Genomic DNA, 72,089 nt, shown 5'->3' with positions numbered 1-72,089 from the left:
AGTTGCCAATTGTTCAACCATTCAGTCCCATAATCAGGGTCGCTTTGTAGGGCAGCAGTATTGTCCGTGGTGTTGAATAGTTTTACATCATCAATGAAGAGCATGCAGCTGCTTATAATATGATTACAAAGGTCATTTATGTAAAGCAGAAAGAGTGTGAGTCCTAAAATGCTGCTTGGGGGCCACTGCTTTTAAGTGGTGCAGGGTTTGATAGGGCGCTCCCTATTTTGACTACTTGTTGCCTGTTTGACAGGAACGCGTCTATCCACTGGTACAAGGGTCTGAAATGTGGTAAGAGCTTAGTTTGTGGTGTACCACTGAATCGAAGGCATTGCAGAAATCTATGTAAATTGCATCTATTGCTTTACCCTGCTCAAGTTGTGTGGTCCAACTGTTTCTGCAGTGTAGGAGTTGCAGATTACAGGACAAATTTTTCCTGAAAGCAAGCTTGTTAGAGACTAGGTTCATTGCCTCTCAGAGGAGGGTAATGGATTGGTTTATGATTGATTCCATGACTTTGCAGGTGACGCAACACATTGAGATTGGTCTGTAATTTTCAACTTGGCTGGGGTCTCCCTGTTTGAAGATAGGAATGATTGTGGCCAATGACCATAGGTCTTGGCAAGGAAAATGGTTCTGAAAGATACCTGATAGATTGTGCTTAGAGGTTCGGCTATGGAAGTGGAAAGTTTTTTCAAGAAGTAGGGACATAATCCATCATAATTTCATGATCCTTTGTTTATTGTTTATTTGACCATTGATTTACAATCCTATACCCATTAATTTCTCAACATGGGGCTGGAATATTTGAATCATTGCCTCTTCAGGTTTAACATCTGCCCATCCTACAGTATCAAATCTGGTAGAAGAGATATGTGGGTCTGTTTTGCTAAGGAATTACAAGTCTTTTCTGCCATAGCATCTATCATGTAGGACCTCCCCACCCCCAGTTGAGATTGTTCCCATTTTTCTTATCTTACCCCATCTTTCCTTCTATTACCTTCTCCTATTAGTATCTTTTGATTTATCACTTTGTTCTTTGCATCTTATGATTTATGATTGTATCTTATGATTTATGATTATGATTTATCACATTGTTGTTTGTATATACACTAAATGCTTATGTACTCTACACTGAGAGTTTATGTTTGTATGTACATTGTATATTTACTGTATGTTTGTAGTTTGTATGTACATTGAGAGCTTATGCACCAGAGACAAATTCCAATCACACTTGGCCAATAAAAAATTCTGTTCTGTTCTGTTCTTTGCCAATTTTGTGGAATCTTTTATCAACAGACCTGGGAGGTCACAAAAGAGAGGCAATTGGATCAGGTGGCTCCATTATTCATTTGATGCCCCCTCATAGCCTTTCATAATATTATTTTTTTTACTTCTTGATATTTTTTAAAGTTGTTTTTATGACACCCACATGATGTGGTATAAGGTAAAGGTTCCCCTCACACATGTGTTAGTTGTTCCCAACTCTAGGGGGCGGTGCTCATCTCCGTTTCAAAACTGAAGATGTCTCTGTGGTCATGTGGCTGGCATGACTAAATGCCAAAGGTGCATGGAACATTGTTACCTTCCCACCAAATGTGGTCACTATTTTTCTACTTGCATTTTTTACGTGCTTTCGAACTGCCTGGTTTTCAAAAGCTGGGACAAGTAACAGGAACTAATCCCGTATGTGGGGTATATGATGTGTGGCCATATAAATGTGATAAATCAAAATCTGACTTCATGAAAGCGATGGGGCACTCCCATGTGACACCCCTCCTACGTGAGCTGCACTGGCTCCCAGTGGTCTTCCGGGTGCGCTTCAAGGTGTTGGTTACCACATTTAAAGCGCTCCATGGATTAGGGCCTGGGTACTTACGGATCCGCCTTCTGCCACCAATAGCCTCCCACTGGCCAGTACGCTCCCACAGAGAGGGACTCCTCAGGGTGCCTTCAGCCAGACAATGTTGGCTGGTGACCCCCAGGGGAGGGCCTTCTCTGTGGCAGCACCTGTCCTCTGGAACAACCTTCCCCCAGAGATACGTAGGATCCCAGATCTCCGTGCTTTTCACTGTGCCCTTAAAACTTTTTTATTTCATCAAGCTGGGCTGGCTTAAACCCCCCCCTTTATTGAAGCCAATAAAATCAGACTTGAAGTCACCAACATCCTCTGCTCCAGCAATCCACCCAGAAACAACTTATACTGAAAGGACCAAAAAGCACTCACCAACTTGAGGAAAGACAATAACATAATCATTCTCCCAGCAGACAAAGGCAATGCCACAGTGGTGATGAACACATCTGACTACCAAGCCAAACTATCCAACCTACTCCAAGACCCCGCTTACAAACCTCTAAACACAGACCCCACCACCTACCTGGAAAAAACCACCAAATCCAAAAGAAAAGCCTCTCCCATCAGTGAAGAGATCCAGCAAAGACTCATCCCCAGAGAGAAATCATCCAGATGCCCCAAGCTCTATGGTCTCCCCAAGATATACAAAGAAGGAACACCACTCAGACTCATAGTCAGCTCCATAGGCTCACCTCTACAGAATCTTGCCAAATTTCTTGCCAACAACTTCAGCCCGATGCAGAATCCATCAACTCATACATACAAAACTCATTCCACTTCATAGAAACAATAAAGAAACAAAACCTACAACCCAGTGACCTACTTGTGAGCTTCGATGTCATATCCCTCTTCACCCAAGTACCTATTAAAGAAGCCTTGACAGCAATCCAAAACAAATACAACCCCCCTAAACACATCCTAGATCTGACCAACCGCTGCCTAACCAACACATACTTCATCCACAATGGACAAAGATACAAACAGATAGAAGGAGCACTTATGGGATGACCCCTCTCACCCGTCATCGCAAACCTGTACATGGAACACTTTGAAACCAATGCCTTAGATAAATCTGAACACAAACCCAAACTCTGGCTGAGATATGTAGATGACAGTTTCGTAATTTGGCCACACGGGAAAGAAAAACTGGACAACTTCCTCACACATCTCAACAGCTTACACCCCAAAATACAATTTACTATGGAAACAGAAGCTAACAACAAACTTCCCTTTCTGGACATCCTAATCTACAAAAAACCTAATGGCTCCCTAGGACAGACCATCTACACAAAAAAAAACACACACCAACCGCTACTTAAATGCACAATCACATCACCACCCTGCACAGATCAACTCCGCAGCCAAGACTCTCATCTCCAGAACCAAACGCCTAGCCGACAAAGACCACCTGAAAACTGAATTACACACTCTCACAAACGTATTAATATCTAATGGATTCCAAAGAAACACTATCACCAACCTAATCCAAAGGGAGACCCCTCCCAAGAACCAAGACACAGAACAGGACAACGACATCGTCCTCCTCCCTTACATCAAAGGCACCACAGATAAAATCAACAAAATTCTCCAAAAACACAATATCAAGACAGCCTTCTGCACTGACCAAAAAATAGCCAACATCTTAAGAAACCCCAAAGACAAGATCCAGCTAGAAAACAAAGGAGTCTATGAAATACCATGCAAAATCTGTCCAGCCACATACATTGAACAAACTAATAGGAGAATAAATGCACGCATTGCAGAACACAAGAATGCAGTCAGAAAAGAAGAAAAAACTTCCTCTCTTTTCCAGCACCTTAAAGCTACAAGACATGAAATTGATTTTGAAGGAACCAAATTAATCTCCAAAACTGAACACCTCAACAAGAGAATAATTATGGAAGCCATTGAAATAGAAAAACGCCGCCATAACATGAATAAACATGACGATATCTCCCGCCTACCAGACATCTGCAAACTAGCCCTTGTCAACAAACGAGTCCCAGCACCCATAGACAGAAAAATCTACACCCCAGAAGCCAGACACACACACCCCGAGACCTCCAACCAAATGACATTCCAGCCAGCCACAAAGATGAAGCCCTGCCACCTGGTGGAGAAAAACCGACCATACACCCAAAGCCAAGCCAATAGACACAGACTGCGACTCCCAACCAATCAGAATGAAGAGGTGGGACCATCCCAGCAAAGCAGACTACCAGCACCAGATTTGAAATAGTAACAAAAGTTGCTGCAGAAGACCCCTTGCATAAGCCTGATGATGGCAGATGAGATTCTGCCGAAATGTTGCCAAAGTGCTCTCAATCTTACACGGGAGAAGACCCGAATACACCAAGACTTGCATACCTGTACCAGTGAAAATCAACAAATATACATACATACATACATACATACATACATACATACATACATACATACATATATATATATATATATATATATATATATATATGCATATTGTTTCTAGCCAGGTTTTACCTACGTAAAATAAATTGTTCTACAGCCCTGGTTCTGTGAAATCTCAATCACAAGTTTCTAGGCTTTTTCAGACATAGATAAATCCTCAATCCTATTTCTATTTTGACCTTTACGGGGAGGAGACATGAGATGAGGGTGTGGCTAACCGATGAGGATTAATTAGTCTGAAATAGATCAATCTTAGTCTCCCTTTAATCTCCCAATAGAAAGCAAAATGCTGGTTTGATGTCTGAAAAAGCCTAGAAACTGGTGAATGGGATTTCACTGAGCTATGGCTGTATGCAGATCTTGATTTACGTAGGAAAAAACCCGGCTGAGAGAAAAATACCTGCATGCATGCATGCATACATACATACATACATACATACATACATACATACATACATATATATTCTTACTTTTTCATAGGTTATATGTGTGTTTTTCTTTTAGCCAGGTTTTTCCTACGTAGCCAAGATTTTTCTACAGCCCTAGCTCAGTGGAGTCACATCCACTCAATTCTGGGCTTTTTTTCTTCTGGCATATATATATACTAGCTGTACCCAGCCACACATTGCTGTGGCCCAGTCTGGTGCTTCCGTTGGGCTAAAAGAGCGAGGCTGAAGTTCCAAACTCTCCATGAACATTTGGTGGGCGTGGCCAACTCGACGTCACTCACTTTCATCAGTCATATGACAGCCCCCAAGCCATGCCTATGCAGCTGGTGATTAAGGCAGAGAACCGGTTACTAAAAAACAATGGGAACCACAAAATCCTCCCTCTCTGTCTCCCCCTCTCTCTTTGTATTTCTCTATGTCTCTCTCTCTCCCCGTCTGTATCTATGTCTCTCTCTCCCCCCCTCTGTATCTCTCTATGTGTCTCTCTCACACCATCTCTCTGTATCTCTGTCTCTCTCTCTTCTCTCTATATATCTCTCTGTATCTCTCTCTATTTCTCTCTTCCCCCCTTTATCTCTCTATGTCTCTCTCTCTCCCCCCTCTGTATCTCTCTATGTGTCTCTCTCTCCCCATCTCTCTGTATCTCTGTCTCTCTCTCTTCCCCCCTCTCTCTGTATCTCCCTCTGTCTCTCTCTTCCCCCCCTGTATCTCTCTATGTCTCTCTCTCTCCCCCTCTGTATCTCTCTATGTGTGTCTCTCTCCCCCTCTCTCTGTATCTCTCTATGTCTCTCTCTCTCCCACCCTCTCTCTCTGTATCTCTGTATGTGTTTCTCCCCCCCCCCATCCTCTATATTTGTCTATGTATCTCTCTCCCTCTCTCTCTGTTTATCTCTGTCTCTGGCCCGGCCTCTTCTGCATCCCCCGCCATCGCCCTTACCTTTTCAGGCCAGGCCTTCGCAGCTCTCCACACCATAGCATGTTATGTTAACAATATATTTGTTTCTATCTGCTACCTATCTTAAGAAAGAGCCCATTACTTTAATTTACAACTATTTATATTTTATAGAATTATGAATTTCTATATCTAAGTTTCTATTGCTATGTTTGTAGCACTATATTTTTCTTATCTGGTTTTGAGCTCTTTAAACCTTTCCAATCGAATCCAATCAATCTTTAATACAGGTAGTCTTTAATTTACAACCACAACTGAAACCAAGTGAGTTTTGCCCCATTTTCCCACTTTTTTTTTGTTGCCACATTTGTTAAGTGAATCACAGCAGTTGTTAAATTAGTAACCCTGTTGTTAAGTGAATCTGGTTTCTCCATTGACTATGCTTGTCAGAAGGTTGCAAAAAGTGATCACATGACCCAGGAACAGTGCAACCATCATAAATGTAAGTCAGTTGTCAAGCAGCTGAATGTAAATCACATAATCATGGGGATGCTGCAATGGTCATAAGCATGAAAAATGGTAATAAGTCACTTTTTTCAGTACTGTTGTAACTTTGAATGGTCAGTAAGTGAATTGTTGCAAGTCGAGGACTACCTGAGTCTTCTGTATCTGGACTGCTGATATTTTTTGTTGATATATTTTGGAATTATATCTAGTGAAAAATTTGTGATTTAATTTTCAAAATTCATGTGGTAAAATGTTGGTGTGTTGGTTTTATGTCCAGCAAGTGGCGCTGTTTTTCAATGTTTGTCAATGTCTTTCAATGTTTTCCAATGTTTTTCATGTTTTTCCTGTCACAGGTGTGACATGTATATAATATAGGTATATAGAAACATGCCTGTAGTTGAATGCAATGTTGTGTCAAAATTTGAAAGCAATCGGTGAAGAACTTTAGGAGATGTGCGGTTATGTACAAACGGACATTTAAATTTCTATTTATATAGATAGTGTGTGTGTGTGTGTGTGTACAGCATCATTTTTAAAATAATTATTTTACTATTATGTGGCATATGGCTGACATTTTTTTATTTTTTATTCTTGTTATGTAGATTGTAATTTATTTTACTTTTAATTTAACATATTGTTTCTTTCTTTTTAATATTTTGTGCATCCTCAACAGCTGTGAGACTATGATGGGATATCAAACAAACAAATAAGCAATCTGTAAGGCCATATTGTTTTAAAATGGAAGAACTTTTTTTCCTGTTTTCATACAAATGGGGAAAAGTTCTGTATTTCTTTTTAGTTTTCATTGCTGTCAGCAATTAAAGGCTGGTGTACAATTGTTTACATGCCATGGTTTCCTAGGTCTTGAATTCTGAATTTTTGATCTTTCAATTGTTATTATCAATTCCCACATCATTGTTTCAACTTCATCTCCTAGTGGGCAAGAACTTGTTGTGGAGACAAGTGCAAGTATAAATACTCTTAATGAGGCAGAGCTTGGGGAAACTTCAACTGGCTTACGATAAGACACTTTTACACATTATGATGATACTTGCAGCTTTGGTCTTTCTGCTTTTGCCTGAAATAATGTCCATGATTCCCAGTGCTAAATGTAGGACTAACGACCCTCTGCCTTTTCTTCACAAGCAATATCAGTCAGGAGATTTCATAATTGTGGGCATTTTCTCTCAGATCTACATCTACCGTAGAATGATAGACTTCAGGAGACATCCATCTAAGGAGCTTTTTAGCACCACTTTGTAAGATGTTTTACAGAGAGACATGAAAAGAGAAAGAAGAAAAGGATATAGAGCAGAGAGAGGAGAGAGGGAGGGAGAGAGGGAGAGTATGTAAGGTAGGAAAATATATAGATAGACAATAGCTTATAAATATTAGATGATGAATGGATGGATGGATAGATAGATGAATAGATAGATAGACAGACAGACAGACAGACAGACAGACAGACAGACAGACAGACAGAAATGGGTTAGATAAACATTACAAACTTTAAACTGAGTTGACCTATACCATCTATGATATTTTGGGAAGTATGTATTTTGACAATATATAATGCTTATTTTAGGGTCATAACTCCAATGTATCAGCACATCCTCGCTTTAGAGTTTGCCATCATGGAAATCAATAGAGATAGCTCTATTTTACCAAACCATACCTTGGGGTTCCATATCTATAATGCCTACTTTGATCCAAGTTGGACATACCGTGCCTCATTGGAGCTCTTCTTTACAAAGGGCCAATTCATACCTAACTATAGCTGTGATGCACAAAACAGACCAATAGCAGTCATTGGAGGTCATCTGGATGTCAGAAGTCATCTGACATCTATCTATACGTGGCTAATATCCTTTCCCTGTACAAGATGCCACAGGTATGTTGTTTCCTTGGAATTTAGAGGCAGGAGATAAAAATCTATATAATATTTTTTTCTGTAAAAATCTTCAAGGGAAAAAAATATTGTGATTGTAATAAAAACTTTACATTTTAGGAAATTTATCCTTCTAGAGACTACAAGTGAATTTTGGTGTGTTTTGGTTACACCACAGCACCTTAATTCGTCAGCTTTTTGATGTTTGAAGGGCTAGGTTTGGGGATATTTTTCAGCAAAATGAATATTCACCGAAGTGAGCAGAATCAAGATTCACCCAACCTAGTATTTGGGATTTTTTTAAAGGAGTTAGTATTGATTTTGTTTCAATTTCTCTCTGGCCTGCTAACATTCTCCTTGGAAATAAGCTAAAATTATCTTGAAATATTGCATCAATAGTATTGAAAAAAACTGGATAATATTTTTAACCAATTAAGTAATATATTGTAAATTAATATTTATCTTAATGATATTAAGTTGGAGTGTACAAATTGCATTACTTAAATATTTAAGTGATACAGTTTGTGCTCTCTGAACTAAACCTTGTGTCTTGAGATATGATATTGGAAATCCCAGACATGGAGTTTATTCTGTAAGTTTTTCTATGGTAACCTAACATGATATGATTCATCTCTGAATTGTGAACTGGTGTTCTAATGCAATTCTGAACCACTGACCTATTTTGCTGTTGCAGCTCAGCCTTGGAAGTAATGGCATAGCAATCTCCATGCACAGATGGAGATCTGCTGATTGAACTTACTTAATTAAGTCATGAGAAATGCTGAACATTCCTGCTCCATTAACTCATCTTGAATATGAACATGAAACTTACACAGAATCCGGCTTCAGTTTCTAATTTAGCAGACAAAATAGGGAGAGAATCTGATTGCACATCAACATTTTACTTTACACTCATTTTTCCCCCTTTTATTGTTTATCTCTTTGTTTCTATATATTGTATGGTTCTGCTCCTGAAATTAGCACAAAAGAACAAACTGCTTTTTACCAACAGATGTTGCCGAATATGGACAGTCAGTACAAGGGAATTTTTCAATTATTGCTATATTTCACGTGGACATGGGTTGGGATGTTGCTAGTAGACAACGAGAGTGGTGAAATGTTTCTGCGCAGGGTGCTTCCCATGGCCACCCAGAGTGGCATCTGCTTTGACTTCGTTGCAAGATTTCCCAAAACTATTCATTCAATTAACCTGAAAAAGATGATTGAAATAGGACTTAACATGTACAGATTTGTTATAAAAAGTAATGTCACTGTGGTGGTAGTTCACGGTGAAAGTGGGAACATGATAACTCTAAGGTTTCTTTCCAGTAAATTGAAAGACAATGATTTACCACTATGGACAAAAGGGAAAGTCTGGATTATGACAATCCAGATGGATTTCACGTCAAATCCCTTTCACCGAAATAAGGATCTGGTTTTCCTTCATGGTGCTTTATCTTTTTCAATTCACTCAGAGAAGGTACTGGGATTCCACCAATTTGTTCAGATGAGACACCCTAACTTGGAAAAAGAAGACACTTTTATCAAGCTCTTCTGGGAAAATGCCTTTGAATGTTCCTTCCACCCCTCTGTAATGAGAAAGGCAAATGGGGCCACTTGTACTGGAAAGGAGAAACTGGAGGTTCTTCCTACATCTGTCTTTGAAATGGAAATGACTGGCCATGGCTACAGTGTCTACAATGCTATCTACGTGGTGGCACATGCTTTGCATGACTCCTATTCATCTATAATGAAATCTAGAGAAGGGAGGCAAATCAAGGGGAAACTTTTGAATCAACATTTATGTAAGGTAAAATACCCCAAAAGACAAATCATGGATGTCTCATTCTATCTTCCTACTAGATTTCAAAAACAAAAAACAAAAAACAAAAAAAACAAACACATTCTTCCAATAATTCATTTCTCCAATTTAGGTGAAACTGAGAAGTTTTGGTAAATATGAAGTTAACTATTTACTTTTAACAGTCTAAGACCAAGTAAATATAAAATACAGTATACCAATGATATATCCATATGTAACAAAAACGTTTCTATAAGCTACATAGTGGTAACACTTAGACTCATATACTGTTTCACAGTGCTCAAAACATACTCAAAATTCAATTTCTTTTAGAAGAAAACCATCAGTTTTCTTCTAAAATGAGGGTTTTCATTTCAAAACTTTATTAACATATATTGAGGTCCTCATCATTACAAATTTAACATTTTTAAGCCTTCTGCAACATTCACCCCCTTATATTCTTCTATGTTGTCCTCAATATAAACTTGTTTCTCAATTATTTTTTACAAAAATCTGCTAGAAATAATTAGTCTGATTTAAATTTCTGAATAGTCAGATCTAGTATTTTATTTTATTTCTTCTGATGCTATGAAGATTTTCTATTCATAGTTACAATCAGTAATGTAATTTATTATTACAGTTATTATTATCTTTCATGTTTTACAAACCTTGAAAGGATTTCTTGTCTATATACTTTTAAGGGGAAAAAGAGTGCTGTTGTATATCTATCTATCTATCTATCTATCTATCTATCTATCTATCTATCTATCTATCTAAAATCTCGGGTGTTTTCCCGCATCATTATAAATAAGTTGGTTAAAATATTTTAAATCCTGGTTAAAATCCCACCAGGATTTTAAATATTTTAACCAACTTATTTATAATGACGCGGGAAAACACCCGAGATTTTAATTTTTTGCATATGCACATCCGCGAAAACTTAAAACTTAAAACTGTTTGGCTTATTTTTTGATTTAGCTCAACTACATGATCAGAAGAATTTCATTTAATAATAGTGCCAGGCAAAAAATTGGGTTCAATGAAAATGGAGAATTGGAGACTGGATTTGATATTATCAATTGGATCACATTTGAAAATTTGTCTTTTAAGAAAGTCCAAGTTGGAGGCATAGACCTCAAGGACTCCAATGAAAAAATGATTACCATTCATGAAGACGATATTGTATGGCCAAGAAGGTTTAACCAGGTATGGACCAGTCACATTGTGTTCAGTCCAGATTTCACTACTTCTAAAGCTCACTAAGAGCCAAACTATTCCATAGCAATGAAACTTGGAAACAGAATTATATTCTCTCCCTGAAGCCTCTCCAGCTTAGCTGTTTGTTTATCCATGTCAGTAGCATCACAGTTAAAATAAGGCAAAACATTCAAAAATATAAAATGTAGGATTAAAATATGTACAAATTAAACAGACCCAAGAAACTAGCAACACTGATTGTGTTCCATCATGCTGCCATGAGGTCCTGAAATGTACACTGATCGGGGCACAAAGGGCAGACATACATATGTTTTGTTGTCTCAATGTCACCACAACCTGAAAGAGTAGAAGCAACTGAATATCTCCAAGATTCAGAGTGTTTCTGGATCTTTTTGTACCCATGCACAGTCTATTCAATGGTTTCCATACTTCTCAATTTTTGTCAGACCCAGGTGCCAGTTCCTCCATTGGTCCCATCCACTATTACTTCTTTGTAGCATTCCATAAGTCCACTCTTTGAAATTCTTCAAAGTCTTCCATCCACCTAACTAACATTTTCCTGGATTTTACTCTCTGCTGAGCTGGTTATCGGCCACAGAGTGGGTCTTGTCTAGATATTATTTGACTTTTTCTCTATATATGCTGCTGTTTAGACATTAGGGGGTCCCTTCGACAACAGCTGGCTAATCCTTTCAATCCAGAAGCATCCAAAACATAGAGAAGTGCTGATTTCCACCTGTAACATTCTGTGTATCTAATAATAATAATAATAATAATAATAATAATAATAATAATAATAACAACAACAACAACAACAACAACAACAACAAAAACAACAACAACTTTATTATCATTGTACGTGTATACACAGTATACACATACAACAAAATTCACTTAACACCCAAAAACCAGAAGAATCCCCAAACACACTCACACATAACAATCCCCAAACACACTCACACCTACCACAATTTCCCACCCCTAAACCACCCAAACATCCACACAACAGGCCAAGTAATGCTGTCCAACAGCTCACTGATGGTGGCCCTTTAGTTCATTGTTGAGAGCAATTATAGCTCTGAGATAAAAACTATTCAGAAAACGTTTGGTCCGAGGTTTAATTGTTCTGTATCTTCTGTCAGGAGGCAACAGTTCAAAAAAATTGTAAGCAGGATGACATTAGTCTCTCAGAATGTTATGCAACTTTCTCAAACAGCGAGATTCGAAGATGTCATCCAGGGCTGGTAGCTGCAATCGAATGATATTCTGGGCAGTTTCAGCCTAGCTGATAGACTTAGAGAGTCATTCATTGGTGTTTCCTAGGATACCTTCTAGGGTAGAAGGTGGGTAAATGGAGAGAAATGGAGTAGGCCACAAAGAAAGTTCACACCTTGCATGTAAATTCTATGTGAAAACTTTGCCGTTTACTAAAAACCTCACAGATGTTCAAAAGCAAAGAAAGGCAAGCAACATTTGTAAATTTATATCTCTGTAAAGTGATCTTTTTATTGGCAACAAATTAAGTATTGTGACCTACATGTTTGCACTGAGGCAAAAAGTTGTTCAAATCTTTTCCACCCAAAACCAGACTTTGCTGTCTCACATTATTATATCAAAAGAAAAAATATGTTGGAAAGACATTTCTGAAAATACTGAAAGAAACTGAGATGCCATGTTTCCAAAGATAAACTTTTTTAAAATTATTTATTTATGGACAGACCCAGCCACTTTCTCTCTGTAATGGGAAGTGCGATTCAGGCTACAGTAAGATGAAGATAGAAGGAAAACTATTTTGCTGCTATGACTGTCTTCGATGTCCAGAAGGGAAGATTTCTAACAGGGAGGGTAAGAGATATTGTATATCTACCTCATCAAATGAATGGGATTGTCAAATGTACCATGGGGAATTTTCTGTTTTCTGCCAACTCTTTCACTTGGCAGATTAGACTAGAAAATAGGGATAAGTAGTTGAATTGCAAACATGTTCATTATTGGTAGCAAGAAGTGAATTTATGCAAATACTAGCTGAATATCTGTGCTTTGCTACAAAACTATGTGATCGGGCTTGATAAATCCACACAGCTTGAAAATTAATGAGTAGTTATGATCGCCATCTTCTCTCCCTTTCTCTCTCTCAACCTTGCCCCACAGAAGCCTCCCATATCCTATCCTCTTCTCCCCTTCATGCTTGCTGGACAGAAGCCTCTCCTCTCCTCTTCCCTTCTCTCCCTCAGCCTTGCCCCACAGAAGCCTCCCTATCTTATCCCCTTCTCTTCCTTAGCCTTGCCCCACAGAGGCCTCCACTATTCTATCCCCTTCTCTCCCTCAGCCTTGCCCCACAGAAGCCTCTCCTATCCTATCTGCTGGTTGCTGCTGTGAAAGTAAAACAGAAATTGAAACTCCTCTTCTCTGCTTCTGTTTTGCATTTGGAACAGATTTCTTTTCAGGTGGGGAGGGGGAGTAGAACTCCTTAGCATCAGAGAGTGTTAATCCTAATATAGGAAATACTAACTCTCTGATGGTCATTTCAAAAAATCCTTTCTTATTGAACACCTAGAAGCCAAGGGAAACATACGTGGCAAATTTCAATTTTGTAGGATTTTCGGTTCTGGAGATTTTGTGATTATGCCATGAGTGGTTTTCACTTTTATATATATAGATACCTTGATGGCAACTAACTTCATGTACTACATATATTTTTTCAAAAATTAATTGGCAGTCCTCGCTTTGAACAATTGTACAGTCAGTTTTTATTCTTTCAATGCAACTTCAACATCAATATTTTCTTTCATAGATATGGATGAATGTTTTCAATGTCCAGAAGATCGGTATCCCAATGAGAAGCAGGTTTTGTGTATCCCCAAAGTTAAAACATTCTTGAACTACAAAGAAACCCTGGGAACAGTTATGGCTAGTTCTTCTCTTTTCTTCTCTTTAATCACAGCTGGAGTCCTTTGGATCTTTATTAAGCATCAGGACACTCCCATTGTCAGAGCTAACAATCGAAACCTCACATATGTACTCCTTGTTACTCTCCTGTTATCATTTCTTTGTACTTTGCTATTCATTGGGAAACCTCACAAGGTGACATGTCTCCTTCGTCAAACTTCCTTTTGCATCATCTTCTCAGTGGCCATTTCTTGTGTTTTGGCCAAAACCGTCATCGTAGTTCTAGCTTTCATGGCTACCAAGCCAGGGTCCAAGATGACCAAATGGTTGGGGAAAAGACTTGGCACATTTCTAGTATCCTGCTGCTCCTTTATTCAAATTAAAATTTGTATTATATGGCTGTTCATCTCTCCCCCATTCCCAGATGCTGACATGAAGTCAATAGCAGAAGAAATCATTTTGGAGTGTAACGAAGGATCTGCCTTCATGTTCTACTGTGTCTTGGGTTATTTGGGCTTCCTTGCCACTGTCAGCTTCACACTGGCTTTCCTAGCAAGGAAATTGCCTGATGCTTTCAATGAAGCCAAGTTTATCACCTTCAGCATGTTGGTCTTCTGCAGTGTTTGGTTGTCCTTTGTTCCAGCATACCTGAGTTCAAAGGGAAAATATACGGTTGCTGTGGAAATCTTCTCCATTATAGCTTCCAGTGCTGGATTACTGCTTTGTATCTTTTCTCCCAAATTGTACATCATTGTGCTGAGGCCCGATTTGAACAAAAAAGATCAGCTCAAAAGAGAAAAGAACAGAGTACCATAAATTTAATTGCTGCTTCCTATTTTGCATCATGTATCAGGAAATATAAAACTAGTTTGGTTTAGCACCAGGGTAGAAACTAGGAGATTGTGAGTTCTACTCCTGTCTCAAACATGTGTTAATGTGGGGAAAAATAGAAGGAGGGAGACGTATTAGATATTTTTGATGCCTTGAATTATTTATAAAAAATAATAATGGCAGGAGAAAGAAACATATTTTTAAAAAATATTCCCTCTACTGAACCCTTTAAATGATATATGGATCCAAAATCCAGAACAACTAAATTTCTAAGATACTAGGCTAGAAACCAGGAGACTGAGGCCTTAGGGATATATATATATATGGAGATATATATGGATAGGAGGGAGGGAGGGATGGAGGGAGAGAGAGAGGGAGAGGGAGAGGGAGAGGGAGAGGGAGAGGGAGAGGGAGAGAGACAGAGACAGAGACAGAGACAGAGAGATAAAGGGATATATGGATTTTTATCGATATTATATATCGAAGAAGCACGAAGCTGAAAATGCCAGCCTGAAGATGATGAATGAGACTTCGTCGAAACGTCTCCAAGACACTTCCAATTTTATGTGGGAGAAAACCCGAATAACCAAAGACCTACATGTATACATACATACATACATACATACATACATACATACATACATACATAGATATAGATATTTAGAGTAGCATTAACCACCAGGGTAAATCTTTAAAAAAAAACCACATTTCATTTAAAAATAAAATGCTCTGTTCTAAACTCCAGTTTTCACACAGTAGAGGGGAAATGGTCCTCATACTTGGGGGGCAAGTTGTTCCACAGGAGTGCCTCATGATAGAGAAGGCTGTCTTCCACAGCCCCAATAGATGGAATTCCTTTGGAAACAGGAACTTCAACAGAACGTCTCCCTCAAACCCTACAAAATGAGGACATGCAAGCTTGGAAATAACCAGGCTTTCAGTCATGGGTGGTTTATGTTATATACAATATAAGGAAGTAAGGAAGTGTGCTGCAGGCTTCACTCAGGTCCGCCAAATAGGTGGGAAAATATTTGTATCTCATTAGCTAAGCCGTCTGGCAGCTCTCTATAAAAGAGGACACTGCCAGACAAGCAGGTTGTTGGGTTGTACTGGTCTACTATTAAAGAGCTGTTGTTACTGAAGAACTGTGTCCGTCTCTTCTATCACCAAATCCAACAGTTCAATTTTAGTTTTAACTATGGTTACTCTGAAACGATTTTACAAAGCACTCTATTTTTGGTTGCAACAAATGATTTTTGTTTTTGTTCTGTTTAATTTGGGTTGTTTTTAAATTATGTCCAAAAATATTTAATCATTTTAAACTGTTTTTAAATTTTGTATGTTCTGTTTTTTTTACTCTGGCTGTTCACCGCCCTGAGTTCTATTGGAGAAGGGCGGTATAGAAATGGAAACAAATAAAATAAATAAATAAATAAATAATGCACAAACCCAGAAGCCATGCATATTCATACAACCTCAAGTTGTTCAAACTTGTGACAGACTGATATTGATTGTCTAGAACAGGGGTCAGCAATCTGCAGCTCTGGAGCCACATGTGGCTCTTTCACCCTTCTGCTGCGGCTCCCTGTCACTCAAAATATGCGTCACAACCACCAGTGTGCGATACCCACCAGCACACGATTTATTGAGCTTTTCAATAACCATGGATATAATCCAAGAAAAGAAAATTTCAGAAGAAAACAGAACATTTAATTCAACTACATATGCTAGTTTTGTGGCCACTCAAGGAATAGTCAGGCACGGGGAAGGGTTTTGTGGCTCCCGGTGTTTTCTTTTCTGTGGGAAACGGGCCAAATGGCTCTTTGAGTGTTTAAGGTTTCAGATCCCTAGTCTAGAAGAACGCCATTTCTCAGAATTGTATGTGAAGCACCAAGAACAATATGGTAAAAATATTCTTTATTGCCTATTAGTAATTCAGGAAAATTAAAAACCTTTCTCAAATTGCAACAAAAAACTTTTTTTCTTGCGTAAATAATTAAAGGCTTCTATCTTACTTTCCTACTTCACTAAAAAACACCATTGTTGATATGTGCTTAGAACTAAAAAAACAATATTATTTTGTCTTCAGCATTTCCTTGAACCTCTGATTCAAAGTGGATAATGTCTTCCCTATAATTAACTGCTTAATTACGTTTATTTCAATTTCATCTCCTAACTCAACAACTTTAACCACCAGCACACCTGCAAATAATCTTTCGCATTTCTGACTATTTCGCAAAGAGAATGAAGTAATCTTTCTATCCAGAAATAACAAGCATTTTTTTTAAAAAAAGAATTTAATTTCACCTGTAATCATCTATTTAGCAAAGGCAGCTTTTGAGTCATCAATTCTCAAAGGATTTGCAATAAGTACATGCACACAACCCTCTGCTCACCAAAAGCAAAATAACAAGAACTGGAAAAAAAATACAGAGTTGTTATAATCACTCCAGAATGGTAATATCCAACCACTGATTCTATTCAGTAAAAAAAAAGCACTCTGGTTCCTTATTCCAAATGGTCCAATTTAAGGAAAGGCAATGCTAAAACAGGCAAAATGACTTAAATAAGGAACAACTTCATTCAGTATGTTGGTCTTTGAAGCACTGGTCTTGGTCCTTTTTCCCAAAGTTGTGGGTAAGATTTCCAGTGCTAAATGCAGTGTCAGTAAACCCCTACCTCTACTTCACAAACAATACCAACCAGGGGACTTCATTGTTGTAGGCATTCTGTCTAAGATCTACATATTGTATGACATGATGGACTTCAGGAAAGCACCATCTAGTGATCTCTTTGATGAAATTCTGTAAGTTTTTAAAATGCACTTTACAATGTTTTAGCAGGTAAGGCTCATAGGTCTATTTGACTGATCTTGGAAATCCTGGTTAATATTGGGTGTGGTTTACTTGGAAACTCCAAGACAGATAACCAAGCAGAAAAGGGTGCTTTTGTGGTTATAAAAAGGGCTCCGGAAAAAGCAGTGGTGATTTTTTTAAGAATATATAATGTTGGAGAAAAGAATTAACCAACCAACAACTGCATAGATGCAGTCAGCTGAAATTAAGCTCAACTCATGTTCATGTACAATATTTACACACAATATTTTGTTGTATAATAAGACCTAGAGAATTTTGGCTGGCGTTAATTTTAGTCCACTGAAAATGTGGTTACAATGATAATGTAACTTCTTTTGATATAATGAAGAGCTGAAGAATCTTTTAACAATTCATAAAGGAGAATGATTACATTTCCTACGATTGGTAATAAACCATTCCTGTTTTCCAGTTATAATATATTTTCCTAGTCATGTCTCCTGAACGAATCCTTTGTAATATATTATACTGAAATATAATTCATCTCACGTTTGCAGTGAATGCGCTGTGAAAGATTATCTGATTCCCTTTTCAGTGTCATGACTCCCATCTATCAGCATTTCCTGGCTTTGGAATTTACAATCAAGGAGATCAATGAAGATCCTCAGATTTTACCCAACCTCACCTTGGGATTTCACATCTATAATAGTTATTTTAGTGCAAGTTGGACCTATCATGCATCACTGGAACTGTTTTCTGCACAAGATGAATTCATTCCTAATTATAATTGTGACATCCAGAACAGAATAATAGCAGTTATTGGAGGTCCAACCATTGAAGTCTGCCTACACACAGCTACTATCCTGTCCCTTTATAAAGTACCACAGGTACAGTGCTTATATTTGCAAATCAATCATTCACTATGTTTTTAATTTACATGGATTTGAAATTTGTTGCTTGTTGCAAAGTTGTGTCTGACCCATCGCGACCCCATGAACAATGTTCCTCCAGGCCCTCCTGTCCTCTACCATCTCCCGGAGTCCATTTAAGTCCACCAACTGCTTCAGTGACTCCATCCAGCCACCTCATTCTCTGTTGTCCTTTTTTTCTTTTGCCCTCAATCTTTCACAGCATTAGGCTCTTCTCCAGTGAGTTCTTCCTTCTCATTAGGTGGCCAAAGTATCTGATTTTCATCTTCAGATCTGGCCTTCTAAAGAGCAGTCAAGGTTGATCTTCTCTAGGACTGACCGGTTTGATTGCCTTGCAGTCCATGGGACTCGCAGGAGTCTTCTCCAGCACCATAGTTCAAAGGCGTCAATTCTTTTCCTATCTTATGGTCCAACTTTCACAGCTATACATTGCAACTGGGAAAAACCATAGCCTTAACTATATGCACTTTTGTTGGCAGGGTGATGTCTCTGCTTTTTAGTATGCTGTCTAGATTTGCCATAGCTTTCCTCCCCAGGAGCAGGTGTCTTTTAATTTCTAGGCTGTAGTCCCCATCTGTGGTGACCTTGGAGCCCAGGAAAATAAAATCTGTCACTACCTTCATTTTTTCTCCATCTATTTGCCAGGAATTGAGAGGGCTGGATGCCATGATCTTAGTTTTCTTGGATTTGAAATAAATACCACAATAAGTAAGCAATTGTGTATGTGAATTGTGTGTGTGTGTGCATATATATCAGACCAGTGGTGGGTTCCAACTGGTGTTACCACCGGTTCTCTTTGCACACACACTTTCGTGTGATCATCGTGTGCATGCTGGCTTCGCTTGCACGCACGCTGAACTTGCACTCCGCGCAACTGCATTAGATTTCTGCCCAGCTGAGGCGCAGCAATCCACTCTGCCGCACCTATCAGCTGGGTTAAAAAATGACAAATAAAGGTAGGTATAATGCGCAGGCAGGCGGGAGAGCCCAGCTCACAGTCATAGAGAACCGGTTCACATCATCACCACTACCGGTTCGCCCAAACTGGGCCAAACCACGAGCAATCCACCACTGTATCAGACATATAAAAAGTCAGCAGATGGCAAATCTTTTTATCAATGAATATACCCATGTCAACAGATGTTGACCCATAGATTTGGGTCATAACACTGTTGTCTGTCTGTTTGTCTATGTGTCTAACTAGTATATTCAATACTGAATTTTTTAATCAAGGCTGAGCCTTGACTTCAGTCCTAGCACTACTACTTCTACTGCTTCTTAGGGAACAACACAATTACCTCCATGCAGGGGTGGGTTCTATTTTTACTACCAGTTTGCAATGGGGCCATGTGTGTGCACTCGCTTCACTCTCACTCTCTCTCTATTGTGCGCTTCTGCACATGCACAGAAACTCCCTGATGTCGGGATCAGTGGTCGGAGCCTCCCACTGGTTTTACTACTGGTTCGATAGAACCGGTCCAAACTGGGGGCAACCCATCACTGCCTCCATGGCTCAGTGCTCTTCAAGATCTCTTATGTACCATTTATCTTCAAGTTATATTCTCTTTCTGTTGATAGACTCCTGCAGCCTATCTGAAGCTGATATGGGTTGTATGAGAATGCTAAATAATGTTGGAGAATGCTCTTCCAAAGCCTCTGCAGCCTTGGAAAATAGTGTGAAAGCATGCCATATTGGAGAGTACAGAGTTTACATGAGGGCATCTCCCATTCACACATGACCTCATCAGCTTCTGAAAATTTCATCAAAATAGAATATGCTTTCAAGAATAGTTGCATTAGTGAATATTGGTGTGTGAAGCCAAAATTTGTGGTGTTTCACTTTCGACATGCATGCATCAATGAATAGACATGTATAGAAAAGCAGATGCATTTTTTTCTATGCCAGACTCTGTACAGTACCTGACTGTCTCCATGTGTAACACTGTTTTAGAAAGATGCCATGAAGGATATCCCAGATATCAGGGTATTTTCATGAAAGATTAAAAGAAACAAGAGCTTCAGCTATTGAAGGAAATATTGTACCAATGAATCATACTTGTTCACACAGATTTTCTTGTGGTAGGGTGGATAATTTCAGTAGTATACATTTTATTTACATTATACCCTAGCTCTTATTTTTGTTGAATTTCACAACATTCAAACTAGAATGGAAGAATTCTGCATTAATGCTTCCAGAACATAAAGGTAAAGCTCCTCGCACATATGTGCTAGTCGTTCCCGACTCTAGGGGGCGGTGCCCATTTCCATTTCAAAGCCGAAGAGCCAGAGCTGTCCGAAGACGTCTCCATGGTCATGTGGCTGGCATGACTAAACACCAAAGGCACACGGAACGCTGTTACCTTCCCACCAAAGGTGCACCCTTTTTATTCTACTTGCATTTTTTACATGCTTTTGAACTGCTAGGTTGGCAGAAGCTCGGACAAGTAACAGGAGCTCACCTCATTACGTGGTACTAGGGATCCAAACCGCTGAACTGCAGACTTTTTGATCAACAAGGTCAGTGTCTTAGGTACTGAGCCACCGCATCCCTTTTCCAGAACATAGCTACATATAAATTGGAAATGGGATTAGGAGATTATTCTGGAAAATCAGGCACTATAAGCAAATATTTGTAAATTACATTTTTTTCCCTTTCCCTTATTTCTGTCTTTCTTTGATAAGCTTATTTACGGTTCAGCTCCAGAGATAATTTCAGAAACTCATCAGGGTCTCATCCAACGGATGTTTCCAAATGTGGACTACCAATACAATGGAATTCTCCAATTACTACAGCATTTCAGGTGGACATGGATAGGGGCACTATATACACATAATGAGAATGGTGAAAAGTTTATACATGATATTGTGCCTATGTTTTCTCAGAGAGAGATATGCTTTGCATTTACTGCAAAGTTCCCCGCAATGACTTATTTCAACAGCTTTGACGAATTGATAAGAGAGGCGGTTGAAATATATAAAGTGGCGATGACCAGCACAGCGAATGTAGTGATAGTTCATGGTGAAATGGATGATATGATTCTTCTGAGATTTTTTCCATTGATATCCCAATTCGAAAAAATGCCAGTATGGAGAAAAAGTAGAGTGTGGGTTTTAACAGCCCAGATGGAATTCACATCACTTCCTTTGTTAAAGGCTGTAAAAATTGACTTCCTGCACGGTGCTTTATCTTTTGCAATTCACACAGAGGAAGTCTTGGGATTTCATGAATTTCTTCAAATGAAAAACCCCACCTTGGCAAAAAAAGATAGCTTTATTAAGGTCTTCTGGGAAAATGCATTTGAATGCTCGTTTCCTAACTCCATGACATCTGAGGAAGACAGGGTCACCTGTACTGGACAAGAGAAACTGGAGACTCTTCCTACATCTATATTTGAAATGCGTATGACCAGTCAGAGTTACAACGTCTACAATGCAGTCTATGTGGTGGCACATGCTTTGGGTGATCTCTTTGCGTCTGTACTGAATTACAGAGCAGGGAAGCATGTAACTGAATTGAACCTCAGGAAGCAAAAACTATGGGAGGTAATGGCCTAATTAACTAAGATGTATGGAATTTGGCACTTCGGCAGAGAAAATTTACTGTAGACACAACTCATTCCCACTCACGCTAGTAATACCATTTCTAAATTTGCAGATTTTGGAAGGACTTAATGTGACTTGATTTGCTTTAAAAGATATGTAGAATTATGTTGTATAGTTGTCATATTTTAGTTCTTCACACTAAATAGTGCTATTCCCCCCCCAAAAAAAAAACCTTGCCCAAAAGACCTTCTTTAGCTTTTCAACACAAGGTAAAAAAAAGAAAAATCAACTACTGTATTTTTCGGAGTATAAGACGCACCAGAGTATAAGATGCACCTTAGTTTTGGGGAGGAAAATAAGGAAAAAGATTGGTGGGTGGATCGGCCTCCCGGAATACCACCAATCAGCTGTTCCCAGAGGTGAACTTTAGCAACAGGTTGGTTGGTTGTGAACTCTGTGCCTTGCTTTTTTTTCTGCCTCTGAAACTTCTGAAACTCTGGTTCAGAAAAAAACATTTTTTTCTGCCTCTGAAAGCCTCCGAAACAGAGTTTCAGAAAAAAAGGCTTCTTTTCTGAAGCTTCTTTGAGAGGCTTTTTTTATGAAGCTTCTTTCAGAGGCTTTTATTCTGAAGGACTACCTCTGTACTCTGTTCAATCTCCTTTCTTTGGTATTGGTATGTAGATTTAATCTCTTCCAGTCTGTTGGTTATTGTGTCATTCTCCAGATTTGTTAACATAGTTTGGTTAGAACCTTTACTGATTCTTCTTTAGTTGCTTGCCATATTATTTTAAATAAAAGTCTTTCAGAGCCTTTTCTCTGAAGCGTCTTTCAGAGGCTCCTTTCAGCCTCTGAAATCTTCGTTTGCGAAGCTGGGTGGGGCTACATTTGGAGTATAAGATGCACCCAGATTTTCACCCTCTTTTTTTGGGGAAAAAGGTGCATCTTATACTCCGAAAAATACAGTATGTATTCATGGTTCCCCTCAAAATGTCCTAAGCATAATAGCATTTTATAAGATCTACAATATGGGAGTAATTCATGGGATTTTTTCCTCAAATTCTTTTATAAGAAATCAACTCAATTCTCCATGTAGGATAGCTATTCCTTTGCAGCTTACCACTTAAGAAAGGAAGAACTTGAGATTTCTCTTCTTACTCAACTCCATCATTCTTACCACATCATGTAGCCATCCATCACCTTTAGGTATAAATCTTCTTAATAAAAAGACAATTCATCCTCAACAGTTTCCTAAACTTCCTAATTAAAATAGAGTTGGAATGGACCTTAGAGCTCTTCTAGTCCAACCCCCTGCTTAGGCAGGAAACCCTACACTACTTCAGACAAATGGTTATCCAACATCTTCTTAAAAACTTCCAGTGTTGGAGCATTCACAACTTCTGGAGGCAAGTTGTTCCACTAATTAATTGTTCTAACTATCAGGAAATTTCTCCTTAGTTCTAAGTTGCTTCTCTCCTTGATTTCCACCCATTGCTTCTTGTCCTACCCTCAGGTGCTTTGGAGAATAGCTTGACTCCCTCTTCTTTGTGGCAGCCCCCACAGATATCGGAACACTGCTATCATGTCACCCCTAGTCCTTCTTTTCATTAAACTAGACATACCCAATTTCAGCAACCATTCTTTATACATTTTAGCCTATAAAGCTAATTCTGACTCCGAGAACTCATACAAGATGCAAAATTTAGAAAAGGGGGGGGGGGGATTCTGTACAATTCTTTTTCCCATTTAATTGTTTTAATGTTTTTCAAGTGCAGTGTAAAACAGGGTTTTTTAATTGATCTAATAAATTAGATTCATAAAGTATGCTAATTAGTATCCTTTAATTTCTATGTTTAGTTTTAAATGTTTCCCTTTGTACATGAAAGAACCATAATCACATAATTCAGTATTAAGTAATAATACTAGTATTTTCTCAACTTTTGGTCATATCAAAGAATTTAAAAGGTTCATTCTCTATATATTTCAAACAGAATTTTGTACAACTGTATAAATTCCTTGTCGTGAATTTCTCTTTTCACTTATTTTTCCATTCAGCTGAACCACCTTATGAGAAGGATCTCATTCAACAATAGTGCAGGGGGGAAAGTTTCCTTCAACCAAAATGGAGAGTTAGAGACTGGATTTAATATTATAAACTGGATCACTTTTCCAAACCAATCTTTCCAGAGGGTCAAAGTTGGAAGACTAGACCCCAGGAATCCCCAGAAAGAAATGTTCTCCTCTTCTGAGAAATCTATTGTGTGGCCAAGCATATTTAACCAGGTAAGGTCTAAACAAATTCCAAATGATAGTAGATAATCATTCCACTGGGGAAACCTCTCATCTTAACCTTTACAGAAAATAAAATTCCCTTTTTACAAATATGAATTCTTCCTCCTTTTTTGAAAACCACTAAACATTAGGCAGACCATCTATAACACTAGAAAACATAATGTTAAAAATTTAAAAGTCCAATTTTCTGAAGTAGTTAAAGTGCTGACTTAGAAACTGGGTGACAGTGAATTCTAGTCCTCCCTTATGCATGAAAGTTATCTTAATGACTTTGAACCAGTCAATCTATCTAAGCACAACCCACCTCATAGTGTGAGACAGTGAGAACTAGATACGGAACCACTGACTGGTTCAAAATTGGGAAAGGAGTCCGGCAAGGCTGTATACCGTCGTTCTGCCTATTTAACTTATATGCAGAGCACATCATGAGAAAGGCGGGGCTAGATGAATCAAAAGCTGGAATTAAGATTGCCGGGAGAAATATCAACAACCTCAGATATGCAGATGATACCACTTTAATGGCAGAAAGTGAAGAAGAACTAAAGAGCCTCTTGATGCAGGTGAAGAAGGAGAGTGCAAAAGTTGGCTTGAAACTCAGTGTTAAGAAAACTAAGATCATGGCATCCAGCCCTCTCAATTCCTGGCAAATAGATGGGGAAGAAATGGAGGTAATGACAGATTTTATTTTCCGGAGCTCCAAGATCACCGCAGATGGGGATTGTAGCCAAGGAATTAAAAGATGCTTGCTCCTGTGGAGGAAAGCTATGGCAAATCTAGACAGCATAGTAAAAAGCAGAGACATTACCCTGCCAACAAAAGTGCGTATGGTCAAGGCTATGGTTTTCCCAGTTGCAATGTATAGCTGTGAAAGTTGGACCATAAGATAGGAAAAGAATTGACGCCTTTGAACTATGGTGCTGGAGAAGACTCATGCGAGTCCCATGGACTGCAAGGTGATCAAACCGGTCAGTCATAGAGGAGATCAACCCTGACTGCTTTTTAGAAGGCCAGATCTGAAGATGAAAATCAGATACTTTGGCCACCTAATGAGAAGGAAGGACTCACTGGAGAAGAGCCTAATGCTGTGAAAGATTGAGGGCAAAAGAAAAAAGGGATGACAGAGAATGAGGTGGCTGAATGAGAAGTCACTGAAGCAGTTGGTGTGAACTTAAATGGACTCTGTGGGATGGTAGAGGATAGGAAGCCTGGAGGAACATTGTCCATGAGGTCGCAATGGGTCGGACACAACTTCACAAGTAATAACAACAACAATACCTCATAGTGTTGCTATTGAAAAAAATAGGAAGTAGGAGCACTATATATGCCACCTTGAGTTATAAAATAATCAACATATAATCTAATAATAAATGTTTGGTAAATATTGAGGTACAATATTGTCAAAAACATTTTCTTATTTCATTTATGAACAGACCCAGCCACTTTCACAGTGCAATAACAAATGCCCTTTGGGCTACAGTAAGAGCAAGTTAGAAGGGAAGCCATTTTGCTGCTATGATTGCCTTCAATGTCCAGAAGGGAAGTTTTCAAACCAACAAGGTAAGAATTGTACTTATGACTGATCTAATTTTGATTTAATGATCCGTGTCCCTAATCATAATGGACATCAATGTCTACTTTCACTCTCTTTTTAACTTTCACATTTGCATATCCATTTCCTCAATTTCTGTTTGTTTGAATTATTTCTTTTAAACTCCAAGGACATATTTTGTAGACATATTTAATTAAAGAACATCTGACTTTGAGAGAGGATGTGCACTGAAATGTTCATGAAACTTCAAAGGATAACTTTTTTTTTCAAATGATATATAGGTAGGTCCAGGAAAAATGTTTAGGATTAGTAATCATTGACCAATGTTTTAGACAAATCTAAAATTATGAAAACCCAAGGAAATTAAGAACCGAAGGAAAAGGTAAAATTGATACATAATGTAGAAAAAAAGGAGTGCTGTGATGAAAAAGAAATTTAATTCCTTATAAATACAATCTCCTGTCAGACCTGGAAGCCATCTTTTATGTTTGGGCCTTCAGGCCTGCCACACCTTCTTCAGTGGAAAAATGGGAGGGGGGATTGCATAGAGTATAGATGATACATAATCAAAATAACATTCCTTTCTCAGAGAGTCAAGGACGCATTGTCCTGGCATCTGGAGTTGGATGACTGGGGAGTGTTTTCAGTTTGGACGGTGGATGATTGGACCATGTGTTGGACATGTGGGTGTTGGATAGGGACTTGTACTTTCACTTGAGTGGGGAAAACCTGGAACCTTTCAGATTCGGGTTTTCCCAGATGTGCCAATATGACATCTCCAATAAATTGTAGCTTTGAGGAAATCCAGGCCTCGGAGTTCTATTCGTTGGGGGTGTTACTTGGAACCCTGACATTAACCCGTATCTGACATCCTCTCTATCTTCTTTTGTACAACAGTGAGCCATTTTTGATCACAGAGAGTTAGAAATATAGTTAAGAAGTACTGAATAAATTTGGTTACTTTTCAGTTTTGAACTAGCAAGCTGTATTCTAGGCATTACACTGTATGTTTCATCTTACTTATTTTCAAAACAATGTTTGGACTAACTGATTTCTAATCTTCTACTTTGTTTTCTAGACATGGATGAATGTTTTCAATGTCCAGATGATGAGTACCCTAATAAGAAGCAGGATTTGTGCCTTCCCAAAGTTATAACATTCTTGAAGTATGAAGAATCTTTAGGGATGGTTTTAGCCAGTTCTGCTCTTTTCTTTTCTTTGGTCACAGTTGCAGTCTTTTGGATCTTTATTAAGCATCAGGACACTGCCATTGTCAAAGCCAACAACCAAAATATCACATATGTTCTCCTTGTTTCTCTTCTGTTGTCTTTTCTTTGTACTGCATTATTTCTTGGGAAACCTAACAACGTGACATGTCTCCTTCGTCAAACTGCCTTTGGCATTATCTATTCAGTTGCCATTTCTTGTGTTTTGGCCAAAACCACCATTGTGGTTCTGGCCTTTATGGCCACCAAACCAGGGTCCAAGATGACCAAATGGGTGGGGAGAAAACTAGCTATGTCTATAGTATTTTGCTGCTCCTTTATTCAAAGTAATATTTGTATTCTATGGCTGATAATCACTCCTCCATTCCCAGACGTTGACAAAAATTCCATATCAGAAGAAATAATCTTAGAATGTAATGAAGGATCAGTCTTCATGTTTTATGGTGTCTTGGGCTTTATGGGTTTCCTTGCCATTATCAGCTTCATGGTAGCTTTCCTAGCTAGGAAGTTGCCTGATACTTTCAATGAAGCCAAGTTTATCACCTTCAGCATGTTGGTCTTCTGCAGTGTCTGGTTGTCCTTTATTCCAACGTACCTGAGCACAAAAGGGAAATATATGGTTGCTGTTGAGATCTTCTCCATTATAGCCTCTAGTGGGGGGTTATTAATTTGTATTTTTTCTCCCAAATGTTATATTATCATTCTAAGGCCTGATCTGAACAACAAAGGACTTTTAAAAAATAAGACAAAATTAATATAAATTGGATGTAATAATATAATTAATATAAATTGCGAGATCATCCGTGGTTTCGGGGTGAAGTACCACCAGTACGCTGATGACACTCAGCTGTACATCTCCACCCCGGACCACCCCAACAATGCCCTTGAAGTGATGTCCCGGTGCCTGGAGGCCGTGCGGATCTGGATGGGGAGAAACAGGCTCAGGCTCAACCCATCCAAGACTGAGTGGCTGTGGTTTCCGACGTCCCGATATAGTCAGTTGGCGCCATCACTGACTTTTGGGGTGAATCACTGGCCCCCATGGAGAGGGCTTGTGACTTGGGTGTCCTCCTGGATTCACGGCTGTCTTTAGAAGAGCATTTGACGGCCGTGACTGGGAGGATTTTTCATCAGGTCCGCCTGATTTGCCAGTTGCGTCCCTTTCTAGATCGGGACTCTTTACGCACAGTCACTCATGCCCTCGTCACCTCCCGCCTGGACTATTGCAACGCTCTCTACATGGGGCTCCCGTTGAGGAGCACTCGGAGGCTCCAACTGCCGCAGAGTGCGGCCGCGCAGGTGGTTATGGAAGTGACGTGGCGTTCCCATGTAACACCTCTCCTGCATGAGCTGCACTGGCTCCCGGTGGTCTTCTGGATGCGCTTCAAGGTTTTGGTTATCATCTTTAGAGCGCTCCATGGCTTAGGACCTGGTTATTTACCGGACCGCCTGCTACCACCAATAGCCTCCCACCGACCGGTACGCTCTCATAGAGAGGGGCTCCTCCGGGTGCCGTCGGCCAAACAATGTTGACTGGCAGCCCCCAGGGGGAAAGCCTTCTCTGTGGGGGCACCTACTATCTGGAATGAGCTCCCCCCGGAGGTATGGAGGATCCCGGATCTGTACACCTTCCATCGCGCTCTCAAGACTTTTTTATTCCATCAAGCCGGCCTGGCCTAAATCTTTCCCCTTTAAAATGTAAATTTTAATTTGTTTTTAAAATTATTGGGTGTTTTAAATTTGTCTCAGCCAAATTATTTAATTCCGTTTTATTCTGTTTTTAAATTTTGTATTTATGTGTTTTATTCTGTGGCTGTTCACCCCCCTGAGTCCTTTGGGAGTAGGGCGGTATACAAATCCAATAAATGAAATGAAATGAAATGGACTGAGAAAACAGAATCTTTCTAGGCCAAAATTCTATGTCCATGTATTTAATATAAGTCCTTAAGGATATACTGTACTTACTATTCAATATATAGTTTTTTTTAAAACAACAACAACATTGCAGTTCATTTACAATTAATATATTTAATTGGAATCAGTTGGGCATAGTCTTGATTACTTTTACTATCCATGGATAAAACTTAAAATATAAATTGTATTTAATACTTTCTGTTCACTGAGATAAAAAGTATTGTCACTGAATTAGGTGATGGAGAAATAATTATCTCAACATTCAAAAGCTATATTGATACTTGAATGTTGATCCTTTTAGTTTTTTAAAGGATATTAAGAATAGCTCCTAGAGAAACCAAGAAGATCTTGAAATAATTGCTTGGATGTGTTTTAACCAAGTCTAATAATGTAACAAATGAAAAGGTGAAAGAGATTGCAGTAGAAACTATTGCCTTCCAGTATGTTAAACTTGTTTACTCATGTGTTAAAAGCTAGCAGTTTCAAATGTTGCACCTCCAGCAATAAAAAGGCCATCAAATAAATGAAGGGAGAAATGCACTTCAGAAAAAAAGTAGAAAAGCAGAAATCACTTTTCTGAGGAAAATGATATCTTTCAATTGGAAAAAAATCCATTATATTAGAGTACCTCATTTATGAAAATTTGGGCCACTGAACAATTTCTATGCTAATGAAAAATTAGGAACAGTGTAATTAATTTGCACTTCTCTGACAGCAGATCTGTGTTCCTTCAACAATAATTTGATTTCCAAATCAGTCTGTAATTATAAAACGTACCAACCCTCTAACCCACCATTGCTCATATTATGAAAAATTGTCAGATATGAACAGAACTTCACAGCAAAATTCAGTGAAATTGATTTCAAATGAAAAAAAACTTGGCAGAGCAGAAGTGAAGTGTTTTGGGAGTGGATAACAGCTACAACACCCATGTCTTGGAGTTCCAACAGGAAAATATTTATTTATTTATCAAGAAAATTAACATGACCACCCAACTCACTCTCAGTGACTCCAGGCAGATTACAAAAATAAAACTCCAATACAAAACCAACTACCTTCAGCCCCTACTGGAGACAATCATCAGACCATCCACTTGATGGGATCCATATCACCCTGAGATCCCTAGGCCCAATGGCAGATCCATGTCTTCAGGGCCTTGAAAAAGAGTGTCAAAGTGGGTGGGGGGCCAATCTTATCTTTGTAGAGACAACATTCCACAGGGAGGGAGCCACTACAGATAAGGCCCTTCTTCATGATCCCACAAATTGGATTTCCTTAGGAGAGAGTACCATATCATTCCCTGTCTCCCCACCCTGGTGGATCATGTAGATATGACTTTGAAAAGATATTGCTTCAAAAAACATGGTTCCAAGCCATATGGTTGAGGGCTTTGAGGGTGATAACCAGTACCTTGAATTGGACCCCAAACCAGATCAGCAGCCAATGCAGCTCCTTCAGGAGAGGTGACACATGTGAAATCTAAGCTTCAACAAAACCATGCAGGCCATTTTATTTTGAACCAATTGAAACTTCTGGATACATTCTAAAGGCAACCCCATGTATAGATCATTGCGATAGTTAAGACAGCATGTGTCTAAGGCATGGGTAACTATGAGCAGGGATTGTTGGTCCAGAAAATGACATGACTGTTATGTATTGATACTTTTAAGCGGGAGTTTCAAACTTGCCTACGTTTCTGATTGGCTGACAGTCCCTCCAGGATTGTATATAAGGAGGGCTGCAGCCTCTGAGTTTTTGCTGAAGTCTCACTGTAAATTAAAGAGCTGTTGTCACTTGCTTGGTTGTGCCTCTCGTTATTCCCAAACCACTTCATTGGCGACGAAGGTGGGATAGAGGTCACAAGAAGCGAACCAGTGAGACCACGAGCTTCAGCTAGGCGACGAGGCGAACTACAGGAGGCATACCGAACATGTCTGCCTACGTTCTGCCCAAGCCTTTTGATCCGACCCGCGAAAAATGGGTCTCGTACCTGACGAGGTTTGAATGCTCGCTCGAAGCCAGCGACATGCAAGGGCTCTCCGCTAATCGGAAGAGGGCCCTCTTCCTAAGCCACTGTGGACCGGACGTGTTCGAGATGGCAGAGTCACTGTGCGAGCCAACGCCGGTCCAGACTGTTTCCTGGGACACCCTGATGGCCACGCTCCGGGCTCACTATGCTCCCGTGCCCTCCAAGTTCGTGCAACGATACCAACTCAGACAGCGCGTTCAGTGAGAGGGAGAACCGGTCAGCGCATACATGGCCAGCCTGAGAAAAGCTGCAACCCATTGCGACTATAGAGACTTGGACGATGCGTTGCTTGAGCAACTCATCTGTGGTGTCCGGGACATTAGGCTGCAACGGCGCCTGCTTGCCAAGCCTGATTTGATGCTTGCTGGAGCCCTAGACGAGGTTAGGGCTCATGAAGCCTCCACAAAAGCCGCAGAAACACTGCAGCGTCCGCTGACCAGCAAAGACAACCCCAAGTCTGCCCAGGTGCACAGAGAAGAGGCCGGATCCAGCTCGGAGTCCGAGTCGGATGAAGACGTCTTCCGAACGGAGCACCAGAGAAAGGACACAGGCAGCCCACGGTGAAGCTGTCCCAGCTGTGGAGGGCACCATGATAGACTGTCCTGCAAATACAGGGAGGCTATCTGCAGGCGTTGCGAGAAAAAAGGGCACTTGGCGCGAGTCTGTAGAGCCATTCTGCCCAGAAAACACCAATCACGTGAGCGCCGCAGCCAACCAGAATCAACGCGCCAGAAACAACCAACGAGAGAAGGCGGCACGAAAAAACGGAGCGAATTTGAACCTCGAGATGGCCGCAGCATTCACATAGACCAGGCCAGCGCGGAAATCGAGGACAAAGTCAGCACGGTGGTCGAAATCAACGGCAAGCCATGCTCGATGGAGATCGACACCGGATCGGCTCTCTCCATAATGTCTTGGGCGACCCTAAAGACCCTCCTGCCGTCGTTCCGGAAGGACCAGCTCTCCAAACAGAGACTGCGCACCCTAGACTACCAGGGAAACCGAGTCCCCCTCGAAGGCGTGGGCACGTTCCGAGTCACCTACGGAGACTACGAAAGAGACCTGCCACTGACCATCATCACGAAGCAGCTCCCCAGCCTTCTCGGCATGGGGTGGTTCCGAGCCCTCGGCATGGGTTTCACCGGCGTCCACCAGATGCTCAAGTCATCATTAAAAGACAGCCTCCTGACCGAGTTCCAGGACGTTTTCGGGGACACGTTGGGCAAGTATGTGGGAACCCCTATCTCCCTTAATTTAGACCCCAACGTAGCCCAAATAAGACTCAAGGCCAGACGGGTGCCTTTCGCATTGAAACCAAAGATCGATGCGGAACTGGACAAACTAATTAAACAAGGGGTGTTGGTTCCCGTTGACCATGCAAAGTGGGAAACCCCTATAGTAACCCCAGTAAAGTCCGACGGCTCAATTAGGATCTGCGCCGACTACAAGTGCACGATCAACAAGGCTTTGCAGCCGAGCGCCTATCTGGTGCCGATCGTGCATCATCTACTACACTCCCTGGGGCCCGGAAATTTTTTTGCCAAATTAGACCTGGCTCAGGCCTATCAACAATTACCAGTTGATGATGCCATGGCAGAGGCGCAAACGATTGTAACTCATAGGGGTGCATTCAAATGCACCAGGCTCCAGTTTGGGGTGAGCGTCGCACCCGGCCTGTTTCAAAGCATCATGGAGCGCCTTCTGCAAGGGCTCCCCAGAGTGGTGCCCTATTTTGATGACGTTCTAGTCAGCGCTCAGGACGAACGTCAGTTAGGGGACAGAGTAAGGAACGTCCTTTCTAGATTTAGGGAAGCGGGACTAAGGTTAAAGAAAAATAAATGTATGATCGCTGTCCCCTCCATTGAATTTTTGGGGTACAGGGTGGACGGCACAGGCATCCACCCTACCGAAAGCAAGGTGAGAGCGATTAAGAGCGCACCTGCTCCCAAGACCAAAGCAGAGCTCCAAGCCTTCCTTGGACTGCTCAATTTTTACTCAATGTTCCTGAAAGACAAAGCTGCCGTCGCAGATCCCTTACACAAACTATTGGGGAAGAATGTACCATGGGTCTGGGGGAAACCACAAGCAGCCGCTTTTGAGGTAGTAAAGAGACTTCTATTGGAAGACAGTTTCTTAATCCAATACAACGCAGCGCTACCGCTTGTATTGGTTTGTGACGCCTCCCCCGTAGGAGTTGGTGCCGTCCTAGGCCATAGACTGCCGAACGGCCTAGAGGCGCCCATTGCGTTTTACTCTCGCACTCTGTCAAGCGCAGAGCGAAACTATAGCCAATTGGACAGAGAGGCTCTGGCTGCAATTGCGGGGGTTAAAAAGTTCCACAAATACCTCTTTGGCCGGCAATTCGAACTTGTGACTGATCACCGGCCCTTGCTAGGACTTTTGGCAGGCGACAGGCCCACCCCCGCTGCTCTTTCCCCACGTTTAACTAGATGGGCTATTTTTCTTTCGGCCTATTCATATCAGCTTGTACATCGACCCGGATGGACCCTGGGTCACGTGGATGCCCTCAGCCGCTGTCCCCTACCTGACTTACTGACCAATCCAACACCAGAGGCCTCCGTCCTTCTACTGGACACATTAACTTTGGGACCCATGTCCTCTGCCGACGTGGCAAAAGCTTCAGCCAGGGACCCGATCATTCGCACTGTGATGGGGTGGGTGCTTAAAGGGTGGACGGTCAAGGTGGACGGGGGAGACTACCAAGGTTTTGTAAACAAACGAAACGAACTGTTTACGCAAGGTGGTTGTTTGTTGTGGGGTGACAGGGTGGTAGTGCCAACAAAACTACGAACAAGGGTCTTAGAATTGCTGTACGAAGGGCATCCGGGCATTGTCAGAATGAAAAGTTTAGCCCGCAGTTATGTATGGTGGCCCAACATGGACCAAGTTATCTCTGAGTGGGTGGGAAGGTGCAGACCCTGCCAGGAGTCTCGGCCTGATCCCCCGGTAGCGCCCATCCGAGAGTGGGAGAAACCAAAAGGGCCATGGGGGAGGATCCATATTGATTTTGCCGGCCCCTTCCATGGGCAAACATTTTTAATTGTCGTTGATGCCTTTTCGAAATGGCTTGAAATAATTCTAATGCCCTCTACCACAGCCAAGGCAGTTATTAAAGCCCTTCGCAAGCTGTTTGCCACACATGGCCTACCGGATACCCTAGTATCTGACAACGGCCCTCAATTCACAGCAACCCTGTTCGAGGGATACTTGGCCGGACTGGGCATCCGCCATGCCCTATCGGCCCCGTTCCACCCGGCTTCTAACGGATTGGCCGAACGTTTTGTAAGAACGGCCAAGGAGGCCCTATCCAGACTAGATAACGGGGACTGGCAGGCCAGGATAGATCAATTCTTAGCTGTCCAGCATGCCACACCATGCACAGCCACAGGGAGAAGCCCAGCAGAGCTCCTCATGGGCAGGAAGCTCCAGTGCGTGTTAGATAGGCTTCACCCCAACTACTCGCACGAAAATTTCAAGGGAGAGACCTCTGGACTAAGACAGTTTCAGGTTGGGTCCCCGGTGTTCGCTCGCAACTATGCCAGCGGACCTCTATGGGTTGCAGGAACCATAGTGGGCATAACAGGCCCGAAATCTTATACGGTAGACGTAGGGGTAGACAGACTCTGGAAGCGCCACATAGACCAACTGAGAAAAAGGGTAGTCGGCGAAGCAAACATAAATTTAGACATCTTCGAGCCTAACTATAACAACTTTCCCAAAACAGCTAACTCAAGCCCGGGTTCGCGAGAATACTTAGCTGACAAGCCCTGGTTACAGCGCTGCCCCAGCGAGTCGCCACTCCCAACCGGGGATAACCACGCCCCGGACAAAATCCAGGAGGTTCCATTGGCGGAGCCGGGAGAGACAGAAAGTCCCTCCGACCAGCTCGACGCCCCACCAAACACTGAACTGCGCAGGTCAACTAGGACGAGAACTCGGCCTGGGCACCTGCGAGATTTTGTGTGTACTTATGTAAATTTTTGAATGTTAGTGCCTTCTGGGAAGGGAGGGGTGTTATGTATTGATACTTTTAAGCGGGAGTTTCAAACTTGCCTACGTTTCTGATTGGCTGACAGTCCCTCCAGGATTGTATATAAGGAGGGCTGCAGCCTCTGAGTTTTTGCTGAAGTCTCACTGTAAATTAAAGAGCTGTAGTCACTTGCTTGGTTGTGCCTCTCGTTATTCCCAAACCACTTCAATGACCAGTGCACAACCCACAATTGTGAAAAGGCACAACTGCTTCCTGTTCCTTGAGCAGCAATTATGAGTGCAGGAGGACCTCCAGATTATGCATTGGATCTATCTGGGGGTAGTGCCACCCCACCAAGACCAGAGATGACAATTCTCCATGGACCAAAGAACTCCTAATTCAGAGCCATGCTGTCTTGCCAGGGTTCATTATCAGTCTATTGTTCCCAATCTAACCCCTAACAGCCTCTAGACTCTATGAGAGGAAGATCACAGCATCTTCAGCATTAACTGAATATGGATTGAGATATACAGCTGTGTGTCATCAGTATACTGATAATATCTCAACTCTGATCTTCATCCTGCTTTGCATTATAGTCATTACAGTCCTTACACTGTATCATGTCTTCCTCCTCCTCCTCCCCTCCTCCTCCTCCTCCTCCTCTTCTTCTTCTTCTTCTTCTTCTTCTTCTTCTTCTTCTTCTTCTTCTTCTTCTTCTTCTTCTTCTTCTTCTTCTTCTCCTTCTCCTTCTCCTTCTCCTTCTCCTTCTCCTTCTCCTTCTCCTTCTTCCTAAGTCTTCTGGTTTACTTAAAATATTTCAGAAGGCTTTAGCTGGTTTATGTGCTATGATAATATCATGTAGTTATAATTAATCTGTTGGTTGTTTCTGAGATATTTTTTTTATGTATGACAGTGTTATACTTTTCACAGGTTGTGTTGGTTATGTTATAGCACATAGCAATAGCACTTAGACTTATATACCACTTCACAGTGCTTTACAGCCCTCTTTATGTGGTTTACAGAGTCAGCATATTGCTCCCAAGAATCTGGATCCTCATTTTACTGACCTCGGAAGGATGGAAGGCTGAGTCAACCTTGAGTCTGGTGAGATTCAATCTGCCAAACTGCTGATCTGAATAATTTTCTTCCAGAATTCTTCTTTATACAAACACATATAAGTTTTTTTTTATTTTTTAAAACAAACAAACACATAATACATCAATCCTTCCATGTGTCTTCTTGGTGTTTCTTCCATGACTTCTTCATCTTTTTATTACTCTTCCAATCTTCATTTCTCCTTGATAGTTTCCATTTCTCTGTTGCAATATTTTCCCCAAATTACAATACATTTAATATAACATTCTCCTTATTTAATTATCACAATCTTTATCTATATCTGTTTTTTAACCAATCATAAAATTTCCCCCATATCTTATAATAGTCCATATCCTCTCTCTCTTTAATCATCAAAGTTAATCTGTTCATTTCTGCACAATCTAAGATTTTTTTTAATTACTTCTCCTTCCAAAGGGATTTTCTCTGCTTTCCATTTTTGTGCTTCCAGAACTCTTCTTGCGGAGGTTGGATTGTTACTTCAGTAGTGGACCTCTTGGTTATTGTGGATAGTTTTTCAATATTTCTGCTCCTAATTTCCTGCTTCTTCCTCTGCTAGTGCTTTCCTATCCAGGAAAGGTAGTGTGTTGTTTTCTTCTTCCCTTATGAATTATATTCCTTTAAAGATGTTGATTGTTTCATATGCTTTTTCTACTTGTTCCTCTAAAAAAAAATCTTTTGACATGTACAGTCCTTTTATCATAATTTGGTCAACTCGGATATATAGTATTATCTAATATCCTGCATATCAGTGCATTTTTTTTCTTTCTTTCTGGAACAAAAATAGCAAAAATCTCTTTTCCTATTCAAATACTGGTAAATTCTTCCTTCCTTCCTTCCTTCCTTCCTTCCTTCCTTCCTTCCTTCCTTCCTTCCTTCCTTCCCTCCCTCCCTCCCTCTCTCTTTCCTTCCTTCCTCCTTCCTTCCTTCCTTTCTTTCTTTTGTTCCTTCCTTCCTTTCTTTCTTTTTTTCTTCCCTCTCTCCCTCCCTCCCTCCTTCCTTCCTTTCCTCCCTCCCTCCCTCTTTCTTCTTCCTTCCTTCCTTCCTTCCTTCCTTCCTTCCTTCCTTCCTTCCTTCCTTCCTTTCTTTCTTTCTTTCTTTCTTTCTTTCTTTCTTTCTCTAATTTAGTTAGTTATTAAATTTCTACACTCACGTGAGTAACTTTGGGCAGTATACAAGTTCTAGTTCTTCCTTAAGTTCTCATTAAGAAATCTTTCTTTTGCTCTCCGTATGTATAAGCATGCAATTTAAAAAGTTACGTAGCCTAGAATTTTTTTAAAAAAAAAATGAATACCATTTAAACAATTTGATATGTTTCTGTACTCTTGATTGTCACACAGTGTTGTGAAAAATATGTTTTTCTACTCAAAGACCTCTTTACTAAGACCTTTGATGTTGGTAATTTCTCCACTGCAATTATCACCTCCTTCTCCCAGGAGAGCTCCTTTAGCTGGCAGTACAAGGGACAAGTACAAACCCTTTAGCTGGCAGTACAGTACAAGTACAAATTCACTTTTTTATATATTTCTGTGCTATACTGACTGGTCTTCAGGAATGGGTTCATAAGTTATTTTTCCTGCCCTCTGAAAACTACACTACTGGCCAAGAAGCTGTTGCAATCAAGCCATGCTATCTAAAGAAGGACGATGTCACGACAGGTGAATTGGGTTTCAGAAAAAAAAATGTTTTCACTCAAGATGGTGGTATTTGTAGCCTTTCTTTTAATGTTTTTGCCCCGAGCAGTTTGCATGATTTCCAGTGCTAAATGCAGCATCAGTGATCCTCTACCTTTTCTTCACAAGGAATATCAGTCAGGAGATCTTATCGTTGTGGACATTCTCTCTCAGATCTACATCTTTTATGCAATGATCAACTTCACAGAACGTCCCTCCAAGAAAATCTTTGAAGACATTGTGTAAGGTCTTTAAACTAAGAAGCCATAAACATTTGATTACTTCACACTTTTGGCCATAATTAAATAATTGCATAAATAGAAATGTGCATTTGAGAAGGAGGCAGGGAATGATCACAAACACAAAAGAAATGCTTAGCCGATATGTGAGAAAAATAAGAGATTCTCAACCTAGAATATTATTGTTGTCTGATTATGTATGGCAAAAAATATAAACATAGGAAATTAAAATGGTCTTCTATGGTGCACTATTTCTCTTCCCTTAAAAAAAGGAATAGACAAAAATGTACAGTGGCATAAATCTAACTTTCCATCAAAAGAAACTTTAATAGGCATAACCCTGTATATACCATTATCTTAAAAGTAGATCCTTCACTAGTGTCAATGTTGCATATTTTCATGTTTGCATTTGGGATATTGAATAGGGTAGAGTTGATGAAAGACTCCTAAACTTTGCATGCATTTTATATTAAACTCATTCCTCCATACTCTTCAATGCCATTTTTTTTTAAGACCATCTATGAGGAACTTACTCCAGTGTGCAGAGAAAAATATTAGTGTCCTCGTGAAAGCATTACACTGGAAAAAAATTGGTTGCAAAATCAAGTTTACATGAGTAATCTTAAATTATTTCTTGAAAGACCTTGAGTATTAGACTTCTGGATCTAGAAAAATAATAATGACTTTTAGCAATATTTTGTCATATCCGTGTATGTGAAATATTCCATTAAACTCAATTATATGATGTATCAAAGTTTGAAGTGAATTGGTTGTGATATAGTGTATAATTTTCATTTCAGGTTTATGACTCCACTCTACCAACACATCCTAGCCTTAGAGTTTGCAATCAAGGAGATCAATGAGAATCCCCATATTTTACCCAATTATACCCTAGGCTTCCATATCTATAACTCGTATTTCTCTCCAGGTTGGACTTTCCGTGCCTCATTGGAACTCTTTTCTACACAAAGCAGATTTATCCCTAACTACAATTGTGAAATTCAAAACAGACCAACAGCAGTCATTGGAGGCCCAACTTCTGAAGTGTCTCTGCATATGGCTACAATTCTGTCATTGTACAAGATGCCACAGGTACTGTAAAATGTTTATGAAGTAGGTGACACAGGAATGAAAAATATTATGATTGGCATAAAGGCTTTTGGAAACTGTAAAATATTTGTCCTGCAGCATTTTGAAGTATGCTGAAGGGACACGGTGGTTCAGTGGCTAAAATGCTGAGCTTGTCGATCGAAAAGTTGGCAGTTCAGCGGTTCGAATCCCTAGTGCCGTGTAATGGGGTGAGCTCCTGTTACTTCTCCTAGCTTCTGCCAACCTAGCAGTCTGAAAGCACATAAAAAATGCAAGTAGAAAAATAGGGACCACCTTTGGTGGGAAGGTAACAGTGTTCTGTACACCTTTGGCATTTAGTCATGCTGGCCACTTGACCACGGAGATGTCTTCGGACAGCGCTGGCTCTTCGGTTTTGAAATGGAGAGGAACACTGCCACCTAGAGTTGGGAACCACTAGTGCATATGTGCGAGGGGAATCTTTACCTTTACCTTATGTTGAAGTAACAGAGTAGAAGATTAATGATTTGATCTGACCCTTTTATTTTGGTTTATGGTCTTATACAAACTTAAAAAGAGATGCCAAATAGATGGACAGAATCCTTTTTGTTATTATTATGGTTCATTACACAGTCAGCCAAATGTTCAGACTGGGTTTGGCATTTTTGTTTACCTATCAATTTTTTTCTAAGGATGATGATGATGATGATGATGATGATGATGATGATGATGATGATTTCACAGCACTGCATTTTTATCTGGACAGGATATATTTGAATTATTAACACTGAATGCTGGAACTGTTCTCAGACAGTGTTAGAAATAGAAATTGAGCTTTGGTGATAAATGAATCTCCCTACCTGCCCTCTCCCTCCCTCTTTTTCCATCCCTCCCTCTCTTTCTTTCTCTCCTCTTTTTATATGTGTATGTAAAAATAGATGCTGATATGCAATCCTGATTTTTTAAAATTATTTTGTATGAAAAAGTTTTTTTGCAAAGTAAAAGCAATATAAATTTAAAGATGAAAGATAAAGTAATACAAAAATGATAAATAAACAGGAATGAAATGAGAGAAAAGAGACAACAATTTAAAAAAAAAACCTTATATAAGTGGTTTTCAATCTTCCTTACAGCAGTTATAAATGTTGCATATATTTTGTCCTCTGTCTCACTAAGATGACATCAATATTCAATCATAGTCTGTCAAAGTAACTAGAACTGAAAATGACAATAAAGAAGATTCTGTCAAATACCTTATTTTGAGATAATGGCACAGTAAACCCCTGCAATAGGAATTATCTAATTATCTAAATTCTGCTTCATTAATATGGGAAGTCTTAATTCCATGAGATGTAAACTCATGCAAATGCTTGGAAAAGCTGATCAATCACTGGTAAGAAAGATCAGTTTTGCTAATGCAGCTGTTATCCCCTCTTTATGTGCTTTAAAATGACATATCTACTCATTCCATTTCTTCAAGACCTATTCATTCAGAGGATCATGGGGAAATACTGCATCTTTTTAGTCCATGAAGGCTTCCTCAATACGAACATGAAATATAACTGGATTCAAAATTTGAAATATCAATTGCAACTTAATTTTTAATTTGGAGCTACAGTGTTGAAAGATAGTGAAAGTCACTATCAACATTCTATCTGAAAATATATATATATATATATTTATTTCTTCATTATTTCTAGATCATATATGGGTTTGTTCCAGAAACAGATGTCAAAAATCAGAATGCTTTCTACCAACAGATTTTCCCAAATGCAGAACATCAGTACCTGGGTATAATCAAATTATTGCTTCATTTCAAATGGACATGGATTGGTGCATATACTGTAAATAATGAGAATGGGCAGAGGTTTGTGCAAAATGTAGTTCCCATGTTTGCCAAGAGAGGCATCTGCTTTGCCTTTATTGAAAAATTTCCCAAAAGTTCTTATTCCAATAGTCTGGTTGAATCGCTGGAAGAAGGAAGTAAAGTATATTATGAAGTTATGAGAAGCACTGTTAATGTTGTGGTTCTTCATGGTGAAACTGATCACATAATACTTCTACGAATACTTTCCAACAGGTTGAAAGATGAGAACGTACCGCTATGGAACAAAGATAAAGTCTGGATTATGACAGCCCAAATGGATTTCACATCAGTTCCCTTTATAAGAAATATTGACCTAGTCTTTCTCCATGGCGCTTTATCCTTTGCAATTCATTCAGAGAAGATTTTAGGATTCCAGAAATTTCTTCAGTCAAAAGACCCTACTTTGGAAAAAGAAGGTGGCCTTTTCAGAGTCTTCTGGAAAAATGCATTTGAATGTTCATTCCGCATCAACAGGGTTGAAGAGGAAGATGAGGTCCTCTGCAATGGACAGGAGAAACTGGAGACCCTTCCTACATCTGTGTTTGAAATGCAGATGACTGGCCACAGCTATAGCATCTATAACGCAGCCCATGTGGTGGCACATGCTTTGCATGACTTCCATTCATCTGTAAGAAAGTACAGAGCAGGTGACCAGGAAACCAAACTGAACTTTCTGAAGCAACCATTATGGAAGGTAATGTCCTAGCCTACACTAGGGTGAGTTCACCATATCTGTAGTGATAGTTGGTGGGAGCCCTGTTGTGAAAGTATGCTACATATAATTTTCTTTTTTAGAATTTAATCTTATATGGCTGTTCCTTCCATCGTTGTATCCGATAAGAATTTTAAAATATAATTTCAATATATTATTATCAGTGGTGGGATTCAACCAGTGTAACAACCGGTTCGCTGAGCGGGCGCCAAACACGTGTTCCGCACAGGCTCAGTGCATTTCAAAACAGCTCTAAAACTTACCTTCTACTGCAGCTCCGACGAGTAAAATATCTAAGGCATGGCAATTCGCTCTGCCGCACCTATCAGCTGGGCTTCAAACAAAGGAAATATAGGTCAGTATAGCACAGGGGTGGGCAGGTGGGCCCACCTGATCATTGGAGTGAACTAGCTCACTCTCAGCTGATCGTCAGAGCTATTGGTTCACCTGAACCAGTCCAAATAGGCTGAATCCCACCCCTGATTATCATGTTGCTTTTTCCACCTTTCAGTAGAATGAGAGGTATCATCAGCCAGGTCTCTACTGATGTTATCTCTGGTAAATTCAGACTCAAGTATTATGGAATTTGGAAGGGGACCAGGAACCCTATAGATTAGTCTTAAATCTCATAAGGGTTCATATGGTGCCATTTTTTTCATTCCATCATCTGAAAAGGAGAATTAAGTAGTATAAAGTTACAGAGTGGTCTAAAGTTAAATCTATGTATTCCTCACTGGGGGAAGAGTGGTTGTGCTTCTTTTTGTAAATACATGATCTCTCTCAAATCTCTTTCCCAGAGAAATGCAGACGGGGGGGGGGAGAGAAGAAATGCAGAGAGAGTGGGGGAAGAAGAAGAAATGCAGAGAGAGGTGGGGAAGAAGAAGAAGAAGAAGAAGAAGAAGAAGAAGAAGAAGAAGAAGAAGAAGAAGAAGAAGAAGAAGAAGAAGAAGAAGAAGAAGAAGAAGAAGAAGAAATAATAATAATATAATTCACACAACATATCCTCCAGGCAAAGATATCAACTTCATACTAATTTAAAAAATGATTATGTGAAAACATCTCAGATACGACTCTCATCACACAGATTTTGTCCTTGGAAAAATTGTCTTGGTTACTTTAAAGACGTGGGAATAGACACATCTATTCTGTCCACACAAAAGTGAAAGATTATTTCTGAATTACAGGTTCATGAGGCAAAAAGAAACTCTTATGACTCCTTGATATTTTTTTTACTATTGTTTTTAAACTGTGGTCAGTTAATAGGCCCTTATTTTCTAGGGATTATTTTTAAATGGAAAAAGCAGGAATCACAAAGTAGTAATAGATAATGTGCTGTGAAGCAACAGAATAGAACTGTTCACTTTGCTGAGTAATCAGAACTGAGTTTCTTTTGAAAGGCTAATATGAAAATCTTATTTTTGTAATTAGAATTTTTTTTTTTGTAATTAGAACTACCATTTTTGCAATTTCTATCACTTCACCATCATAGAATTGTTCTGTTTGATATCTTTATCCTGTTTAAAATAGATTGAAATTCATACATTTTATTATCTATTTTCTGTTGAGTGGTGTGGTGGCCTAGAGGTGGAGCTCTCTCCTCACATTCAGGGTGCTGTAAGTTCGATCCTAGGTAGAGGCAGATATTTCTCTCTCTGGGCATGATGAGAATATATCTGCTGCATATAACTCTGCATTGGTGACAGGAAGGGCATCCAGCCAGTAATCACTCAGCTCCATTCAATTGCCTAGTCTGCACCTTGCAAGGGATTATGGGGTCATTAAAATATGTTGATTATCTATTTTCTGTTATTTCTTTGTATTTCCTTTAAATGTTTTATTCCATATTTTGTTTTCTGGATGCATAATAATCATGATAATGGTCTATTGGGCAATGGTAAGTATTAATTAATGACACTATAATATCACCAACTGTCCTACATAAACCATTTGAAAAGTTTGTTATTTATACCTTTCCAAGTATTCTTCATTCTGATAAATAATTTTTGACTTTTCTTCTTTTCCAATTTAGCTCAACCATTTTGTGAGAAGTGTCTCATTTAACAACAGTGCGGGGGAAAAAGTTTCTTTCAACCAAAATGGAGAGTTAGAAACTGGATTTGATATTATGAATTGGATCACCTTTTCAAATCTGTCTTTCCTGAGAATCAGAGTTGGGAAGACAGACCCTATTGGTTCCGAAGGGAAAATGCTAACCATTGATGATGCTATTGTATGGCCACATAACTTTCATCAGGTATCCTTGATTCATCTTTTGTTGCCTATGTTCAATCATCATTTCACTATTTTGAAAACTATCTTGGAAGCCAGGTTGACATTCAGAAACAGAGTGCTACACTTGTCCCTGAATATTGGCATAGCTAATCATTTCCATTAGAGATCCAATGGGGGGATACTAGGATTAATAAATGTGTCAAGAGGGGTATTAGAGATATCAGGAAACAACATAGTTTTGTTGACTCAGATCTCAAAATGAAAGGTTTCCCTTCATTTAAAACATTTTAAATGAAGAAAGCCACATCAAAATGCAAAACGAAAGATGTGTCAATGAACAGTTGGCCAATCTGACTTCTTATGAAGTAATCTTTGGGTGAGGGAGATTAATATTTTGATCTATCTACCATTTGAGACAAAAACACTCATCTCCCCTTTACAAGTCTTCATCAATATTTCTGTTTTTTCTTTCTTTTTCCTGCCTGTTGCTACTATTGCAAGCTCTGTCCTATTGAAACAAGTTTGCCAAATATTATATTGGAACTAACTCAGTGGTGGGATTCAGCTGGTTCTGTCCAGTTTGGGTGAACCGATAGCGCCAACTGTGGTAGGCCCCGCCCACCTGCCATGATGTAATGATGTCCTATCTAGCCACATTTTGTAGGCTGTGAGCACGCGCGGAAGGCCAAGCATGCGTGGAAGGTGGCGCTTGCGAGCGAAGCTAGTGCACTCACGCACCCACATGCTCACATTTGCGAACTGGTAGGGAAGGTAAGTGAATCCCACCTCTGAACTAACTGTCCAAAAAGGGATTTTCACAGAAAATACCAATGAAGGAAGAAAAAAAACTTCAGCCAGTTTGCACTGAATAGAAAAAGGAGTAACATCTCAAAGGCATCAATGGAAATTAGAATTATTATTTTTAAAACCTATATGATTTTTATTAAAATATTCAGAATGAAAGATGAAATAATATAAAGATAGGATTGAAGAAAAGCAAAAGACTAATGTGACATGAAAAAGTTAAAAAAATGTAAAAAGAAATAGGAAAAGAAAAAAAGAAAAATATGTAAAGAAGTGACCTTATATTTTTACCACAGTTACATATATATATATATATATATTTCCCCTCATGAAAATTATATTATTTTGCATTAAAGGTCTGAGTTTATTGTTGAGATTCACATAATAACAGAGTTGGAAGGGACCTTGGAAGTCTTCTAGTCCAACCCCCTGCCCAGGCCACCAACGCGACCAATGCCGTTTCCATGCTGTACCCCTGCCTGAAGCCCAACTGGTATGGGTCTAAATATGTAGCTTCATCCAGGTACCGGGGAAGTTGTCGTGCCGCCACACTCTCAACAACCTTCGCCACAAAGCGAAGGTTGGAGACCGGACGATAATTAGCTAAAATAGCCAGGTCCAGGGATGGCTTCTTTCTTTCTTTTTTTTTTATATTGAAAAGTTTTTATTTTTTTATAAACAAACATACATACAATATATAATCAATCAATCAGTGTATCATCTGAATACATCTTTTTTCCTCTTACTCCTCTAATATTACTCCTTCCCAGAGCAAAAACAGGGTATAACATTTAACAAGGAAAAGCTAAAATATACTAATCTACTACAAAGTTTAAAATTCCCTCACACTCTTTAACTCCTCTTTTACAAATTCATGAATCTCCCTTTTGTAAATTCTCAAAATCAATTGGGTTAAATTCTTTCTTCCTGAATATAAAAGCCTTTTTCTTGGTATATAATCCAGTAACTTTACCAGTATTACAAGCATTAACAAACACTGATAAGTTTCATTTTCATCCCTCAAACACCTTTCTTTTTCAACATAGCTCCCTAATAAGATTCTAAATTAAACATTTATCTTCTTTATTCCTTCATAAACCAATTATCAATTTCTAACTATTCAGCATTAAAAATTCTAAATGAAACATTTTAAAACTTTAAACATTTTATCACCTATACCTTTTAAAATAATATAATCTTATATTAAACATTTTAAAAACCTCTTAATGCATCAATAAGACCTTCTTAAATATAATTTCCAAAACCTTCAGGAAACTATCCATTAAATTTTTAATTAACCATTTCTATATTTTTTCCAGTCCTTCTTCCTCAATCAACATTGCTCCCTAATAAAGTTCTAAATTAGACATTTATCCTCTTTAATCCTTCATAAAATTAAACATTTTAAACATTTTATTTAAAAATTTTGATTTATATGCTGCCCTTCTCCGGAGACTCAGGGCGGCTTACAATGCGTTAAGCAATAGCCTTCATACTTTTGTATATTTATACAAAGTCAGCTTATTTCCCCCACAAACTGGGTCCTCATTTAACCTACCTTAGAAAGGATGGAAGGCTGAGTCAACCTTGACCCTGGTAAGTTTCAAACCTGCAGTAATTGCAGGCAGCTGTGTTAATAACAGGGTGCTTTAAACCACTGTACTACCAAGGCTCTTTTTATCTCATATACCTTCTTAAAATACTATAATCTTATATTAAACATTTTAAAAATCTCTTAATACATCAATAAGACATTAAGTCATTTCTCAAAATATAAATTTCAAGCCCTTCAGAAAAATATCCCTCAAATTTTTAATTAGCCATTTTAATACCTCGATCTTAAAAAGCTATCATTTTTACCTCAATAACTCTTAAAAAGCTATCATTTTTATATCCAAAACCAATTGTAATAACACACAGTTTGGATTTGAGGTTGATGTCTCTTTGAAAGTTTTTGTAAAGTTATTTTCAATAATACTTTCTACTTCAGCATTGCTCCGCCCCCTGCTTTTATTTTTTGAAAATTTTTGGATGTAGATTTGAGACTGATGCATCTTTGAAGATCGCTCTCTCCTAAAAGTTATCTCCTTCATTTTGAAACCTCCATTTCGATTCTTCCTGCTTATATAATCACTCACTTCCTCTCTTAAAAGTTGATTCTGTCTGTAAAACCAAGAATTGTCACGATAAAGTTTATCAGTCTGCAGGAAAGAGTCTATTTGCTGCTTTTCAATTAACTGCGTAGAAGCCTCTGCCAAAACTTCTGTTTTCAATGTGGTAACTTCCATTGTGTCCCTGACAGACTCTTTTCCCTGCTCCAAAGATAAGTTAATTTGATTTCCTTCCTCTTTTCCAGCCAGCAAATCATTTTTGTTCTCCAGATTATAATTTTGAAAAGTCCTTTCAATTGATTCCAGTATAGCAGAAGTATAGAAATTTAAAAGTTCTTGTAAAACCTCTACAGTCACAACTTGTGAATTTGCTGGCTCATATAGTAATGATTCTCCATCCTTGATGTCAGCCAAATTTCAATTCCCAGTTTAAGTTTGTTCAGCTATCAGGTCAATAAATCCAATATTTTTTCACTCAATTTAGAGGTATAAAGTAGTTGTCAATACCATAGTCTTTTTCATTTCACTAGCACTTTAAATCTTTTTCTTGCTGCGTAATCCGGTAGCTTTTACAATGTTGCAGCTTTAACGATCACTTTCACTTGTAAGTTTTGTTTTAAACGCCCTTAAGCGCCATCTTTTTTCCTTTTTCTTTTAAACGGAGTTAAAGTTTAATACTTGCATTTTTTGTTCTCCTGATTTGCTCTGCCAGCATCCAGGTTCGAATTTTAGTCCTTAAAATTGTGCTGCTGGTGTGGTTGCAACCCCTTGTTCTGCTTAAAGCAGAATCATCCCGGATCCAGAGCACTGAAGAGCTTTCAGGGAGCTCTCACCCTGCAAACCCCAGGCTTAAAAAAAAAAAGCCTGGGGGTCTAGGGGAGCGCTACACAGACCCTTCTGCTCTTCTCTCCCCCTTTTTCCCTGGGCGAGAGTTTCGAGCTGCTAGAACAGCTGATTTTCGCTGTTCTAGCAGCAAAGTTGGGGATGGGGGGCACCGTATTACGGTGGTTCTCCTCCTTTCTCTCCGACCGGTCGCAGTTTGTGTTGGCAGGGGGGCAGAGGTCGACCTCAAGGCCTCTTATATGTGGAGTGCCTCAGGGGTCGGTCCTCTCGCCCCTCCTGTTCAACATTTATGTGAAGCCGCTGGGCGAGATCATCCGTGGCTTTGGGGTGAGATACCACCAGTACGCTGATGACACCCAGCTGTACATCTCCACCCCAGGCCACCCCAACGATGCCCTTGAAGTGATGTCCCAGTGCCTGGAGGCTGTGCGGATCTGGATGGGGAGGAAGAGGCTCAGGCATAACCCTTCCAAGACTGAGTGGCTGTGGCTCCCGGCATCCCGATATAGTCAGTTGACTCCATCACTGACTATTGGGGGCGAGTCGTTGGCCTCCACAGAGAGGGCTCGCAATCTGGGAGTCCTCCTGGATAGGCAGCTGTCCTTGGAGGAACATCTGACGGCCGTAACCAGGGGGACCTTTTGTCAGGTTTGCCTGATCCGCCAGTTGCAGCCCTTTCTTGATTGGGATTCCCTGTGCACAGTCACTCATGCCCTCGTCACCTCTCGCCTTGACTACTGCAACGCTCTCTACATGGGGCTCCCCTTGAGGAGCACCCGGAGGCTCCAACTGGTCCAGAATGCAGCAGCGCGGGTAGTGACGGGAGCAGCCTGGCGCTCCCATGTAACACCGCTCCTGCGCGAGCTGCACTGGCTCCCAGTGGTCTTCCAGGTGCGCTTCAAGGTGTTGGTTATCACCTTTAAAGCACTCCGTGGCATAGGGCCTAGCTATCTTCGAGACTGCCTGCTGCTACCGACGACCCGTGCGCTCCCACAGAGAGGGCCTCCTCGGGGTGCCATCAGCCAAACAGTGCAGGCTGGTGACCCCCAGGGGGAGGGCCTTCTCTGTGGGGGCACCTACCCTCTGGAATCAATTGCCTCCAGAGATAACGAGAATCCAAGACCTCGGTGCCTTCCGCCGTGCCCTTAAAACCTTCCTTTTCCAGCAAGCCGGGCTGGCCTAATTTTTTTAAGTGTTTTTAAGTGTTTTGTTTATTGTTTTTAATTAATGGGGCCAAATTTATATATGTATATTTTAACTGTATTTTAATATTTGTATTTGATGTTTTTACTTGGCTGTTCACTGCCCTGAGTCCTCAGGGAGAAGGGCGGTATACAAATTCAAAATAAAATAAAAAAAAAAACGGAATCGTGGGGCTGGAGCTCCTAAAGGAGCGTCCATTCGGGAAATGCAGAGCCACCGGAAGTCAGGGATGGTTTCTTGAGAAGGGGCCTCACCACCGCCTCTTTCAAAGTGGCGGGAAAGGCCCCTCACTCAAAGAAGCATTTGTAATCCCCTGGAGCCAGCCTCGTGTAACCTCCTGGGAGGCCAGTACCAACCAGGAGGGACATGGGTCCAATAAACATGTGGCAGCACTAATCCTGCCCAGAATCCTGTCCACATCCTCGGGAGTCACAGGATTAAACCCTTCCCAGATAACATTCTCAAGACCTGCCCCGGTCTCCTCCCCTGGACTCACCCAGTCGGAGTCCAGGCCTTCCCAAATCTGAGCGACTTCATTATGCAGGAATTGTACAAAATCCTCAGCTTGACCCTTGACCCATAGTTTTGTTGACTCAGATCTCAAAATGAAAGGTTTCCCTTCATTTAAAACATTTTAAATGAAGAAAGCCACATCAAAATGCAAAACGAAAGATGTGTCAATGAACAGTTGGCCAATCTGACTTCTTATGAAGTAATCTTTGGGTGAGGGAGATTAATATTTTGATCTATCTACCCTTTGAGACAAAAACACTCATCTCCTCTTTACAAGTCTTCATCAATATTTCTGTTTTTTCTTTCTTTTTCCTGCCTGTTGCTACTATTGCAAGCTCTGTCCTATTGAAACAAGTTTGCCAAATATTATATTGGAACTAACTCAGTGGTGGGATTCAGCTGGTTCTGTCCAGTTTGGGTGAACCGATAGCGCCAACTGTGGTAGGCCCCGCCCACCTGCCATGATGTAATGATGTCCTATCTAGCCACATTTTGTAGGCTGTGAGCACGCGCGGAAGGCCAAGCATGCGTGGAAGGTGGCGCTTGCGAGCGAAGCTAGTGCACTCACGCACCCACATGCTCACATTTGCGAACTGGTAGGGAAGGTAAGTGAATCCCACCTCTGAACTAACTGTCCAAAAAGGGATTTTCACAGAAAATACCAATGAAGGAAGAAAAAAAACTTCAGCCAGTTTGCACTGAATAGAAAAAGGAGTAACATCTCAAAGGCATCAATGGAAATTAGAATTATTATTTTTAAAACCTATATGATTTTTATTAAAATATTCAGAATGAAAGATGAAATAATATAAAGATAGGATTGAAGAAAAGCAAAAGACTAATGTGACATGAAAAAGTTAAAAAAATGTAAAAAGAAATAGGAAAAGAAAAAAGAAAAATATGTAAAGAAGTGACCTTATATTTTTACCACAGTTACATATATATATATATATATATATATATATATATATATATATATATATATATATATATATATATATTTCCCCTCATGAAAATTATATTATTTTGCATTAAAGGTCTGAGTTTATTGTTGAGATTCACATAATAACAGAGTTGGAAGGGACCTTGGAGGTCTTCTAGTCCAACTCCCTGCCCAGGCAGGAAACCCTACACCACTTCAGATAAATGGTTATCCAACATCTTCTTAAAAATTTCCAGTGTTGGAACATTCACAACTTCTAGAGGCATACGTACAATATATAATCAATCAATCAGTGTATCATCTGAATACATCTTTTTTCCTCTTACTCCTCCAATATTTATCATATCTTAATATTATCATTTCATTTGTTGTAACATTTTCCCCACATTTACTTTTATATTTTTACCTTTATCTATTCAACAATTTTATCCCAACCCAACCCTCCCCCCCTCCCCACCCAGTCGGAGTTGAGCGACTTTATTATGCAGGAATTGTACAAAATCCTCAGCTCGACCCTACAAGGGATCTTCCTGCACTTCCCCCGAAGAAGGGAGTGGTAACCCTAAACAGAGCGGCTGGGCAATTCTCTGCAGATGCGATAAGAGCAGAAAAATAGTTAGATTTTGCCGCTTTTATCACCACCAGGTGATAGGTCTTGATATACACCCTCACCAGTGTTTGGTCAGAATCGGATTGACTAGTCCTCCAAATGCTCTCTAGGCGTCTTTTCCGATGCTTCAGCTCTCTCAGCTCCTCGGAGAACCATGGTGCTAATTGAGATCGGCATCGGGTCAGAGGCCGCAAAGGCATGACGCGGTCCAAGGCCCCGGCAGCCGCACTATCCCAGGTGGCCACCAGGTCTTCTCTTGGCATTTAGTTATGCCGGCCACATGACCATGGAGATGTCTTCAGACAGTGCTGGCTCTTCGGCTTTGAAACGGAGATGAGAGTCAGGAACAACTAGCACATATGTGTGAGGGGAACGTTTACCTTTTTAATATATTGGTACCAGATACAAACTTCTCCAAAGCAAATCATTCTATTTTATCTTTTATGAGCAGGTCCAGCCACTTTCTCTGTGTAATGGGAAGTGCCATTTAGGTTACAGTAAGAGCAAGATAGAAGGGAAGGCATTTTGTTGCTATAATTGTCATAAATGTCCACAAGGCAAAATCTCCAACCAGGAGGGTAAGATATAATTTCTTTTCTTTTTTTTACTTAAAATATATTTAATTCAATCTGTGAGTAAAGAATGTGCCTGAAGAATGTTTAGAAAATTGTGCAAAAGATTAAGTAGTCGACATAGCAAATTGAACATGGATACAAACAAATAAATTGCCAAGATTTTTATTACAAGTAGTACATCAGTGGTGGGATTCTACCAGTTTGGACCAGTTCAGGCAAAACGTTAGCTCCGACTATCAGCCATGAGCGAACCAGTTTGCTCCGATTTTGAAGTGGGCCCGCCTGCCTGTCCCTGCATTATACTCACCTATATTTCCGTTTCCAAAGCCCAGCTGATCGGTGCGACAGAGTGGATTGTTGTGCCTCAGCTGTTTTTCTTGCTGGCAGCAATGAGGAAGGTAAGTTTTCTCCAAACTGTGCATGCGCGCATAGCGCACGTCTGGTATGCATGAGAGAGCAGTGAGAGAATGCACGCAAAGCATGCACTCAGCAAATCAGTTGTTAAACTGGTAGGATCCTATCCCTGTAGTACATCCCTGAACAAATACTTTTGCAATGCTGAAGTTATGGCAACTATACGAATGCATTTGATTTTCAGATATTAAAAGCTTTTTTTGAACATTGTATTATTGAATTCTGATTATTTTTATGTAATTTATAGAGTACTATTTTATTTTCTAGACTTGGATGACTGTTTTCAGTGTGCAGAAGATCAGTACCCCAGTGACAAGCAAGATATATGTCTCCCCAAAGTTATAACATTCTTGAAGTATGAAGAAACCTTGGGAACCATTTTCACCAGTTCAGCTCTTTTCTTTTCTTTGGTTACAGTTGGTGTCTTCTGGATCTTTATTAAGCATCAGGACACTCCCATTGTCAAAGCCAACAACAGGGATCTCACATACACTCTCCTTATGGTTCTTTTGTTATCATTTCTTTGTGTTTTTCTATTCATTGGGCAACCCAACAAAGTGACCTGTGTTTTTCGCCAAACTGCCTTTGGCATCATCTTCTCAGTGGCCATTTCTTGTATTTTGTCGAAAACCTTCATTGTGGTTCTAGCTTTCATAGCCACTAAACCAGGGTCCATGATGACCAAATGGATGGGGAAAAAATTAGCCATGTTCATAGTGTTAGGCTGCTCATTTATTCAAGAAATTATTTGTGCTATATGGCTGACAAGCTCTCCCCCATTCCCAGATGCTGACATGAATTCAATGGAGCAAGAAATAATTCTGGTGTGTAACGAGGGCTCAAACTCCTTTTTCTACTGTGTCTTGGGCCTTTTGGGCTTCCTTGCTTTAGTTAGTTTCACGGTGGCTTTCCTAGCAAGGAAATTGCCCGATGCCTTTAATGAAGCCAAATTTATAACCTTCAGCATGTTGGTCTTCTGCAGTGTGTGGTTGTCCTTTGTTCCAACATATCTGAGCACAAAAGGAAAATATATGGTTGCTGTAGAGATCTTCTCCATTATAGCTTCTAGTGCTGGGTTACTGATTTGCATATTTTTTCCCAAATGTTATATCATAGTTTTGAGGCCTGATATGAACAACAAAGATCAGCTAAGAAGACAAAATAACAGAATTGCATAAAAGAGCATAAAGAGAAGCAATAGGCTATGTTACCTTTGGGAAAGTAGAAATACTCAATGACATAATTTAATATCACTTATCAAGAGGTAATCTCTTAGGAATTCTCCAGAATTATTTTCTTATGAGTTATAAGAAAAAAATATATGGCAATTCTTGTACAATTACTTTAATTGTGTTCAATTGAATATAAACTTTAGAAAGCTTTTCAGATATTTTACTACTTTTTGATATATATATATATTGTTCTTTTATTCGTAGGATTATATGTGCAATACTTTTCTAGTCAGGGTTTTTCCTACGTAAATCAAGATATTTGTATTGCCATAGTTGGGTGACATCTCAAATCACCACTTTCAGGCTTTATCAGACATTTTGTGTTGTCTGCTGTGAGACTTAAGGGAGACTGGGATAAATCTATTTTGGCCTTATAAGGCCTCTTCAGCCAGCCACACCCTTATTTTATGACTCCTCCCTGTAAAGGTCAAATATTTATTTTGTTCTTTTATTCGTAGGATTATATGTGCAATACTTTTCTAGTCAGGTTTTTCCTACGTAAATCAAGATGTTTGTATTGCCATAGTTGGGTGACATCTCAAATCACCACTTTCAGGCTTTATCAGACATAGGGATATATCTGGGATAGATCTATGACTCCTCCCTTTACAGGGAGGAGTCATAAAATAAGGGTGTGGCTGGCTGAAGAGGCCTTATAAGGTCGAAATAGATCTATCCCAAAGGAACAAAAAGCACTCATCAACTTGAGGAAAGACAATAACATAATCATTCTCCCAGCAAACAAAGGCAATGCCACAGTGGTGATGAACACATCTGACTACCAAGCCAAACTATCCAACCTACTCCAAGACCCCGCTTACAAACCTCTAAACACAGACCCAACCACCTACTTGGAAAAAACCACCAAATCCAAAAGAAAAGCCTCTCCCATCAGTGAAGAGATCCAGCAAAGACTCATCCCCAGAGAGAAATCATCCAGATGCCCCAAGCTCTATGGCCTCCCCAAGATACACAAAGAAAGAACACCACTCAGACCCATAGTCAGCTCCATAGGCTCACCTCTACAGAATCTTGCCAAATTTCTTGCCAAACAACTTTAGCCCTACACAGAATCCATCAACTCATACGTACAAAACTCATTCCACTTCATAGAAACAATAAAGAAACAAAACTTACAACCCAGCGACCTACTTGTGAGCTTCGATGTCATATCCCTCTTCACCCAAGTGCCTATTAAAGAAGCCTTGACAGCAATCCAAAACCCCCCTAAACACATCCTAGATCTGACCAACCACTGCCTAACCAACACATACTTCATCCACAATGGACAAAGATACAAACAGATACAAACAGATAGAAGGAGCACCTATGGGATCACCCCTCTCACCCGTCATCGCAAACCTGTACATGGAACATCAGTGATCAGTGCCTGGAATGCACTAGCTGACTGTGGTTACATCCCCAAACCCCCATAGCTTTAACTTTAAACTGTCTACCATGGACCTCACCCCATTCCTAAGAGATCTGTAAGGGGGTATGCATAAGCACACCAGCATGCCTACCATCCCTGTCCTACTGTTCCCATTTATTAGTAGTCATTTCTTACGTTTATACTTATACCTGTTTATACTTATATGTTTATATGTTATGTTTATACTTATACTTATTCTCTCATACATGCTTGACAAATAATAAGAAATAAGAAATAAAATAAAATAAAATAAAATGGGATGTCAAACAAAGAAATTAGCAATCTCCTTTGAACTAACATAAATCCATTTTGCTTTGAAAATCAACTCACTTTTTCCTCTCTTTGCACATAAGCAGAAAAGTTCTTTTTCTTTCTTAAATCCTCATCTCAGTAATTGCAGGCTTCTGGACCTCTTGCCATCCCACTGAAGAAGAACTGATGTTTACTGAGATCAAAAACATGTTTATTGTTCATGGTTTCCTAAAGCTTTAATTTCTATTGTCGACCTTTCCATTGTTATTAGCAATCCCCCATATCTTTGTTTCAACTTCATCTCCTAGTGGCAAAGGGATTGTTCTGCAGACCAGTGCAAGCAGAAATACTCTTAATGAGGCACAGCTTTGGGAAACATAAATTGGCTGACAGATTAAAACACATTTATTCACGATGATGATATTTTCAGCCTTGGTTTTAGTGCTTTTGCCTGAAATGATGAACATGATTCCCAGTGCTAAATGTAGGACTAGCGATCCTTTGCCTTTTGTTCACAAGCAATATCGGTCAGGAGACTTCATTGTTCTGGACATTCTCTCTCAGATCTCCATCTTCTATACAATGATAGACTTCAGAAAACATCCTTCTAAAGAACTCTTTGTGGACATTATGTAAGGTTTTTTGTTTTTGTTTTTTACAAAAAGAAACAGAAATTTAATTTTAATTATGTTTAATTTGTTCTTTGATTAATGGCTCTTTTCTTCTCTTTATCTCTTGTTCTTTGACCTTCTCTTATATGATCTTCCTTCCTTCCTTCCTTCCTTCCTTCCTTCCTTCCTTCCTTCCTTCCTTCCTTCCTCCCTCTCTCCCTCCCTCCCTCCCTCCCTCCCTTCTCATGCATTACATTTTCAAGAAAAGAAATAGTACTGATGCAGCAAACATTTAAAGAATATAAAAAATATAGTAAGGGACAAGAGAGAAGCAATATTTATTATTTTTTTTATTTTTATTTATTTATTTTATTTTTATTTATTTTTATATGCCGCCCTTCTCCGGAGACTCAGGGCGGCTTACAATGCATTAACCAATAGCCTTCATACTTTTCTATATATAAGCAACAGAAGAGTGTAGTAAAAAATGCTCAAATTGCAAATAACCAGTAGTTCTAAAATATCACAGGGTTAATATTTTCTAACAGAGGCAGTTTAGTGTAATGTTCAGGTTTGGAAAAGTTGAGACCATGTTGTCTAGTTGCATATTAAACATGAAGACAGCTAGGTGCTCTTGATCCAATCCCTCTGTCTCAGTTCTAAGAAGCAAGCAATGGCAAGCGACTTCTAAAAACCTTGCCACAGATCTTTACATCATTTGCAAGTGGTCACTATCTCTAGGGAGATAATTCGCTTAATACATTTCTAATGTTTAATTTTGCTACAATTAAGGCCTTTTTCTTCTCTTCATTAGGAAAAATAAACATAGTCGAATTGATAAGACAAATATTTGGTTTATTTCAGCATTAAAAAAAAAGAGCCGTGGTGCCACAGTGGTTAGAATAGACTACTGTAGGGTTAACTCACTGCTCACTCCAGGAGTTTGATTCTGAGTGGCTCAAGGTTGACTCATCCTTCCATCCTTCTGAGGTCAGTAAAATGAGGACCCAGATTCTTGGGGCAATATGCTGACTCTGTAAACTGCTTAGAGAGGGGGTGTAAAACACTATGAAGTGGCATATCAGTCTAAGTGCTATTGCTATCAAAGAAATGTCGGTTAACTAACAGGGATAAATTTCCAATGCATTTACAATGAGAGACAGGGAGATAAACAGAAAAAGAAAGAGTAGAATAGTTCCTTTACTTCTGAATTATTTTTATATTCATACTCTAATGTAGAGAATTTTTAAAGAAAGGGAATATATATTTTCTCTCAAAGAAACATTTATGCTTATTTGGAGACCAATAGTAAATGCATTCAGATACCATTTTTTGAAGGGAAAATACATTTCTTTATATATAATTTGGGGGTAAAGTTGTTATTGGAGTGAAAATATTTTCATAGTAGTTTTCAAAAGGTAATAATATTAGTCTTCAAAATACTTTCATTATTGGATGGATGAATTGATTGACATACTAAAAGTATTATTTGTAGGCGGGCAAATAGACAATACAGTGATAGTCCATTAGATGATAGATACATGAAAGATGATGATGATAGATAGATAGATAGATAGATAGATAGATAGATAGATAGATAATCTATCTCTATCTACAGTATCTGTCTGTCTGTCTGTCTGTCTGTCTATCTATCTATCTATCTATCTATCTATCTATCTATCTATGATCTATCTAATACAGATAGAGATACAGATAGAAATACAGAGAAACAGACAGAGAGAGAGAAAAAGATAGAGTGATAGACAGATAGGTATAGATAATTGTGAAGAACATTAGGCTGAATTGATATATATCATACATTACAGTTTCAGCAGAGTGTATTTTAACAAGATATATAATGCTTATTTTAGAGTCATGACTCCAATGTATCAACAGATCCTGGCTTTAGAATTTGCCATCATGGAGATCAATAGACATCCCTCTATTTTACCAAACCATACCTTGGGCTTCCATATTTATAATACCTATTTTGATCCAAGTTGGACATACCATGCCTCACTGGAACTCTTCTTTACAAATTCATACCTAACTACAACTGTGAGACTCAAAACAGACCAATAGCAGTCATTGGAGGATCTGCCTCTGACATCTATCTAAACATGTCTAACATCCTTTCCCTGTTCAAGATGCCACAGGTATATTATTTCCAGTGATATCAGTGAAACAATCTCTACAGAATTGTTCATGAGAGAAAAATGTTGTGATTGGGGCTACATTTTTAAAAAATGTAGGGTTCTGAAGACTGTGAGTGAATTGTCCAGTAGTTTGATTATGCCATAGGGTCTTGATTCTTATCTTTTTGACATTTCAATGGGCTAGAATATTAATGGGGGTACTATATCTTGTTGATTGAAAGCTCTGTGGTTCAGCAGTTCGAATTATTAAATGTTTTGGCCCAAAAACAAATTTAAAACTCCCAATTTATGAGAAAGATTAAAAGCAATTTTAAAAATTTAAAAGGGAGAGTTAGGCCAGGCCAGCCTGCTGGAATTAAAATGTTTTGAGAGCATGACAAAAAGTGCGCAGATCCGGGATCCTCCGTATCTCCGGGAGGAGCTCATTCCAGATGGTAGGTGCCCCCACAGAGAAGGCTCTCCCCCTGGGGGCTGCCAGTCGACACTGTTTGGTCGAAGGCACCCTGAGAAGCCCCTCTATATGGGAGCGTACTGGTCGGTGAGAGGCTATTGGTGGCAGAAGGCGGTCTCATAGATACCCCGGTCTGATGCCATGGAGTGCTCTAAAGGTGGTAACCAGAACCTTGAAGTGCACCCGGAAGACCACCGGGAGCCAGTGCAGCTCGTGCAGGAGGGGGATCACATGGGAGCACCATGTCGCTCCCGTAACCACCCGTGTGGCCGCATTCTGGACCAGCTGGAGCCTCCGGGTGCTCCTCAAGGGTAGCATTGCAGTAGTCCAGGTGGGAAGTGACGAGAGCATGAGTGACCATATTTAATGAGTCCCAATCCAGAAAGGGACGCAACTGGTGAATCAGGCGGACCTGATAAAAAGTCCTCCTGGCCACAGCTGTCAAGTGCTCTTCTAAAGACAGCCGTGAGTCCAGGAGGACACCCAAGTTGTGAACCCTCTCCTTGGGAGCCAATGACTCGCCCCCAATAGTCAGTGATGGCACCAACTGACTATATCGACATCAGAAATCCCAGCCACTCGGTCTTGGATGGGTTGAGCCTGAGTCTGTTTCTCCCCATCCAGATCCGCACAGCCTCCAGGCACCGGGACATCACTTCAAGGGCATCATTGGGGTGGTCCGGGGTGGAGATGTACAGCTGAGTATCATCAGCGTACTGATGGTACTTCACCCCAAAACCATGGATGATCTCACCCAGCGGCTTCACATAAATGTTGAACAGAAGGGGCGAGAGGACCGACCCTTTTGACACCCCACATACAAGGGGACTCAGGGTCGACCTCTGTCCCCCTGTCAATACAGACTGTGACCGGTTGGAGAGAAAAGAGGAGAACCACCGTAGCACGGTGCCCCCCACCCTTAACTCCTCTAACCGGTGCAGCATGATACCATGGTCGATGGTATCAAAAGCCGCTGAGAGGTCTAATAGGACCAGGACAGAGGAGCAACCCCTGTCCCGAGCCCTCCAGAGATCATCAACCAATATGACCAATGCCGTTTCTGTGCTGTACCCAGGCCTGAAGCCCGACTGGAATGGATCCAGATACGCTGATTCATCCAGGTACTGAGGGAGCTGTCACGCTACCACACTGTTTGAGCCTAACAGTTGTCCAGGCAATATGGGCTGGCCTCTGACTGGGTAAGTCCGGACGGGATGACTGAGACAGGTCTTGAGAGTGTTATCTGGGGGGAGTTCGATCCTGTGGCTCCCGAGGACATGGACAGGGTCCTGGGACGGCTGAACGCGACCACATGTTTATTGGACCCATGTCCCTCCTGGTTGGTACTGGCTTCCCGGGAGGTGACATGAGGCTGGCTCCAGAAGATTGTTAACGCTTCTTTGAGTGAGGGGGTCCTGCCGGCCGCTTTGAAAGAAGTGGTTGTGAGGCCCCTCCTCAAGAAGCCCTCTCTGGATCCGGCTGTTTTGGCTAACTATCGTCCAGTCTCCAACCTTCGCTTCGTTGCGAAGGTTGTTGAGAGTGTGGTGGCGCAACAGCTTCCCCGGTACCTGGATGAAGCTGTCTATCTAGACCCGCTCCAGTCCGGCTTCTGGCCTGGGCACAGCACAGAAACGGCATTGGTCGCATTGGTGGATGATCTCTGGAGGGCCCGGGATAGGGGTTGCTCCTCTATCCTGGTCCTGTTAGACCTCTCAGTGGCTTTTGATACCATCGACCATGGTATCATGTTGCACCGGTTGGCGGGGTTGGGGGTGGGAGGCACCGTTTTGCGGTGGTTCTCCTCCTACCTCTCTGACCGGTCGCAATCTGTGTTGACAGGGGGGCAGCGGTCGACCCCGAGGCACCTGGCTTGTGGGGTGCCACAAGGGTCGGTCCTCTCGCCCCTTCTGTTCAACATTTATGTAAAGCCACTGGGTGAGATCATCCGTGGCTTCGGGGTGGAGTTCCACCAGTACGCTAATGACACCCAGCTGTACATCTCCACCCCAGGCCACCCCAATGATGCCCTTGAAGTGATGTCCCAGTGCCTGGAGGCCGTGTGGGCCTGGATGGGGAGAAACAGGCTCCGACTCAACCCCTCCAAGACCGAGTGGCTGTGGCTTCTGGCGTCCCGATATAGTCAGCTGATGCCATCGCTGGCTATTGGGGGTGAATCACTCGCCCCCACGGAGAGGGCTCGTAACTTGGGCGTTCTTCTGGACGCACGGCTGTCTTTAGAAGATCATCTGGCGGCTGTGGCCAGGGGGGCTTTTTGTCAGGTTCGCCTGATACGCCAGTTGCGCCCCTTTCTAGATCGGGACTCCCTACGCACAGTCACTCAGGCACTCGTCACTTCCCGCCTGGACTACTGCAACGCTCTCTACATGGGGCTCCCCCTGGGGTGCACCCGGAGGCTCCAGCTGGTCCAGAACGCAGCCACGCGGGGGATTATGGGGTCGACGAGGCGCTCCCATGTGACACCTCTCCTGCGCGAGCTGCACTGGCTCCCGGTGGTCTTCCGGGTGCGCTTCAAGGTGTTGGTGACCACCTTTAAAGCGCTCCATGGCTCAGGGCCGGGGTATTTACGAGACTGCCTTCTGCCACCAATAGCCTCCCACCGGCCAGTACGCTCACACAGAGTGGGCCTCCTCAGGGTGCCGTCCACCAGACAATGTCGGCTGGCGACCCCCAGGGGGAGAGCCTTCTCTGTGGCGGCGCCCACCCTCTGGAACAACCTCCCCCCAGAGATACGTACAATAACAGACCTCCGGATTTTTCGTCGGGCCCTGAAAACCCATTTATTTCAGCTAGCTGGGCTGGCTTGAGTTAAATTTTAAACTGATTTTAAATTGAAATTTTTAATTACGGCCAGAATATTTAATTATTTTAAACAGTTTTTAGATTTTGTATGTCTTGTTTTTACTTTGGCTGTTCACCGCCCTGAGTCCTATATTGGAGAAGGGCGGTATAGAAATTTAAACAAATAAATAAATAAATAAATAAATATGTGTACTGTTACTTTAATCTGTAAATGTATTATGTTACTTTAAAGGTATTCATTGTAATGCTGAGTCATGCTGTAATTAGGTAATGACTGGTTGTAAGAGTATTTAAGCAAGGTATTGTAATGTGTTCAGTTTGATGATGAAGCAGAGGTAAAATAATAATTATAGGTAAAATAAAGGTAAAATAAAGGTAAAATAAGCATTATATATCTTGTTAAAATACACTCTGCTGAAACTGTGATGTATGATATATATCAATTCAGCCTAATGTTCTTCACAATTATCTATCCCTATCTGTCTATCACTCTATCTTGTTCTCTCTGTCTGTCTGTTTCCCTGTATTTCTATCTGTATCTCTATCTGTATCAGATAGATCATAGATAGATAGATAGATAGATAGATAGATAGATAGATAGATAGACAGACAGACAGATAGTTACTGTAGATAGAGATAGATTATCTTATTCTACCCTTACTCTATTATTCTACTCTTTCTTTTTCTGTTTATCTCCCTGTCTCTCATTGTAAATGCATTGGAAATTTATCCATGTGAGTTCACCGACATTTCTTTGATAGCAATAGCACTTAGACTGATATTTCACTTCATAGTGTTTTACACCCCCTCTCTAAGCAGTTTACAGAGTCAGAATATTGCCCCCAAGAATCTGGGTCCTCATTTTACTGACCTCAGAAGGATGGAAGGCTGAGTCAACCTTGAGCCACTCAGAATCAAACTCCTGGAGTGAGCAGTGAGTTAACCCTACAGTAGTCTATTCTAACCACTGTGCCACCACAGCTCTTTTTTTATGCTGAAATAAACCAGGTATTTGTCTTAAAAATTCGACTACGTTTATTTTTCCTAATGAAGAGAAGAAAAAGGCCTTAATTATAGCAAAATTAAACATTAGAAATGTGTTAAGCAAATTATCTCCCTAGAGATAGTGACCACTTGCAAATGATGTAAAGATCTGTGGCAAGGTTTTTGGAAGTGGCTTGCCATTGCTTGCTTCTTAGAACTGAGACAGAGGGATTGGATCAAGAGCACCTAGCTGTCTTCATGTTTAATATGCAACTAGACAACTTGGTCTCAACTTTTCCAAACCTGAACATTACACTAAACTGCCTCTGTTAGAAAATATTAACCCTGTGATATTTTAGAACTACTGGTTATTTGCAATTTGAGCATTTTTTACTACACTCTTCTGTTGCTTATATATAGAAAAGTATGAAGGCTATTGCTTAATGCATTGTAAGCCGCCCTGAGTCTCCGGAGAAGGGCGGCATATAAAAATAAATAAAAATAAAATAAATAAATAAAAATAAAAAATAATAATAAATATTGCTTCTCTCTTGTCCCTTACTATATTTTTTATATTCTTTAAATGTTTGCTGCATCAGTACTATTTCTTTTCTTGAAAATGTAATGCATGAGAAGGGAGGGAGGGAGGGAGGGAGAGAGGGAGGAAGGAAGGAAGGAAGGAAGGAAGGAAGGAAGGAAGGAAGGAAGGAGGGAAGGAAGGAAGCAAGGAAGGAAGGAAGATCATATAAGAGAAGGTCAAAGAACAAGAGATAAAGAGAAGAAAAGAGCCATTAATCAAAGAACAAATTAAACATAATTAAAATTAAATTTCTGTTTCTTTTTGTAAAAAAAAAAAAAAACCTTACACAATGTCCACAAAGAGTTCTTTAGAAGGATGTTTTCTGAAGTCTATCATTGTATAGAAGATGTAGATCTGAGAGAGAATGTCCAGAACAATGAAGTCTCCTGACCGATATTGCTTGTGAACAAAAGGCAAAGGATCGGTAGTCCTACATTTAGCACTGGGAATCATGTTCATCATTTCAGGCAAAAGCACTAAAACCAAGGCTGAAAATATCATCATCGTGAATAAATGTGTTTTAATCTGTCAGCCAATTTATGTTTCCCAAAGCTGTGCCTCATTAAGAGTATTTCTGCTTGCACTGGTCTGCAGAACAATCCCTTTGCCACTAGGAGATGAAGTTGAAACAGAGATATGGGGGATTGCTAATAACAATGGAAAGGTCGACAATAGAAATTAAAGCTTTAGGAAACCATGAACAATAAACATGTTTTTGATCTCAGTAAACATCAGTTCTTCTTCAGTGGGATGGCAAGAGGTCCAGAAGCCTGCAATTACTGAGATGAGGATTTAAGAAAGAAAAAGAACTTTTCTGCTTATGTACAAAGAGAGGAAAAAGTGAGTTGATTTTCAAAGCAAAATGGATTTATGTTAGTTCAAAGGAGATTGCTAATTTCTTTGTTTGACATCCCATTTTATTTTATTTTATTTTATTTCTTATTTCTTATTATTTGTCAAGCATGTATGAGAGAATAAGTATAAGTATAAACATAACATATAAACATATAAGTATAAACAGGTATAAGTATAAACATAAGAAATGACTACTAATAAATGGGAACAGTAGGACAGGGATGGTAGGCATGCTGGTGTGCTTATGCATACCCCCTTACAGATCTCTTAGGAATGGGGTGAGGTCCATGGTAGACAGTTTAAAGTTAAAGCTATGGGGGTTTGGGGATGTAACCACAGTCAGCTAGTGCATTCCAGGCACTGATCACTGATGTTCCATGTACAGGTTTGCGATGACGGGTGAGAGGGGTGATCCCATAGGTGCTCCTTCTATCTGTTTGTATCTGTTTATATCTTTGTCCATTGTGGATGAAGTATGTGTTGGTTAGGCAGTGGTTGGTCAGATCTAGGATGTGTTTAGGGGGGTTGTATTTGTTTTGGATTGCTGTCAAGGCTTCTTTAATAGGCACTTGGGTGAAGAGGGACATGACATCGAAGCTCACAAGTAGGTCGCTGGGTTGTAAGTTTTGTTTCTTTATTGTTTCTATGAAGTGGAATGAGTTTTGTACGTATGAGTTGATGGATTCTGCGTAGGGCTAAAGTTGTTTGGCAAGAAATTTGGCAAGATTCTGTAGAGGTGAGCCTATGGAGCTGACTATGGGTCTGAGTGGTGTTCTTTCTTTGTGTATCTTGGGGAGGCCATAGAGCTTGGGGCATCTGGATGATTTCTCTCTGGGATGAGTCTTTGCTGGATCTCTTCACTGATGGGAGAGGCTTTTCTTTTGGATTTGGTGGTTTTTTCCAGGTAGGTGGTGGGGTCTGTGTTTAGAGGTTTGTAAGCGGGGTCTTGGAGTAGGTTGGATAGTTTGGCTTGGTAGTCAGATGTGTTCATCACCACTGTGGCATTGCCTTTGTTTGCTGGGAGAATGATTATGTTATTGTCTTTCCTCAAGTTGATGAGTGCTTTTTGTTCCTCTGGGATAGATCTATTTCGACCTTATAAAGCCTCTTCAGCCAGCCACACCCTTATTTTATGACTCCTCCCTGTAAAGGGAGGAGTCATAGATCTATCCCAGACATATCCCTATGTCTGATAAAGCCTGAAAGTGGTGATTTGAGATGTCACCCAACTATGGCAATACAAATATCTTGATTTACGCAGGAAAAACCCTGACTAGAAAAGTATTGCACATATAATCCTACGAATAAAAGAACAATATATATATATATTTCAAAAAGTAGTAAAATATCTGAAAAGCTTTCTAAAGTTTATATTCAATTGAACACAATTAAAGTAATTGTACAAGAATTGCCATATATTTTTTTCTTATAACTCATAAGAAAATAATTCTGGAGAATTCCTAAGAGATTACCTCTTGATAAGTGATATTAAATTATGTCATTGAGTATTTCTACTTTCCCAAAGGTAACATAGCCTATTGCTTCTCTTTATGCTATTTTATGCAATTCTGTTATTTTGTCTTCTTAGCTGATCTTTGTTGTTCATATCAGGCCTCAAAACTATGATATAACATTTGGGAAAAAATATGCAAATCAGTAACCCAGCACTAGAAGCTATAATGGAGAAGATCTCTACAGCAACCATATATTTTCCTTTTGTGCTCAGATATGTTGGAACAAAGGACAACCACACACTGCAGAAGACCAACATGCTGAAGGTTATAAATTTGGCTTCATTAAAGGCATCGGGCAATTTCCTTGCTAGGAAAGCCACCGTGAAACTAACTAAAGCAAGGAAGCCCAAAAGGCCCAAGACACAGTAGAAAAAGGAGTTTGAGCCCTCGTTACACACCAGAATTATTTCTTGCTCCATTGAATTCATGTCAGCATCTGGGAATGGGGGAGAGCTTGTCAGCCATACAGCACAAATAATTTCTTGAATAAATGAGCAGCCTAACACTATGAACATGGCTAATTTTTTCCCCATCCATTTGGTCATCATGGACCCTGGTTTAGTGGCTATGAAAGCTAGAACCACAATGAAGGTTTTCGACAAAATACAAGAAATGGCCACTGAGAAGATGATGCCAAAGGCAGTTTGGCGAAAAACACAGGTCACTTTGTTGGGTTGCCCAATGAATAGAAAAACACAAAGAAATGATAACAAAAGAACCATAAGGAGAGTGTATGTGAGATCCCTGTTGTTGGCTTTGACAATGGGAGTGTCCTGATGCTTAATAAAGATCCAGAAGACACCAACTGTAACCAAAGAAAAGAAAAGAGCTGAACTGGTGAAAATGGTTCCCAAGGTTTCTTCATACTTCAAGAATGTTATAACTTTGGGGAGACATATATCTTGCTTGTCACTGGGGTACTGATCTTCTGCACACTGAAAACAGTCATCCAAGTCTAGAAAATAAAATAGTACTCTATAAATTACATAAAAATAATCAGAATTCAATAATACAATGTTCAAAAAAAGCTTTTAATATCTGAAAATCAAATGCATTCGTATAGTTGCCATAACTTCAGCATTGCAAAAGTATTTGTTCAGGGATGTACTACAGGGATAGGATCCTACCAGTTTAACAACTGATTTGCTGAGTGCATGCTTTGCGTGCATTCTCTCACTGCTCTCTCATGCACACCAGACGTGCGCTATGCGTGCATGCACAGTTTGGAGAAAACTTACCTTCCTCATTGCTGCCAGCAAGAAAAACAGCTGAGGCACAACAATCCACTCTGTCGCACCGATCAGCTGGGCTTTGGAAACGGAAATATAGGTGAGTATAATGCAGGGACAGGCAGGCGGGCCCACTTCAAAATCGGAGCAAACTGGTTCGCTCATGGCTGATAGTCGGAGCTAACGTTTTGCCTGAACCGGTCCAAACTGGTAGAATCCCACCACTGATGTACTACTTGTAATAAAAATCTTGGCAATTTATTTGTTTGTATCCATGTTCAATTTGCTATGTCGACTACTTAATCTTTTGCACAATTTTCTAAACATTCTTCAGGCACATTCTTTACTCACAGATTGAATTAAATATATTTTAAGTAAAAAAAAGAAAAGAAATTATATCTTACCCTCCTGGTTGGAGATTTTGCCTTGTGGACATTTATGACAATTATAGCAACAAAATGCCTTCCCTTCTATCTTGCTCTTACTGTAACCTAAATGGCACTTCCCATTACACAGAGAAAGTGGCTGGACCTGCTCATAAAAGATAAAATAGAATGATTTGCTTTGGAGAAATTTGTATCTGGTACCAATATATTAAAAAGGTAAACGTTCCCCTCACACATATGTGCTAGTCGTTCCTGACTCTCATCTCCGTTTCAAAGCCGAAGAGCCAGCACTGTCTGAAGACATCTCCATGGTCATGTGGCCGGCATAACTAAATGCCAAGAGAAGACCTGGTGGCCACCTGGGATAGCGCGGCTGCCGGGGCCTTGGACCGCATCATGCCTTTGCGGCCTCTGACCCGATGCCGATCTCAATTAGCACCATGGTTCTCTGAGGAGCTGAGAGAGCTGAAGCATCGGAAAAGACGCCTAGAGAGCATTTGGAGGACTAGTCAATCCGATTCTGACCAAACACTGGTGAGGGTGTATATCAAGACCTATCACCTGGTGGTGATAAAAGCGGCAAAATCTAACTATTTTTCTGCTCTTATCGCATCTGCAGAGAATTGCCCAGCCGCTCTGTTTAGGGTTACCACTCCCTTCTTCGGGGGAAGTGCAGGAAGATCCTTTGTAGGGTCGAGCTGAGGATTTTGTACAATTCCTGCATAATAAAGTCGCTCGACTCTGACTGGGTGGGGAGGGGGGGAAGGGTTGGGTTGGGATAAAATTGTTGAATAGATAAAGGTAAAAATATAAAAATAAATGTGGGGAAAATGTTACAACAAATGAAATGATAATATTAAGATATGATAAATATTGGAGGAGTAAGAGGAAAAAAGATGTATTCAGATGATACACTGATTGATTGATTATATATTGTATGTATGTTTGTTTATAAAAAAATAAAAACTTTTCAATATAAAAAAGAAAGAAAGAAAGAAGCCATCCCTGGACCCGGCTATTTTAGCTAATTATCGTCCGGTCTCCAACCTTCGCTTTGTGGCGAAGGTTGTTGAGAGTGTGGCGGCACGGCAACTTCCCCGGTACCTGGATGAAGCTACATATTTAGACCCGTACCAGTTGGGCTTCAGGCAGGGGTACAGCATGGAAACGGCATTGGTCGCGTTGGTGGATGATCTCTGGAGGGCTCGGGACAGGGGTTGCTTCTCTGTCCTGGTCCTATTAGATCTCTCAGCAGCTTTTGATACCATCGACCATGGTATCATGCTGCAGCAGTTGAGGGGGGTGGGAATAGGAGGCACCGTGCTATGGTGGTTCTCCTCCTCCCTCTCCGACTGCTCGCAGAGGTCGACCTCGAGACGCCTCGATTGGGGGGTGCCACAAGGTCAGTCCTCTTGCCCCTTCTGTTCAACATTTATGTGAAGCTGCTGGGTGAGATCATCCATGGTTTTGGGGTGAGAGTCCATCAGTATGCTGATGACACTCAGCTGTACATCTTCACCCCAGACCACCCCAACGATGCCCTTGACGTGATGTCCCACTGCCTGGAGGCTGTGCGGGTCTGGATGGGGATAAATAGGCTCAGACTCAACCCTTCCAAGACCGAGTGTCTGTGGCTTCCAGCGCCCCGATATAGTCAGCTGGCACCATTGCTGACTATTGGGGGTGAATCTCTGCCCTCCACAGAGAGGGCTCGCAATCTGGGCGTCCTCCTGGATGCACGACTGTCTTTAGAAGAGCATATGATGGCCGTGGCCAGGAGGGCTTTTTATTAGGGTCGCCTGATCCGCCAGTTGCAGCCCTTTCTGGATCGGGACGCCTTGCGCACGGTCAGTCATGCCCTTGTCACCTCCCGGCTGGACTACTGTAATGCTCTCTATATGGGGCTCCCCTTGAAGAGCACTCAGAGGCTCCAACTGGTCCAGAATGTGGCCGCGCGGGTAGTTATGGGCACAATTGGTTGCTCCCATGTAACACCTCTCCTGCGCGAGCTGCACTTGCTCTCAGTGGTCTTCTGGGTGTGATTCAAGGTGTTGGTTACCACCTTTACAGCGCTCCATGGCTTAGGGCCTGGGTACCTCCAAGACCGACTTCTGCCTCCAGTAGCCTCCCACTGGCCATTCGCTCCCACAAAGAGGGTCTCCTCAGGGTGCCTTCGGCCAAGTTATGTCAGCTGGTGACACCCATGGGGAGGGCCTTCTCTGTGGGTGCTCCTGCCCTTTGGAATGAACTGCCCCTGGAAATATGTAAGATTTCTGATCTCCGTGTATTTTGCTGCACTCTTAAAACCCTACTGTTCCACCAGGCTGGGCTATCTTTGTGAATGATTTTAAATTGGGTGTTTTAATTAGGTTTTAATTCTGAGCCAAAATTATTTATTACTTTTAATTGGTTTTTAAATCAATGTATATATATTATGTTTTAATTGACTGTACACCGCCCCGAGTCCTTCAGGAGGAGGGCGGTATAGAAATTAAATTATAAATAAAATAAATAAATAAATTTTATCTTTTATTTCTGAATATTTTAATAAAATGTAAAAAAGATGTTGCGACTCTAGAAAGAGTGCAGAGAAAAGCAACAAAGATGATTAGGTGACTGGAGGCTAAAACACATGAAGAATAGTTGCAGGAACTGGGTATGTCTAGTTTAATGAAAAGAAGGACTAGGGGAGACATGATAGCAGTGTTCCAATATCTCAGGGACTGCCACAAAGAAGAGGGAGTCAAGCTATTCTCCAAAGCACCTGAGGGTAGATCAAGAAGCAATGGGTGAAAACTAATCAAGAAGAGAAGCAACTTAGAACTAAGGAGAAATTTCCTGACAGTTAGAACAATTAACCAGTGGAACAACTTGCCTCTAGAAGTTGTGAATGCTCCAACACTGGAAATTTTTAAGAAGATGTTGGATAACCATTTATCTGAAGTGGTGTAGGGTTTCCTGCCTGGGCAGGGAGTTGGACTAGAAGACCTCCAAGGTCCCTTCCAACTCTGTTATTATGTGAATCTCAACAATAAACTCAGACCTTTAATGCAAAATAATATAATTTTCATGAGGGGAAATATATATATATATATATGTAACTGTGGTAAAAATATAAGGTCACTTCTTTACATATTAGCTTTATATTATTTCATCTTTCATTCTGAATATTTTAATAAAAATCATATAGGTTTTAAAAATAATAATTCTAATTTCCATTGATGTCTTTGAGATGTTACTCCTTTTTCTATTCAGTGCAAACTGGCTGAAATTTTTTTTCTTCCTTCATTGGTATTTTCTGTGAAAATCCCTTTTTGGACAGTTAGTTCAGAGGTGGGATTCACTTACCTTCCCTACCAGTTCGCAAATGTGAGCATGTGGGTGCGTGAGTGCACTAGCTTCGCTCGCAAGCGCCACCTTCCACGCATGCTTGGCCTTCCGCGCGTGCTCACAGCCTACAAAATGTGGCTAGATAGGACATCATTACATCATGGCAGGTGGGCGGGGCCTACCACAGTTGGCGCTATCGGTTCACCCAAACTGGACAGAACCAGCTGAATCCCACCACTGAGTTAGTTCCAATATAATATTTGGCAAACTTGTTTCAATAGGACAGAGCTTGCAATAGTAGCAACAGGCAGGAAAAAGAAAGAAAAAACAGAAATATTGATGAAGACTTGTAAAGGGGAGATGAGTGTTTTTGTCTCAAAGGGTAGATAGATCAAAATATTAATCTCCCTCACCCAAAGATTACTTCATAAGAAGTCAGATTGGCCAACTGTTCATTGACACATCTTTCGTTTTGCATTTTGATGTGGCTTTCTTCATTTAAAATGTTTTAAATGAAGGGAAACCTTTCATTTTGAGATCTGAGTCAACAAAACTATGTTGTTTCCTGATATCTCTAATACCCCTCTTGACACATTTATTAATCCTAGTATACCCCCATTGGATCTCTAATGGAAATGATTAGCTATGCCAATATTCAGGGACAAGTGTAGCACTCTGTTTCTGAATGTCAACCTGGCTTCCAAGATAGTTTTCAAAACAGTGAAATGATGATTGAACATAGGCAACAAAAGATGAATCAAGGATACCTGATGAAAGTTATGTGGCCATACAATAGCATCATCAATGGTTAGCATTTTCCCTTCGGAACCAATAGGGTCCGTCTTCCCAACTCTGATTCTCAGGAAAGACAGATTTGAAAAGGTGATCCAGTTCATAATATCAAATCCAGTTTCTAACTCTCCATTTTGGTTGAAAGAAACTTTTCCCCCCGCACTGTTGTTAAATGAGACACTTCTCACAAAATGGTTGAGCTAAATTGGAAAAGAAGAAAAGTCAAAAATTATTTATCAGAATGAAGAATACTTGGAAATGTATAAATAACAAACTTTTCAAATGGTTTATGTAGGACAGTTGGTGATATTATAGTGTCATTAATTAATACTTACCATTGCCCAATAGACCATTATCATGATTATTATGCATCCAGAAAACAAAATATGGAATAAAACATTTAAAGGAAATACAAAGAAATAACAGAAAATAGATAATCAACATATTTTAATGACCCCATAATCCCTTGCAAGGTGCAGACTGGGCAATTGAATGGAGCTGAGTGATTACTGGCTGGATGCCCTTCCTGTCACCAATGCGGAGTTATATGCAGCAGATATATTCTCATCATGCCCAGAGAGAGAAATATCTGCCTCTACCTAGGATTGAATTTACAGCATCCTGAATGTGAGGAGAGAGCTCCACCTCTAGGCCACCACACCACTCAACAGAAAATAGATAATAAAATGTATGAATTTCAATCTATTTTAAACAGGATAAAGATATCAAACAGAACAATTCTATGATGGTGAAGTGATAGAAATTGCAAAAATGGTAGTTCTAATTACAAAAAAAAAATTCTAATTACAAAAATAAGATTTTCATATTAGCCTTTCAAAAGAAACTCAGTTCTGATTACTCAGCAAAGTGAACAGTTCTATTCTGTTGCTTCACAGCACATTATCTATTACTACTTTGTGATTCCTGCTTTTTCCATTTAAAAATAATCCCTAGAAAATAAGGGCCTATTAACTGACCACAGTTTAAAAACAATAGTAAAAAAAATATCAAGGAGTCATAAGAGTTTCTTTTTGCCTCATGAACCTGTAATTCAGAAATAATCTTTCACTTTTGTGTGGACAGAATAGATGTGTCTATTCCCACGTCTTTAAAGTAACCAAGACGATTTTTCCAAGGACAAAATCTGTGTGATGAGAGTCGTATCTGAGATGTTTTCACGTAATCATTTTTTAAATTAGTATGAAGTTGATATCTTTGCCTGGAGGATATGTTGTGTGAATTATATTATTATTATTTCTTCTTCTTCTTCTTCTTCTTCTTCTTCTTCTTCTTCTTCTTCTTCTTCTTCTTCTTCTTCTTCTTCTTCTTCTTCTTCTTCTTCTTCTTCTTCTTCTTCCCCACCTCTCTCTGCATTTCTTCTTCTTCCCCCACTCTCTCTGCCTTTCTTCTCTCCCCCCCCCGTCTGCATTTCTCTGGGAAAGAGATTTGAGAGAGATCATGTATTTACAAAAAGAAGCACAACCACTCTTCCCCCAGTGAGGAAT

The 72,089-nt window shown here is 40.2% G+C and overlaps 2 protein-coding genes across 2 annotated transcripts; both read left to right on the top strand.

Moving 5' to 3' along the window:
• The first annotated feature begins 21,421 nt into the window (after positions 1-21,421).
• Positions 21,422-38,072, top strand: LOC117660407 (vomeronasal type-2 receptor 116-like). The gene is made up of 5 exons (XM_060686376.2): positions 21,422-22,042; positions 24,095-24,322; positions 25,762-25,888; positions 26,959-27,216; positions 37,897-38,072. The coding sequence occupies exons 1-5, from the start codon at positions 21,422-21,424 to the stop codon at positions 38,070-38,072; spliced, it is 1,410 nt and encodes a 469-aa protein (XP_060542359.2).
• Positions 38,073-41,022: 2,950 nt separating this feature from the next.
• On the top strand, positions 41,023-53,138 carry LOC132710348 (vomeronasal type-2 receptor 26-like). Its single transcript, XM_087893414.1, has 3 exons — positions 41,023-41,694; positions 51,423-51,549; positions 52,228-53,138. The coding sequence occupies exons 1-3, from the start codon at positions 41,023-41,025 to the stop codon at positions 53,136-53,138; spliced, it is 1,710 nt and encodes a 569-aa protein (XP_087749540.1).
• The last annotated feature ends 18,951 nt before the right edge of the window (positions 53,139-72,089 follow it).

This window comes from Pantherophis guttatus, chromosome 4 (assembly GCF_059756535.1).
Source record: "Pantherophis guttatus breed Tessera chromosome 4, ASM5975653v1, whole genome shotgun sequence".
Classification (NCBI taxonomy): Eukaryota; Metazoa; Chordata; class Lepidosauria; order Squamata; family Colubridae; genus Pantherophis; species Pantherophis guttatus.
Note: the sequence above shows the minus strand (reverse complement) of the source record. Positions and strands in the feature narration are given on the sequence as shown.

What these genes read in the sequence shown, in the direction of transcription:
- LOC117660407 (XM_060686376.2), top strand. Translation starts at nt 21,422, where the DNA reads ATGACTTATTTCAACAGCTTTGACGAATTGATAAGAGAGGCGGTTGAA. An exon ending in GGCCAAGCATATTTAACCAG is followed by an intron (nt 24,323 to 25,761) that starts GTAAGGTCTAAA and finishes ATTTATGAACAG; the next exon opens with ACCCAGCCACTTTCACAGTG. An exon ending in TCTTCTGTTGTCTTTTCTTT is followed by an intron (nt 27,217 to 37,896) that starts GTACTGCATTAT and finishes TGCCCCGAGCAG; the next exon opens with TTTGCATGATTTCCAGTGCT.
- LOC132710348 (XM_087893414.1), top strand. Translation starts at nt 41,023, where the DNA reads ATGTTTGCCAAGAGAGGCATCTGCTTTGCCTTTATTGAAAAATTTCCC. An exon ending in TGAAGCAACCATTATGGAAG is followed by an intron (nt 41,695 to 51,422) that starts GTAATGTCCTAG and finishes TTTTATGAGCAG; the next exon opens with GTCCAGCCACTTTCTCTGTG. An exon ending in CAAAATCTCCAACCAGGAGG is followed by an intron (nt 51,550 to 52,227) that starts GTAAGATATAAT and finishes TTTATTTTCTAG; the next exon opens with ACTTGGATGACTGTTTTCAG.